The sequence below is a fragment of the Chanodichthys erythropterus genome, chromosome 1 (assembly GCF_024489055.1).
Source record: "Chanodichthys erythropterus isolate Z2021 chromosome 1, ASM2448905v1, whole genome shotgun sequence".
Taxonomy (NCBI): Eukaryota; Metazoa; Chordata; class Actinopteri; order Cypriniformes; family Xenocyprididae; genus Chanodichthys; species Chanodichthys erythropterus.
Window position 1 is genome coordinate 13,343,097 of NC_090221.1, and position 72,089 is coordinate 13,415,185.

The following is a 72,089-nucleotide window of genomic DNA, read 5'->3' on the forward strand; positions in this document are numbered from 1 at the left end:
ATTTTGGTAACTAGTATGTTCGCCAATGAAAATGAATGCGTACATGTTCAGGGTGAATTCAGAGCATATTGCAAGCATTTTTTTTTAAACATGTAAAAGTTTTTTCATCAATCTAGTTTTAGAGTAGAGCTTGAAAGCTCTAAAATCATTAGTGTTGCTTCATAGCTTTTTCCCAAGCAGGCTTTTTCCACGTTGTTTACAAATCCTGCATCATTATTAGTGTCTGTAGAAAACTCATTGTTTTAAACTAGATCTATGATGTGGTGCAAAAGCAACTCAATGGAAATGTATATCTCACTAGCTTATTGCAAGTATAAAACTCAGTTCATAACTTTATTAAAAGTCAAGCTCAGCTGAAACTCACCACAACCCACAGATCGCACATTTTAATTCATAATGCAATCTTTAACCTTGGGGGAGGCTGGGTGTGACATCTCAGAAGACCCATTAGATTAGATCATGTTTCAATGCTAAATTTATTCTGTGTTGCTGAAAACCTTGAGAAATGTGTTTAATGCTGTGATGGTCTCATTTTTAATCTGATCCTCCTCTTTGCCCGTAGCCACCGTTCCCCCCAGATTCACAATTTGTTTAAACTGTGGTTTAGCTGTAGCTTTCCCTAGCTATCAGCTTAACGCTCTGGTGTGGCATAATTAAGACACTGAAGCTATTTTTGTAAGTTTATACTGATTTGCAGGGAAACGTGATACTTTAAGCAGCTTTTTCCCAATCTAATCATTTCTGCCTGTCTGCTGTAGCCTTTATTTTTCTCTTTTTGATCAAAGAATGAATTAATTGAATAATAAGTGTGAAGTTGAAAGCACATTTCATCTTCTAGCAACTACGTTGTCAAAAAATTAGACATAATTGGTGTACAGTATGTAGAGAAAAAAGTTATCAGTGTTGCTTGGTTACATAAATCCCTAAAGTATCAATTAATAGAATGGGCTTTGTTGTGCAAGTAATTTTTGTGAAAACCACAGATTTTTTATTCACCAAGGCTGTTATTTACATTAATTGCAATCAAACAATATCATAGCTAATTGGTACTTCATCTCACAAAAATGTACAACAAATGAGCCCACCTGCCTTTTCAGCTTAATTTGTAGACAGTCAAACAAAGAAATATATGAATATTAGGATACAGCACCATTATAAAAGAAAAAGAAAGTTTTTCAATATCTGTTGTCCTCTCAGATTTCATCTTATTCCCTTACGGAGACAGACTTTGGTTCAGTGGGGATTGTCTGTTGTCAGTCTGTAAGACAGCACTCCAACTTCTCTGATTACTTGTCTGATGGTGCCGGCGCTCTGACATAGATCTCTGATGGGTCTTTTTGTGATGTGATCGACTCTGTCAGAGCAATAAGCAGTGAAGCCTATCAGATTCACCCTCCCAAGAGGGTCCTACAGGCTCATCTCTCTCAGCAGAGACCATGGATGGCATTTCAGTATTGTAAGTCTGCCATTCAGTGTTTTAGACCTTTTCTTTTTTTGGAGTGTTCATTACACTTTTTTTGTGGTAACTGATGTTTGTTTAAAAAAAAAAAAAAACCTGCTGAAATGACCCGCATGTTAGCTCTGTTCCAAAACCTAATTAGCTGCCTTGCTGCCTACTGCAATTTATTGATACTTTTCAATATTGAGTGATTTACTGTAGGTATGCTCAAGTTTTTCCCATCCTTACACGAGAAAATCAATTTTCTCAGTGAAAATACATACTGTATTTGAAAATGATTTGGAAATAAGTCTCTTATGCTCACCAAGGCTGCATTTATTCCATCAAAAATATAGTAAAAACAGTAATAGTGTGAAATAATGTCATGTCCTGTAATTTTGTGAAATTGATGATCCTTCAGAAATCACATGCCAATTTGGTGCTCAACAAACACTTTTTTTTATGAATATAAAAGTTCAAAAGAACAGAATTTTTTATGAAATGGAAATCTTTAGTAACAACGTTAAAGTCTTTATTGTCAATATTGATCAATTTCATTGGCATCCTTCCTGAATAAAAGTATTAATTCTTTAAAAAATCCTGATACAGAATCCAGAATCTGTTATAAATTGCAATGATTTTGTCTGAAATTCATCTCTCTCTTTTTTTTTTTTTTTTTTTTTGAGACCTAAATGTAAACTCTCTGCTCCACTGTCTCCAAGGCAAAAACGTCACCACAGAGAAGAAAGATTAGGCTCCTGGCAGATGAGTGCTGCTGTGATTTTTCTCTGTATGCCCATTTAGGTTAATGAAATGAGAGCTCAGAGAAATTGGGCTGGAATTCAGGTGTGACAGAGAAATGAAGGCCAGGAAACGGAAGAGCTTTATGAGTGAAGTTGAGCAGCTGTTTCTGCTTCCCTTCTGTGGGACAGACCACACCATTTCCTGCTCTTACCCCAAAACACATCTCACACGTTTACATATGTACAGTAAATGTCTAATTAGGACCTGCAGCATGCTACCAGAGGATGATAAATGTGGTTCATTAAGTGAATGTTCTGTATGAATATGGATTGATGCGTCAGTTCTCATCAGGTTCTGGATTATTTCCAGTGATTTAAACGAGTCTCTGTACACCATCCATCCTCTCAAAGATCTGCTTCTTGTTGTCTCACACATTTATCTGCTACACTCTCTAGCTTGCTCAGGTAATGAGGCCCTCCTGTCTGGTTGCCTCAGGGGCTGTGATGTGCTTGCAGTTGTGCTGGTTACTTCACAGCTCATCTCTCTGTTTTCACTATCTCTCCCTCAGGTGGTCCTGACTCATTCTATCTTCACATGGCTTCCACAACACTCCACCTGTCTGTGAAGCCAGAACTGTGGGTCTGGTGCCAGTGTGGGCAGAAAGTGTGTGGAGAGGTCACTTGCTGCGTTTTAGAGCCTCCAGCTGTTCCTGCTCTCACCATCACTGTGTGCTTTTGCTTCACGTTAAATAAATTGAAGACCACAATGGCTTGAGTGTGCGGTTTTCAAAGCCTTCCTGGGATTCTGGGAGAGGAACTCTTTGAGAATTTGTGGTACGCTGTGGCCTCTGTAAGTCATGCTGCATATATTTCGAATAGATTTTTTTTCTTTTTGAACATATGCAGTATTGTATCTACATTACAACGCACAACCGTATCAGTAACTACTCAACAAATCTTTGTACTGTTACAGCTCAGGCACTTCTCGACTCAGGCTCAGCAGGAACGTTTATTTCAAAGAATCTCCTCCAGCATCAAGAAATGCCCATGTACAAAAGGCTTAAATATTTACACCATCCTGGGAAAATTGCTGGGCAGAGGGCTGATAACTCACTGTACACCTGTCATCTCGCTTACAATCCACAACCTGCATAGGGAGAAGATCTCATTACTGGCGCTAGAGGGTTCAACTGCTGATATCATCCTGGGACTCCCCTGGCTACAGACACATTCCTGATCCAATGGAGATATTCTCAAATGGAGTGAGTATTACTTTCAGAATTGCCTTCAACTTCCTTCGAAAAGACACAGAAAATTATCTCTGTCCATTCATCCCAAGGACTCCATCTCTGTGAATTCCACCACCATCGAAAGGCTGAATGTATCCACCGCGTTATGTTCTACAGAGGAGTATGGGGAGTTCCAGGATGTTTTCAGTAAGAAGCTGGCCACTAAAGTTCCTCTTCATCGGCCATGGGACTGCACAATTGAGATGGTACCTGGAGCTACCATGCCCTAAGGAAAAATCTATCCTCTGTCGATCCCGTAGCAGAAGACCATGGATGAGTACATCAAAGAAGCCCTTAAACAAGGATTCATCCAACCATCTACCTCCCCCGCCTCTTCAAGCTTCTTCTTCATGGCCAAAAAGGTTCAAGGCTTGCGGCCACGCATTGACTACAGGGCTCTCAGCGACCAAACCATCAAGTACTGTCAAGTCCTCATCAAGTCCTCTTTCTCTGGTTCCATCAGCCCTGGAGCAACTGAGAGGAGCCCGCATCTTTTCCAAACTGGACCTGCACAGCACCTATAATCTCATCCGAATTAGGAAAGGTGATGAATGCCGTACTGACTGGTTAACTAACCGTCTGTATCCCAGGCTTTCATGGACAAGGTGTTCCGAGACATGCTCCAGCAATTTGTTATCATCTACATTGATGACATTCTCATTTATTCTTGGAATCTGGATGAACACTGCAGACACATCTTTCAATGACTCAGGGAGTACCAGCTTTAACTGAAATTGGAAAAGTGTGAATTCCATCAGTCCTCCATCCAATTTCTTGATTACATCATTGATGATCTTAAGTTCATCGCCAATTTCAGACAAATCGCTGCACCATTAACCACAGTCTATATCCTGAAATCCAGCAGCCACCAGCGCTTTCCAACAGCTGAAGAATACCTTCTGTACCGCTCCCATCCTTAAACATCGCTATCCTGGCTTCCCTTCTTCGTAGAAATGGATGCATCTACCATTGGAGTGAAAGCGGCTCTCTCAGCGGCAGAGTGAGTCAGCAGTACTTCATCCATGTGCCTTCTTTTCCAAGAAACTGACCCCGGCAGAGCAAAATTACGACATCAGGAATTGCGTCCTCCTCGCCATCAGACTTGCACTACGTCAAGTCAAATGGGCCTTATTCTTCACCCGGTTCCAGTTCAAGGTTACCTATCATCTTGAACACAAGAACACCAAAGCTGACAATTTCTCCTATCTTCATTCTCCACATCAACCTCCACAATTGCCTGATCCTACTCTCCCTCGAGCCCTCTTTTCTTGTGCTATTCAGTGGGAGATGGATGAAGATTGCTATAGCCTCCAGAGAGTAGCCAGGTGCACTAGGAGGTCCTGTGGGCGCACGTTTGTACTACCAACTTTGTGCGTCTCCGGGATCAGGGCATCCACGTTACCAACAAACCTTCTCGCTCCTCCATGAACATACTGGGCCACCAATAATGCTGCACATGCACCATTTCCAGAACCCTCAGACACCTTCCAGAAGGCATGCTGCAACCATTGCCTGTTCCTAACAGACCATTGTCTCATCTTGGCATTGACAAACGGAGAGCAAAATTCAGGAAATCGGACGTTGCCAGCGGTCATACTGCCACAACCACCAGAACAGCTGGAACTGTTTTCTACCATGGGACAAATATGCACAGAACTCCCTTCGTTAGACCACCACTGGGCTTACTCTCTTCCAGTGCATACTCGATAACCAAATGCCCCGGTTTCCCTGGTCAGGTGAGCCATCAGACTTTCCAGCTGTGAACTACTGGTTCCAAGAGAGCGAGAGGGTGTGGGACTCAGCTCACATCCACCTTCAGAGGACAGTACGGAGACATAAGAGCCAGGCTGATGCAAGATGATCAGCAACACCCCCTTATCATCCATAGCTGAGTCCCCAAGTCATTGGACCATTCAGCGACAAATCAATGATGTCACGTATCGTTTAAACCTACCTCCTCAATATAAAATTGCTCCTACCTTCCATGTATCACCACTTAAACCTCATCATGCATCTCTTCTGCCTTCCTCTATAAGACCTGGCGCTGATGAAATACCTCGATCAAATACAGGCTATTTTCGCTGTGTATAAAACATACAATAACCCTTCAAATGACTAATTATATATGCAAATATGCACTACTTTAATGAAAAGGCAATGTAGCTGTTGTGGAAAAAAAATAATACAAATTTCTTGTCACAGCAGCAATCGTTCTCTCCTCCTCCATGTTTAAAGTTAATGGCCCACCCTACTCGGGAAATTGGGTATCAAAATTATAACGAGCTTCCCAGAGGCAAATACAACTTGAGAGGGCATTCATGTACAATTTTTAACTATTATTTACTAGAAACTCATATTTACAATAATTCCTATAGCACGTGAAGGCAGCATAAATGTAAATATCTGAGTATGTGTGCCTCTCAACATTGTTCAGCTGCAGCTGTAAGTTTAACTTCTTCAAGAACAGTGACAAATGTTACTGACAAAGGTAGCAGTTGCAAACCTGACTCTGCATCCATTCATCCGTCAACACACCAATGCGATTGGCTTCCAAAAAAAAACATCACGACGAGACTGCCAGCAAATCAAAAAACCTGGCAGATCCCCCTTCCAGCAAGGACCACAAAGGGAATCAAAGACACCAACACAAATGCAAGTAACACCTCTTAGCTGAACTGGTGCATTGATATAAAATTTAATAACCCTGCCTAAGAAACGAGAAGAAGGGTTAAATAAATGATTGATGTTTCGTTCTGGTCAGGTTTTGTAAAATGCATCTATTGCTAGAAACTTGGGATTTTATCATTTCACGCTCTTAAAACTTAAAAAGCAATGCTCCAAATGCTTGCATGTTCATCATTTTTTGAAGGCTGCAGTGGAAGTTTAAAACTTTGATGAATGCAGTGTCGTCTGGATATCCCATGCGTAAAAACAATTTGCATACTATATATATATGCATATATATGGTTGCTGTGTGGTTGCTATGTGTTGCTGTGCTGAGTTTTTTCAAATGTGATACATCTGAATGGGATTTTGAACACAGTATCCAACATGTAGTGTCAGGCACTCATCCTAGCGTAGTGAGCTCAGGATGTTCCTCTCACCTTTATGGAGTGAGGCCCATGGGTCTGCTCAAGCACACTTGAAATAACCACTTTAATTGGAGCACTCTCCAATGCCCCTTGCAGTGCTAGGCATCAGACTACGACTGAACACTAGTGGGGTGACAAATTGTTTTTTTTTAGGCACTGTTGACCCACTGCAAACAAGGACATTTTGGAGCTGGTTCATATAGGAAGAACTGTGATTAATTTGTATAAACAGAAAGATGTATAGTTGCTCTCTCCCTCTAAGCTCACTCACAGTGTGGGTGGTATGTCATTCACAAGCATCTTAAAAACTCATTGAATGAAGTCCATACAGTATTTTGCTTAGGGGAGTAAAGGATTGCAAAGTCTAGACTAAGTTTGGCCTCACTCCCAGAAGCACATTTATAAGTCTATGTGACTATGCAGGACAACACTGCTTCCTACTAAAAAACAGAAAACTGTAGAGTGGAAGTTTTCTTTTCCTTTTTTGTTCATTTACCTTGATGAGTTTTCTTCAAATTTCTGTGATCTTTCCATTCCTTATAATGTGTTGTTTCCTGTGAAATCTAATAAACAGCGAGTGGGTAAAATCAGACAGTAGCTAATCTCCTCTTGCTATAAGTTTTCACACTTGGTTTGATTGCTTGGTTCAAATTAGTTCACTTTTGGTTCTAAACCATGGCGTATGCAGGACTTCTCCAATCAATTAGTCTAATTAAACCCCGTCCCTGCAAGCTCACGTTCATCTGCCTGCACTTTTGAGTGCAATGTTCACATCTCAAAATCCAGTCAACAGCTGATGAATGGAACCAATTCTATATGTTCCAAACGTTTTACATAGGCACTCACACCAGAGCTTTTGGTGTAAAATCCTTACAAGGTTGGTTGTGAAACAGTCTTTCAGATGAAGCCACCATGCTGCATGATTTGAATTGTTCTGCACTGATTTACCTAATAGCTCTGTGTACTTACATGCTGTGCTCTAGCAGAGAATGTAGTCTCTGATCTAGAAGGTACACTGACAACACAACAGTGACACAGGCAGAAATGTTTCATTGTCAGATGCAAATATTCTCTCTGACCTCCAGGAATTCTGCATTGGAGCCATTAGTCAGAGCAGCAAACAGTGTCTGATGTAGACTGGCTTAGGTCAGTAAGATTGGTGGCCAGAAACCTTCTTCTTGGACATCAAGGTGAGGGTGAAAATAAAGAAGAAATGGAAAATGGGGAAGTGATGTGGGAAAACCCGATGAGCTGATAGTTTTTGAGTAATAGATGGGGCATGGTTTTGCAGCTGGTTGTGCAGACAGAGATAAAAAGCAAGTCGACATATTCATGTATGTTTAATTCAGGGAGTGTATGCAGGTTATATACAACATATAACATATTTCTTAAAGGAATAGTTCACCTAAAAATGAAAATTGTCATGATTTACTCACCCACCAAACCTTCTGCTGAACACAAAAGAAAATATTTTGATGAATGTCGGTAACCAAATGGTTGATGTGCCCCATTGGCTTCCATAGTACTTTTTCTTCTTATCTTCTTTTACGTAAATAATTTTTTTTCCCCTAAATGTCTGCTTGGGACAAATGTATTTATTTTCTGTTTATTTATTATTCTCTCCCAGCTGTTTTAAATGCTATAAATGTATACAGTTTATTAATTACAATATCTGTTGGTCAAAATAATGATTTGACTTTTTTTTTTTTTTTTTTTTTTTGTGCTAAAATTCTGCTAAAAAGCATAACCGAATTTTTATTGAAAAGTTACATTGTGACAACTTACCCCACTATAAGGGGTCAGCATGTGTTAAGTAAACTGTATTTGTTTTTCCTGGGCAATTACGGGGGAAATGTCATTGCTTTTTTATAGTAGAAGACAACTCTAAAAATAATCACTGGAGTCAGAAGTGTGACAACTAGCCCCGGTCATAATGCATAATGGCATGATTTGGCAAGCTTATGATGCATTCCACTCCCTAATTAAACTATTAAATCTAGAGAAACTGACTTATACTTGCACCAGGAGCTGATGCCGTACAGTCACAAGCACTGACATAATGTTCTCTATAATGGCTACATCTCTATTTGTCTTGTATATAGCAATAGTATTTACGGTAAATACACTCAACTCAGACTCAGAGGCTCCATCCCTCATGACCTGTTGTACTCCAGTCCATCAGTCATGCTAATGTTTATAAAGGTATTTCAGATGCCTGTGGCATGACCTTAGGCTGTTCGCATCCTCCTTGGCCACTTCTGCTTTTCTCTTGAGAGACTGTAGCTGCTTCCCTTTCTCCATTAGGAAAAAATCAGCTGTCATGCAGGGTTAATAGATAAGGCCATAAGCTAAATAGATCAATAAACCACAATTGTCATAGCAACTGACCGGCGGAGCCAATCTCCAGTCGCTAGCATCGGCGCTCTCGTAACTACCATGACACCAGAAATATCAATAAACCAAACACTGGGTTGGCGCTGCCCAGTTTCTGAGCCCGTCTGGAGGTCAGAGCGTTAGTCAGGCATTTACTGAAAAGCTGTGATTAGCACTATTGAATTTAATTTGTTCCTACAATAGTGGGCCGGAGTCAAGGGGTGCCCTCACAGAGGGTAATAATTTATTCAGCGTTCAGAGGAATTACATGGCTCCAGTGTGCTTGTGTTCTCATTTCATGCTGAAAAAAGTGCCGCCTCGCTCCCTGACATTGTGTTATCTGACGAGCACAGTTGTAATCCCCACTTCAGCTTCCATCTCCCCTCACCCACCTCCCAAAACTGCTTCACCAGCCATGCGTGACATAGGCTAGTGAACAGGAAAGTGGAGCAAAAGATAAAGATAGAGGGACAGAGAGACTGATGTGTCCTGGTGGGTGTTGTTACTTGTGTTTACTATCCACCCTTAAAGTAAATGACCTTGTGTCATGTAGCACATGGGGAAGTGCTGTTTGCATGCTTCACTTTCCACATCTGCAGGTATTGCACTCATTTGTTCTCAATGGCATTGCAATTTTATTTTTTATTTTTTATTAGAAACAGCACCTCCTGCCAAGACCTCTGTTTGCTTCCTATTATCTTTTTGAAAGATCTTACCCCAGGATTAGATGAGTCAAAGCTGCCCAGCTGTTATGAGATCTTCAGACAAACAACTTTGTTGTACCATCATTGGATGTGACAAATTGACCAGCATGCACAGCAGCAAAACAAATGCTCTGTTCCAAAATAGTGAGCTCACTACAGAGGCAATATTTTAAGGCAACATCCTAATTTTAAAATGTACAACATTTTCTTACAGGGGACCATGTCCCTGGATCCACCTAGAATAGGGGTGTCCAATCCAATCCTGCTCCCTGAGGGTCACTGTGCTGCAAAGTTTAGCTCCATCCCTATTGAAACACACATGAACCAGCTAATCAAGGTTTTACTAGGCATACTAGAAACATCCAGGCAGTTGTTTTGAGGCAAGTTGGAGCTAAACTCTTTTTTTGTGCTATTTATTCTTATATGCTTATGAGAGTATTGTTAGTTTGCAAGATGCAAACATCAAACTAATCCCATACACAATGCTATTTGGGCAGTGCAAAGACTTGCTGCTTATGTAAGAGTGTTCCATGTTGGTTACGTATATGGTTCCATGGTGATATTGATGCTGCCTTCCTGAAATGAAATGAGTTGCCTTTCATTACATTCTGGAACAGAGCAATAATGTATCTGTATATAGATTTCTATGGAGTATAGATTTCTTGATCAATCTATCTATCATTCTATCTAGTTGGACTCTAACCTGTTTTGCTGTCTCTGAATTTGTGACTACATAATAATGTAGTTAATAATAACTACATGTAACTGCATAATTAAAATCACTCCTTTATGTGATTTTAATTGTGCTGAAAGTAATAGCTCACTGTAGCAACCTCCAGAAGGGCTTTTCCAACAGGGCTTCAATCTGTCAAACCATGAGCAGGAGGAGAATCCCACAGGCCCTTCATTTAAATAAGGCACTGTGGCCCAACCACATTAGTTACACTTCATGTTGTGCTTCTCATGCAGCGGTGTTGTATGGTAGCTGGCAGTGGAAAGAAATTCATTTCACTACAGCCCACTGGCTATGCACTCAAGCTAAAAATCATTTTTGCCAGGTTAAAAGTCAAGTACCAAAAACGCAAGGGAATTGTTTATTTTTGGGAATAAATGCACCGGCTTCTCACTCACAGCTGATCTCTCAACAAGTTCTCTTGTCCTTTTAGACCCCTCTTAGTTTTCAGGTGCCCCACATGCGGTACTCCTTTCATTTGGTAAAAAGCGAAGGGCACGCACTTTTCTCACACCTCGATGATGAGGGAAATTGGCCAGGAACAATCATTCACACTACTGCACAGCAGTCTGTCACCTCTCGACTGTATTCTCATGTTCACATCACTGAACCACTCGTGCTGCTGTCCCACAGTTTTGTTGCAAACCCTGGGTTATATCTGCCCCACCATCTACCGCTCTGCATACTGTTGTATGCTCTCTTTGTTTTCACAGTGGAGCTGCTGAGGTTGACAGACAAATATTTGTGGGAGAGGTGCAAGCACTGGTTTGCTGTGAGCGGGTGAATAACATTGTATTAGAGTTGCTTGTTGAATTCTGATTAGCAGACTTTAAAAAATCCAATAGAAAGTTGTTCAAATTAACTTAACATTAGTCATTAAAAAAGTTTGTTATAGAATATGATTATTTATTAAAGATAAAAGTGCTGTCTTTAATATATTGAGCTTCAAGCAAAATACTTTTTTGTATGCAGCAGCATCCAAATAGAGATACATGGTGCATAAATAAATGAAATATTGGCTACATTCGCACTGCAGGTAAATGTGGCCAAAATCTTTTTTTTTTTTTTTTTTTTGCCCACATGTGACTCATATCTGTTTTCGCCATGTCAGTGTGAACAGTACAAACCACATGGAATTTAATATTTTAAATTCCGATTTGTGCCACTTAATTCGGCTACATTCACACTGCAAGCCTTCATGCTCAATTCTGATTTTTGCTCAGATCAGATTTTTTTTTTTTTTTTTTTTTTTAGTATAGCTGTTCACATTGTTGTTTTAAATGTGGCCAATATCAGATTTCCATTGTGAACAGATCATGGTTCTGAACTGACCTGCAAGTGCACAAGAATGTTACAAATGGAGTTGTACCAGGTTTTTTTTTTTTTTTTTTTTTTTTTTAAACCAGAAAATCCACTCAATTGCTTCTCAAAACTAGTCCAAAACTAGTCTAATTATGTTCCGTGGGATATCCCGGTAAAAATTGCATTCCAGGTGTTAATTATGAAAAGGTACAAACAATGAAAAAGTAACCCAATTCTGTGGGAAAATCACGGACTTGGCAACGCACACAGCACGCTGTCATACAGAAGTAAACACAGAGAGCATTAAAGCCTCGCTGAAGTGTCTTGGAACCATAGACTGTAAAAATTTTTTTTAAAAATTGGAACGCGCAGCATTATTCAATGTGTTCAGGGCGATATAACGAACAGCCCCGCCCCTTTTTTAAAAATAGCCAATAGTGTTTCCTTTATATCACAGCTCTGCCAGAGCCGTTAAACTCAGTAAAACCTCGGTTTCCTTTTAATATCTAACAGTTATCCTCCTAATCTCCTCTATATCACTTTAATATACAGCATTCTGTGCAGAATTTAAATGGGCCCGATACCTTTCGTGGTCTGAACCGACTCGTGGATCTTCTCTGTGCTCTTGTATCCCTGGGCCAGAGCAGACTGTGCTCGCGCTGCGGCGGTTCACGTTATACTAACATGAAAACAGACTTCATTCGCGTCAATGGAAAACATATTTACACTGTCTGAGTCGTTCCCTATTCTCTATATAGTGCACTATGTGCCATTCACCATGTAGAAACTAGTAAATGTTTGAGCAAATGACCGATTTCAGCCACAGATTCAGTGTCTGTTGACAGTGTAGGAGGGGGCGGGACTTTAGATTCTAGAGAGCATTTGATTGGACCCAAGGTTTGACGAGAAACTGAAGTGCGTGGTGATGTCATGAAAATCCTTGATCCAGCAGAAGTGAAAGACTGAAAGATTTAGCGGAAGCGAAAGATTTAAATATGTTTTTAGTACCTTTATGGATCTTGAGAGAGGAAATGTCATTGCTCCCTATGGAGCCATCGGATTTCAACTAAAATATCTTAATTTGTGTTCCGAAGATTAATTAAGGTCTTACAGGTGAGGAACGGCAATGGTTCAATGGTTCAGTGGTTTTTTTCTAGGCTTGATTGTGTTTTTGGTGTGCAGTTTAACATGTCTTAATGCTTAGTTTTTTTTGAAAACGCTGTATTTTTCATATATTTTAAAGAAATTAATACTTTTTTCAGCAAGTACACAATTGTGTTTGTGTGTATGTGCGTGTGTGGAATATTGATTAGAGTTTAAAATAAAATATTTCGACTATGGAGCTCTTGAAATACAATGTTGCCCTGGATGATTGTTATTATTCACAAATATTTCAGATTCAGACAGCCAATCAGAATTAAGTATTCCAGAGATTCGTGCAATGAATCTAACTAGTGTTTTGCTCAGTGGCCCCTGACCTCTGCTTTTCTATTACTGCAGGGAGTTGTGCTGGTGTGACTTTGGGGTCAGATTTGGCACACTCCCCTTGCTGATTGGTGGGAATGGTGTACTCTTGCTTGAAATCTGTGTATAGCCATGAGCAGAAAACTGGAATCTGTCTACTGCTTATTTATTAATAAGAGACAAAGTGTGAGCTGCACAAACCCCTTTGTTTTCCATATCAGCATCTTAGATTCTCTTGCAAATCCCACTGTTTCTGTCTTGACAGATGTCTTTGTTTCACATAGTGCCAGCTGCTCTTTCAAACTACGTTAGTCTCTTTTTCTCAAGGTAATGTTCTTTATATGTTTTCCCTGAGGTTATGCTCAGTTCAAAACTTTTATTATAAAACTGAAAGATGTCTGTGAAAACTGATAGTGACTTTCTCATATTTATCTTCACTCAATCACCACACAGCTGACCTGTAAGACTACACAGACATGCCGAGGCTGTCCTGAGTCACTCTTCTTCACAGTGCATTTTGTAAGTTCTTGCCATTGTCTGCGGTCCTGTCGCTCCATGTGACCTGTCTACCTGCTAATCAGCCACCCGCTGGATTTCTACCCAGGTCTCTGCATGGCTCCTTTCACAGCCATTGTCGCCCCCTCACCTCAGAGTCGGACAGCTCAGCCCAAACACCGCTCATCTCTGCCTCCATGTTCTGTCCGCTCTGAATCGCCCACACAGTGTCTGCAGGTTGACACACTGAGCCAGTGAGTACGATCGCTAAGGGATGTCATCTCCCACCAGAAAGTCACACCACGGGTCCTTCAGAGACACTGAAGCGTCTCTATGCTCATGTGTGCAATGTAACATGTGACATACCACAACATCTACAACATGTTCCTCTGCCAGTCACCCTGTCCCTGGCTGTCTCATACCTTCACCTTTCATTACATCATCATGACTCCCAGCACTTTTCCTGTAATCTCATCTTGAATGACTTGACTCAATCTTCTCTTCATCCCTCACTCTGATTCTCGATGGAGTTTCTGCCAGTGTCTCTCTCGCTCTCTCAGAGCGGATGCTCGTCGCCAGACCCAGGCTTTGGGATTATGCAAATTTAGCTCCAGCCTGTTCACACCTGGATGCAATGGGGCATGAAACAGGGAGTGCACTCGCTGCAAAACTTTTCACTTTTTTCATTCAGAGAGGGGGGAGAAAATCTTATTTTGCTTTTTTAAAAGAACTCAATGTTCCTTCTTTATATTGCTAAATGTTTTACTTTATTTATTAGAGCCACAATAAGATTGAAATAGCACTGAGGTTCTCTATTCTTTCGTAGAGTCTTGCTTTGTTTGAGTTAATAAAGTATGGAGACACAACCTTTACTGTGTGCTAATGATTTTTATGCTGCTGGATATTGTTCAGGCAATCCATATCAATAATATGATTAAAAAAAAAATAATAATCTGCTATACAAAACGAATCGAACTTTTTCCCTTTAATTTTATAAGGAAAAGACAAAAGAAATTTGATATTTTATTTTAGAAGGAGCTTATTTCAGCAGCTTACAGCTCTTTCAAAAATTGTTTCTTGGAATTTCAAAATTTGCATAAATTGGCAGGAGCACTGCATTTTTCTTACTCTGTCAGTTTGAGTTTAAATTAATCACATTATATATAATCAGACTGACTGTCTATCTGTGTTGAGAAAGTTTACATAATTCTGTAATTATAAAAATAAACTTAAAAAAACCTTATCTAGTTAAAGCTTCAACTGAAGTGTCCAGATACAACAGTCAATTTACAGATATATAATATATACATATATATATATATATATATATATATATATATATATATATATATATATATATATATATATATATATATATATATATATATATATATATAGCAGGTTTGACACAAAATCTTACCTATTTCTCTCAAGAAAAAATAAAATAAAAATGAAATACTCTCACAAAAGATTTGAGTGTGACATTTCTTAGAATAAATGACCAAATAACACTACACCACACAAGCAACACATGCATGCTATTAAAAACCACTTCTTCTCTTACCTGATAAAGCCCCCTTGGAAAAAGAAAAAAGACAAGACATATAAAATCCTTATGACCTGAGGGAGCATTCTCTTGCTCAGTCTCTCTCTTTCTCAGTCCGTTTGAAGAACTTACACTCTACAGAATTACCAAATCCAAAGAGGAGCAGGTAAAACTCGACAGGAATGCATTGTCTTGCAGAGTGATCCGAGTCTGTCTGTGAAGAAACTTCTTCTGCTTTCCTCCCTGCTCACTTCTGCTGGCTGGAAAATCCTCCACAGTGTCCCACCCCCCCCTCAGATGTCAGTGAGTGTAGGTGAGAGCGCAAGCATGTCTGTGTGTCTGGGTTTGTGTTTTGAAGAGACTATGTGCTTTTCCCTTTCTTTCTCGTTCTTTTTTATGGCCAGCTGCTCGCTCCAGGAATTATAATGGAGAGGATTTAAAGGGCCAGCAGCACATTTGAAGGCAGGGAGATGGCGTGCTGTGAGCCCACTGAGAAGAGGAGCAGAAAGAGGGGGATCTAGAAGATCACAGAGGGGGATGGAGGTTTTTCTGGCTTTGTTTATGTTATTTTTTTCTCTCTCTCTTTCTCTTGCTAAGGAGGATGAACCACTTCAAGGCTTTGCTTCATTGCACAGATGTGTGTACTTGAAGGATTGAAGGAGACCCAAAAACATAAGAGCAAGAGATGTGCTTACAACATATGCTAGTTTTCATATTAATATTTGAAATCTGGTTTATAATTTTAAATACCATGCAACTTGACATGATAATGGATATATGCACGCATATACATGAATGTATGAATATGACACCTGCTTCAAGGGTTCACTGAAGAATTTCTATATTTAAACAAGTTTATAGTGTGCCACTAGTATTACAAAAGATACATTTTATTAAATTGTAGAGAATAATTCTGGTAAGTTTTCATCAAAAACCTTAATTTCTTTTCGACTGAAGAAAGAAAGACATGAACATCTTGGATGACATGGGGGTGAGTAAATTATCAGGAAATTTTCATTCAGAAGTGAACTAATCCTTAAATATGACTAATTCAGACCAGTATTACTCAGCAAGGCCCAGCATTACAATTCCATTCAGCAGGGTGTTGAAGAAAAAAAAATTGTTTGAAAGGGCTGTTTTTGGCTTTGTAAACTTGAGATGAAAAGGCACCACATGAGAAATTTCATTCTGAATGAAAAATTACTTGTGGCCCCTGACCATCAAATTACCTCAGCGGGAGTCATTCATCTTCTCAGCGGATGACACCGTTGATACCAACGTCTCCTAAGGAGATAAAGGTCTCGCTCTTTTTAATCTTTTCTGAGGAAAAAACGTGAGATTAAACGCTCACCTCTACAATTATCTTTGCGCTCCTGGTGTACACCGCCTGACTTATGAAAAATGCATTAGAGCCTGTTAAATGAATGAATCAGAAGTAAGAAGCTTGAAAACACAAGCAACCACTCTTCATTTTTGTCTTTATGACAATGAAATGAAAAGTATCATGATATCCAGCCATAAATGTTGCTCTATATAATGAGATATGTTGTGTTTTAAGGTATCCATCCATCCAGCCATCCAACAAAAATGTATATATTTTTTAGAATAAATAGCATCGGCTAGTGAGGTGAAAATGTATTTGTAACCCTCATCTTGGGGGTGTCAAGACTGCAGGTGCCAATACTGGCTTAGCACCTTTATGCTGAGCTGACTCTCAGGTTTCCCTTGTGTGTGGTGCTCACATGGCTGTAGGCTGACACAAAGAGCCCTATAGGAATGCTGACAAATGGGGCCTGGAGATCCATTCGTCACTCTGCTGGGACCAAACACCATGAAGGGGCATACAAGTGGAAACCAAATATAGTTGAATATCAATTGCTGTGACATCTCTGCCCTATTGGCTGCTATTTCTTGGCCACAAATCAAGTCGTTAGGTCATTCGTTTACAACCGTTGTGTATCTGCTGTCCTTCACAGCTCCAGGAGTTCTGTTACCTTCTTGATTCAGTCTACTGTAGTACTGCAGATCTCAGTGAGGTTCCAATGAGCATTTATTCACAAATCTATTCTGATCCAAAAGGTTTAGACTTGTCTTGTGCATATTACAAAGTGATATGCTGATTAATGTATTGTTGTTATGTAGCTTTTCTGGGAATATTTATATAGCTCACTAGCTATGTTTTGATCCAAAGTTGTGAATTTAAAGGGGCCTTAGAACGTTTTTTTACAAGATGTAATATAAGTCTAAGGTGTCCCCTGAATGTGTCTGTGAAGTTTCAGCTCAAAATACCCCATAGTTTATTTTTTAACTGCCTATTTTGGGGCATCATTAGAAATACGCCGATTCAGGCTGCGGCCCCTTTAAATGTCTCGCTCCCCAGCCCCGAGCTCGTGACTCCATCATTGCATAAACAAAGTTCACACAGCTTATATAACCCTCAAAACGGATCTTTACAAAGTATTCGTCATGCATGCTGCATGCTGATCATGTGAGTATAGTATTTATTTGGATGTTTACATTTGATTCTGAATGAGTTTGATAGTGCTCTGTGTCTAAAGCTAACATTACACACTGTTGAAGAGATTTATAAAGAATGAAGTTGTGTTTATGCATTATACAGACTGCAAGTGTTTAAAAATGAAAATAGCGATGGCTCTTTTCTCCGTGAATACAGTAATAAACGATGGTAACTTTAACCACATTTAACAATACATTAGCAACATGCTAACAAAACATTTAGAAAGACAATTTACAAATATCACTAAAAATATCATGTAATCATGGATCATGTCAGTTATTATTGCTCCATCTGCCATTTTTCGCTGTTGTCCTTGCTTGCTTACCTAGTCTGATGATTCAGCTGTGCACAGATCCAGACGTTAATACTGCCCACCCTTGTCTAATGCCTTGACCATGGGCTGGCATGTGCAAATATTGGGGGCGTACATATTAATGATCCTGACTGTTACGTAACAGTCGGTGTTATGATGAGATTCAACTGTTCTTTGGAGGTCTTTTAAACAAATTAGATTTATTTAAGAAGAACGAAACAATGGAGTTTGAGACTCACTGTACAGTATGTCATTTCCATGTACAAAAGTCTTGTTATTCAACTATGCCAAGGTAAATTCAATTTTCAATTCTAGGACACCTTTAACTTATGTGCAAAATTGGAATATTGCATAAAACATTTGTGAATATTGGTGATAAATACGACTAAGAAAAATGGAAGTTAATACAGAAGCCACTGTATACAATAATTTTTGTATAGTAATATCACTCTTCAGAGCATGCAGACGAAACTAAACAAATGCGGTCATGTAACTTTCTTTCTGATGCGGATGCCTGCTGTTTGGGAACGCAGTCGTGTAAGACAGTTCTGGGAGCTAATTATACCGAACCACTTTGATGGCAGACTTTGCTCATGCATTTCAGAACAACCAAAACATCATTTCAGATGCTGTACAACGAGATCTGTCCACTGGTTGGTCCAGTTATGCCCGTACCATCACAGTGCCATGTCTTTTTTGATGTGCATTGAGAAATTTATTCAGTAAATGTGCTTCCATCATAGTTTATGCACATGTTTTCTTGTCGGATAAAAAAATGTATCTGACTCATTTGAGATGTTTTTTTTTATGCTCATTTTTATAATTTATGTGCAACTTGCTGTTTCCATTCAGCATGCAATATCCCAAAATGTGCATAAAAAGTTGGATGGAAACATAGCAATGATTCTTGAGATAAAGAACAAAACATGTTTTAGATGTTAGTTTTTTTTTTAATACGACATTACTGTAAATGGATATTTTTGTAAACAAAGGTCTCAGGTAATGGACCGTAAAAGGGAACAGGTTTTTGTCATTTTAGCACTAAAAAGCATGATTTTTTAATTTGATCCATCCAATAATAGTGTAAAATCTACAATTATGTAATAATGATGTTCAGTAAAAGAGCTAAGTGATAAAATACATTCTCTACTTTTTTTTGTCTGTTTTCACACTATTATTAACAATTAAATTCCTAAATTCCTTAATTCTCTACCCTGCTTTTTAATATTAAGCACATATAACCAATGTTCTTAGATAAATAAGAATATCATGTAGTTCAGTTGACATTTTAACACAATAAATTGATAAGAATAAATTTCTTTCAAAATGAACAAAAACTTTAATCTGACGGAACTGACAAATACTGAGGGTGTTGACAAAGATCCAACTGAAGTTATAACAGATTCAAATACTAGCAAATACTTTTTTTAAAACAACTGATTGACAAGACAATAAATTAAGATATAAATTTTTTAACTAATATTTAATTTAATTTTCTCCTTTTAGCAGTACAGTATGTTATAGATATAAGGCATGCAAATCATGAAAATAAATAAAATCATGAAACAACATTAGAATAATTCTCCATTTGTAAAGAATATGTTATCATTATAAAGAGTTTTTGAGAGCAATTGTCAACTCCAAAAATTTTATATTTTTCCATCTTAAAGGTGCCCTAGAATCAAAAATTGAATTTACCTTGGCATAGTTGAATAACAAGAGTTCAGTACATGGAAATGACATACAGTGAGTCTCAAACTCCATTGTTTCCTCCTCCTTATATAAATCTCATTTGTTTAAAAGACCTCCGTAAAACAGGCGAATCTCAACATAACACCGACTGTTACGTAACAGTCGGGATCATTAATATGTACGCCCCCAAATTTGCATATGCCAGCTCATGTTCAAGGCATTACACAAGGGCAGCCAGTATTAACGTCTGGATCTGTGCACAGCTGAATCATCAGACTAGGTAAGCAAGCAAGAACAATAGCGAAAAATGGCAGATTGAGCGATAATAACTGACATGATCCATAATTACATGATATTTTTAGTGATATTTGTAAATTGTCTTTCTAAATGTTTCGTTAGCATGTTGCTAATGTACTGTTAAATGTGGTTAAAGTTACCATCGTTTATTACTGTATTCGCGGAGACAAGAGCCGTCGCTATTTTCATTTTCAAACACTTGCAGTCTGTATAATGCATAAACACAACTTCATTCTGTATAAATCTCTCCAACAGTGTGTAATGTTAGCTTTAGCCACGGAGCACTATCAAACTCATTCAGAATCAAATGTAAACATCCAAATAAATACTATACTCACATGATCCGATCCATGCATGCAGCATGCATGACGAACATCTTGTAAAGATCCATTTGAGGGTTATATTAGCTCTGTTAACTTTGTTTATGCACTGTATAAAGAGTCGAGAGCTCGGGAGGCAGGGAGCATGAGATTTAAAGGGGCCGCAGCCTGAATCGGTGCATAGTTAATGATGCCCCAAAATAGGCAGTTAAAAAAATTAATAAAAAAAAAATCTATGGGGTATTTTGAGCTGAAACTTTACAGACACATTCAGGGGACACCTTAGACTTATATTACATCTTGTGAAAGAACGTTCTAGGGCACCTTGTGTTGTATAGTAGAGCAATTTAGTTTTTTTCTCAGTTGTAGCAACCAAGATTTATCCCACAACTATTGACAGAATTATCACACTGGGAAGACCCAGTTGACATGTTAAAGCTGTGACCACAGGGACTTCAAATAAAATGTAGTTTAAAAATTCTAACTGCTCTAAATTCTTAAAACTACAACATAAAAGCTGTGACTAAATGTGCATTTAGATATTTAGACAGCTAATCAAATTCTTACATAGCTGAGCGATGTTTTACATCTTCACTTATTTGGCTCTCTATGCAGATATCACTTTTTGTCACTTTAAGAGAACCAGAAATTTTTATATGGTGCACATAACAATTAAGCTTGATGGTAATTTTCCATCTAGAGATGGATGAATTACAGTCTCAAGTATCTTTGATGACCCTCTTCCTGATCCACAATGCCACACTAAATAGGCAACAGCTTGCTTCAAAAAAAGTTTGAGGTTTACTTTTTCAATGGTATTTAGACAGTTTACAAAGCTTTATTATATATCTTCTTTTAAACGACTTCAGAATATCAGTTGTTTTTCATTGCATTTCAATTTTTTGATTGCTAATTTCTTGCTGCTACATATCAAACCTTCAGATTAATAATCAACAAAACCACAGATGACAAGAATGTCACAGTTAGTGATTTTGTCAAGATTAAGTGCTCTTATAGATCCATATAATTAGTCTTAGATTCGGGGATCTAAATCGTAAATGGTATTTAAGAGAAGTGTTCATATGAATCTGAATGCGATTTTGGGTGTCAGAAGTTTTTGTGAGGCTGTTGAAGGAGCATGAATCTCTCCACACTGTGAAGAGTATGTGCCTGCTCATATCTCAAGCCCTCATGCATAAAGATGCCACTCTCCTCTTTAAATCCAATCTCTGTGGCTTTTATCTGCTCTCACATGCATTTTCATACTTCTGTGGAACTTCTTTTTTTTGTGATTAGACATACACTTGCTATATTTGAATGAGTTATTTCTACACTTGATTGAGGAACACTTTCATGAACATCAATGTTGACAGAAAACATGTAATTCCTTCAGTACTTTATACAGTCAGTTATGGGCAAGCATCCAAACCAACTTAAAATGGATGTAAGGTTGGGCTTTGAAATCAGCGTGGGAGTGAAATACTAAATACCACTTAAAATCTGAAGGTTTAAATTATGATGTAAACATAGTTATTTTAAGGGATTAGTTCACTTTCAAATAAAATTTTCCTGATAATTTACTCACCCCCATGTCATCCAACATGTCCATGTCCTTCTTTCTTCAGTCGAAAAGAAATTAAGGTTTTTGATGAAAACATTCCAGGATTATTCTCCTTATAGTGGACTTCAATGGCTTTCACTGTTGAAGGTCAAAATTACAGTTTCAGTGCAGCTTCAAAGGGCTTTAAACGATACCAGACGAGGAATCAGGGTCTTATCTAGCGAAACAATCGCCATTTTGGAAAAAAAATGTAAATGTATATGCCCTTTGAAGCTGCATTGAAACTGTAATTTTGACTTTCAACCGTTTGGAGTCCACTGAAGTCCACTATATGGAGAAAAATCCTGGAATGGTTTCAACAAAAAACTTAATTTATTTTCTACTGAAGAAAGAAAAAAAAAAAACATGAACATCTTGGATGACATGGGGGTGAGTAAATTATCAGGAATTTTTTTTTTTGAAAATGAACTAATCCTTTAAATCAGATTGGATGAGCCATGTTTAAGATTAAAATATCCAATATATGCAAGAATTTAGTTTTAATAAGTCTATCTATAATCATATGCAGTGTCAATAACTATATTACTTGGTGGATGATTTTTTTAGGTTTACTATTATACTATATTAAATATTACATTTAAGATTTCAATGAAATATTAAAAATATTTATTATTTATGTTCAATGTAAATATTTGATTTTTGATGGCATAAATTAATTTGTGAAAATGTCAGAGTGGCCAGAGATAGTGATTATTTAAAGTGTTGATAAATTCAATCACTGGATGGTGGGAATAAAAAAGAATGGGCAGGTAAAGGCTTGTCTGTTAATATGTAGCATAATTGAAAAATAATAATCCTCCAGTCTATGCTCTGTATCAGCTCAGTGGTAATTGATTGATATTATTTGCTTTTGTTGCATTATATAGAAATGTATGATCCACTTGTACTGTTACTGAAGCCAGCATGTAGACAGGCCTCAAATGTAATTGTGTGGTGTTTCCTCTTTGTCAGTCCCATATTCATACAGCAAACCCCTCCTGCTCCCCTCAATTCAACGAAACAGTGGGGTTTCACATGATATCTGGTCCATCTTAATAAACACTTGTGCAGGATAAGACATCTCAGCACATTTCATTTGTCACTTCAGAATAATAACAGGTGTTTGTCATGTTTTTACATCTCAGTATTTTAAATAATGCTTCAAGGCTGCACACATTTTATGCTCTGAGGCTGATATTTCTTCCCTTTGGCTGACACATAGTTACATTGGAATCTATGAGATTCAAGCAGAATGATAACCTTTCTAGAAAGTCACCACCAATCCTACAGTGAAGATAAAACTGGGGTTGCTGGGAATTCCTCCTTGACACAAACTGCCAAATCCACCCTATTTTTCAAAGGTGGATGCAAGCTTTTTCCTGTGAATGTGGGAGACTTCTAATTCATTAGATGCTATACACTAAAAAAAGTGAAACGACTGTGTTATTTATTTAAAGTGCATTTTCATATTGAAAAATCATGGGTTTCTAAATCAGTTTTATTCAGTTTCTCTAAATAACACTAATCAAAAACTAAAAGAAATAATTTTGTTTAAGTAGTAAATAGCTTAACACATACTGGCTAGCTTTACTGACTGCAAATATAATTGTGTATTTTATTACATTTTCTGAGGTTTTTATAACAAAAATGTGATGCAGATTTTAAGATGACATCACAATAAACATTTTTCAAAGTTGGCTTTATTAAGGGTTGGTTCACCCAAAAATGAAAATTCTGTCATTAAGTACTCACCCTCATGCCATTCCACACCTGTGAGATATTTTTTTATGAAATGCGTTAGCATTCTGATATCTGATAGACTGCAACATTATTACTACTTTCAAGGCCCAGAAAGGTAGTAAAGACATCGCTAAAATAGTCCATGTGACTACAGTGGTTCAAGCTTAATGTTATGAAGCGACAAGAATACTTTGTGTGCAAAAAACAAAACAAAAAACAAACAAACCAAAAAAAAAAATAAATAATGACTTTATTCAACAATTTCTTCTCTTCCCTGTCATTCTCCTATGCTGTTGATGTAGTAAACACAGTGTGTTTATAATATATACAATATATTCATAAAATATTATCTTTTTAATAAATTCTGTTTTTGTCTTTAAGAAGATAAGTATTTTTGATTAATATTAAAACAAAATGTAAGGTTTGAACCAAACCAATACTAATACATTCGGTTGGAACCAATTAGAGTATTTTTTTAAGTTGGTCTAAAGTATATATATATTTTCCAGTGTAGTAAACAATTGAAGAATTACAAAGTGTAGTAAACGGTAAAACTATTTGCAGTAAAAGAATAATATGATAAGAAATACCAGTTTGCAACATCAAGCAGCATAACAAACGATTTTTCTACAGCTGGAAGCGGTTGACACCGGAAGCTTTGCAAGGTAAATATGTTTGCTTACATTAAAAATAAGGTAGGCATATATGGGCCTGCAGTCACATAATTTGCTGGCTTTCTCTCCAACCCCCCCTTTATGTTGACCTTTCTGCTGCTGACCTCTTTCTCTTTTCCCTACATGTCAGGTTCTGATGGAGCCTAGCAGCTGTGGTGTTTATGAATGCTGGGAGCTTTGCATTTTCATTAATAGCTGGACAAGCTCAACATGACATGGAAAGGTCACATTGTAATGATGAAATGACTTGCTCTGGGTTGCTCAGTGGCAGAAGTCAGAGAACAGGCTGCCAGCTTATAAGTTAAGGCAGAATTCCCAACACTCAAAAAAAAAAAAAAAAAAAAGAAAAGAAAAAAAAGTGTTGTTTCATATCTACATAGAGAAAATTCCAGAAATTCCATCTTGAGGTTTCATTGGAATTTTGTATCTTTTCCCCCCAGAGTTGCACATTCATCCCACATGAAAATACACAATCTTCCTGCTTGCAGGAGCTGCAGTGGCATAAAGAAAGCCAATGACTTTTTCCATGGCCAACAGATAAGAAGTTTATAGACATTAAATGTCTTTTCCTCACTGATGTTCCACTTTTCAATCTTTCTGTGACTCATTTTAAGAAACTTGATTGTGTTTCTACACCTGATAATGCCTTTCAGGTACAACTAGGCCAAGTTAGCATGCCAATTTTGTGATCTCTGGCCCTTTCACTATGTTTTGTCCCTATTTACATTCTCTCCCACTTTTCCCTTGCTCAGCAGTGTCCATTGTCAAGTTTGATTGAAAATGTTTAAATAAGCAATTGTGTGGCTTACGTATGAAGATAACCCAGAGTTCTTGTGACCTGTAGATATTCCTCTAGCGCGTCAGCTTGCTGGCAAGACTTCAAGCACTAGGTGTGAGCAACTTAGAGCATTTGCGTCAAAGAGATGTAAGTCTAATTGCTTTGTTCTCAGCATGTGTACATTTTTACAGCACTGAAGGACAAGTATAAATCAACCAGCACTGTTCTTTTTAAAGGCCCATTTGTCTTTATGGTTTAATTTATCTCTTTGTTTCCTCCTGTTCAACTCAACAATAATAGTAATCCTCAACTAACACAACTATAATAATAATGATAATACAACTCAAATTTATTCTGGTCAGCTAGCTTCCAGAAAACCCAAGATATTATATTTTACTACTTACTTTTTATTCAAATCTTACTTACGTTATCTTTTTACTTAAAAATGATATACATATTGCTGTCACGAGTATGAGATTTTGGTTGGCGATAAACAATTTAGTTGTCTGCTTTGTTCACTTCAATAATTTATTTCAGTCATTTATTTACATTGATCTTAGAGATTCTGTTTGTACACAAATATTATTTTATTATATTATATTATATTATATTATATTATATTATATTATATTATATTATATTATATTATATTATATTATATTATATTATATTATATTATATTATATTATATTATATTAATAGTAGAATGATGTGAGAATAACATTCTAAATATCATACCCAATATTTTATATAATATTTAATATTATACATACAATTTAATATGACATTATATATATATATATATATATATATATATATATATATATATATATATATATATATATATATATACTAAATACTGTGTATATACTAAATAAAGTTTTTATATTTATTATATAAATATCTTGTCCTTTTAACAGTTAAGGGGTTTTCCCGTGACTGACAGTGCTAGTCAAAGCATTTTCGTCTTGTTCCATGTTCACAATTCAGTCTTTTCAATATAAAAGTCTTCACTACTGACTGACACACTCATAAAGACAGTCTTTGCTGCCATCTAATGGTGTAAAAATGTAACTTCTTTTGCTATTCATGGTCAGGGACTATTTTTTCCGGCGGAAAGAAGGCTTTTAGTGATTTTACTTCATGAAATTTGCATTGATAAACATATTTTGGCTTCAATATTTGTATTGTGTGGTAACCGTTTAATAAAAGCAATCAAGGCTAGGGCTGTATCATGAATAAGTAGTGGCTGAAGGGGTGACTTATTCACAATACAGCACAGCCTCTCGTACCTTATTGTTTACTTATTATTATTATTATTTTATCGAAAAGAAGACCGATCATCCAGTATTTTATTTATATTATTATATTTGGATAAAATATAATGGTGGTAAAATAAAATGGCATCTTAACTTTTAAGTATATGTGAGCATAAATCGGCATGAAGCTTTTTTTCCATCTGCCGTAAAAATACTCAATAGCTTGAGCCACATTGACTCGCTTGAATGCATCACACTGCCAAAGTGCCAAAGTATTTAAGTAATTACTAGCATGAACTTTTGCTGCTGGCTGTGAGGACGTCATAGTGTAACTGTTACGTGGGGGTTAATAGTATGTTCTGGTTAATAGTATACACCAATTGCCTCAATACTTTTTTCTTTCTGCACTCCCAGAAGCTTTTGTTTTGTTTGTCCCAGATGTGTGGTTACTTGTAAAATTATACAAAATCGATCTTCACAAACATACATTTTTCATTAAGCATATGTATCTCCAGGGTAGAACATATACTTGTGTATAGCAAACAAGTATTTTCAAGGTTACAGAGAATAGCTTTAAAGGCCATCCTGCATCCTGTCTTGTCCGAGATGTTGACTTTCCCTCATTGTTTATGCTGCTGTTGTTCTTTATCGGCTGCGTCATCTAGGTTGTATGAGTAAGAGTCCGCTGTGGAAAATAGCTGTCATGTTGTCATGTTTGTCAAGGAATGATGGTGTTCTTTTGCCATGTAAAGCATTTTAGATAAGGTCCCCTAACAGCTGATATATGAAAAAAGGACGTGAAATTGGTTTACCACACTGCACTGAAGGAGTAAGTGACTCCAAATGAAATGCAATGATGTGAGTGACCAAGTGGGTGAACTTGGAGTCCTGCTGTGATTCTGTATGGACAAAAATCTGAGAATCCCAATGGATCCAGTCTGCTCCTTCATTATAATTTCATATTGATAACTTATATTTATGTTTCTCATGTCTTTAAAATGACATGCACTTTTTAATAAAGCCAAATGCACAGAAACAAACTAAGCAGATCAAGTGTGAAATTAACACAGAATGTGGCCTGGTTAACATTGTGTTTATGGATTCTTGTGTGGTCAGGAGCATTAAGGGATTTAGAGTTCATTTGTTTTTCTCTGATTGTTATTGACGGGGGGAAGAACACTGGTGCATGAAAGGTGAAGAGGGGCTCCTGACAAGAAACTTAATAGGCAGATATGAGAATAATATTTGAATTCATAAATTAATTTGTATCATAATTTCCCCTGGCTAGTAAATCTATCATATGGAGAAGGCCAGGTTTGAGATGAAGCCAGATAATGAACTTCCGATAAAGGTGTCTGTGGACTTTTTTTCTCTCAGAAGAATGATTCTCACATAGTTTAGTATCATCATGGGGGGAACCATGTCATAGATGGTTTGAGACTGCATGCATTGGCTGGCTACAAGCTGGAAGTCCTGCATTTGAATAAGTACTGAACATTCCTCCAAGTGATGACCAGAACAGTCAAGTTTTAGACTCCACAAGTCTCTCTTTATAAATCTGCTATATGGTTTTGAAGTTTTTTTTTTTTTTGTAGTAGTAGTAGTAGTTAGATGTTGATGAATGAATAACATTTTAATTATTAAATAATAAATTCCTATTTTCCTTAATTAACCTATGTTTTCAAATGCTGAGATCTGTTTAATCAAAATTAGTGCATTAAATGAAGTGCTCAATTATTGTGTTTTCTCAGATACAAAGACAAAAAGCTGTCTGCTTTATTCCAAACATATTTGCTCTTGCTGTCAAGTGTTTGCCTTTGTTAGTTTGGGACTTCAAATGACCTTTCCTTGTCAAGACAAAATAACATAACTTCCAGAACTGCATCATATTAAGTTATTTGTATTCTGTCATTGTTTTTTTCACCCTCATGACATTCCAAACCCATATGATTCTCTTGCTTCTGTGAAAACACAAACTTTCATATGATTTCCGACAATGTTATACATCGATATGCTGTGTTATACATACAAATGAGTCTGATTCTGACTCTAATGCACTTCTAGTTATTAAATGATCTGGGATGGTTCATCAGTGCTCTGATTCTCATTTCTAAAGTTCAGTTGCCATTAGCCATTGTTCTTACAAAGGCCTGTCTAAGAGAGACAGATCTGTCAAGGTACAAAAGGTTAGGCTTCATCTCTACACCCTTGCTCTCTTTAGGGCACACTCAGGTTACATGAGTTGGGGATTTTTTTTTTCTCAAGCAAGTGGTTTATAATCCATTCAAGGTCATTTTTTTCCTCCTACCTGAAAACCCGGTTGCTTTGGAAAATACAGTTTCTGAATATTAAGCTTTCTCTTTGATAAGTTACTCTTTGCCTATATTTTACCCATAATAGGGGGTTTTATGCTACAGTTCAAAAGGTGTGGTCAGTAAGATTTTTTTTTGTTTTCGTGCTCACTAAGGCTGAGCAAAAATACAGTAAAAAAGAATAATAATTTAAAATATTATTAGAATTTAAAATATCTATTTTAATATATTTTAATATGTACAGTAATTTGTCCTGTAATGGCAAAGCTGTACCTCGTATTTACCGGAATCTTGAGAACACATGTGACATTATATTCGGAGCTGTTCACGTCCTCAGACTGGGAATTATGTGTTACTCCAGTCTTTAGTGTCACATGATCCTTCATAAATAATTCTAATATGATGATTCATTGCTCAAGAAATCATTATCATCATCTTTATCATTATCGAAGTTGAAAACAGTTGTAATATTTTTTGTGTGGAAATCATGCCTTTTTTCAGGATTCTTTAATGAATAGAAATCTTTTGTAGCATTATATTTACTGTCACTTTTGATCAATTTAATGTATCTTTGCTGAAAAAAATGTAACCGACTCCCAACTTTAAACAGTATTTAATAGTGTCTAAAGCTACTGTTCCTATAAAATGAATAAATTAAATTATCGATTTTTTGACATGGCATACAGTTTTCTGTCTGCTATTTTCACACCATCTGTTTGCTCTTTCAGAAGAAAACAACTCTCTTGGCATCATGCTGATGCCTATGACTCACTTCTAAAGGACCTATGTAGGTATACAATATCTGACTTCATTACTTACAAAATAACATGGTGGAAATATCATCCTATAGATTGGATTGAAGATAAAAATGCCAAAAATGATAGTTTAAACAGTTTTCTTTCACTAGCCACAGTATAAAGCTGTACTTTTAAACAATTTGCTGTTCAGAAGCCCACGCTGTGTCACATTCTGGTTTAAGTTGACTGCAGAAGCAAACAGTCTTGCGTACTCTTTGACAGCTAGGAACACATCACAAACTAATGTAGGTTAATTGCCTCCAACCTTAGCTGGATAATTCATTAAACCCTTTTCCATTCGCCTCCAACAAAAGACGTGTGGTGCTCCCAGGAGCGCACAACTCTTAGCATTAAGGAGTTTTTGGGTTTAGCTGAGATTTCACTCCCACCCACCTCCAAATATGTGGACCGCAGTGGTGAAAAGGGGGTGCAGGGATAGTAATGCATTTGTCTGCTGGATCACTGGAGAGAGAAGTATCAAAGAGAGCTGTTAATTGCAGTGCTCCCTTCATACATCATTGAGTCAAGTGGAAATAATTCAACGTTGCATTCGGATTTGTTTTGTTAAAAGATCCCCTGACACCCCGGAGGAGGAGGAAGAGAATACAGAAAGGGAGGGATGTGAGGGGAGGGATGTGTGCGGAGGAATTATATACAGAGCTGAATGTTATGCTGATTTGGGTTTCGCGCCAGGCCCCACTGAAGGTGCCATGTTTTTGTCTGCAGATTCATAAGGGAGGAGAGATGAATTAAAGGAAAGTAAACCTGTTTACTTTCAAGGTGGCTTTGATATTTGTCACAGTATACATTCAAAAAACAGAAACAGAGGGATTGCAAAAAGCATTTGGACACTTAAAGGTTGGGTAAGGTTGGACATTGTTGATATTTGAAATCAACCCAAACAAACCCACCTCTCTCTTTATTGCTCCGCCTCCAAAACTCACCCTCCAATCCTAACCACCATACTCCGCGTCGGTCTCAAGCCCCGATCGCTGCTGGCAGGTGAGGCGAGTGCACTAACAATGACGCTAAACATCGCATTCTCTAGCGGTCGTCATTGTGCAGTAGTTTACCTGCTCAACTCTCACTGCCAGTGTTACACACAAGAGTGGAGAGATTGGATGTCTGTTTATCACAGCTGACGTGCAACAAAATAATGCTTCATGAAAAATAAAGTGCAGATAATGAACGAACAAAAAGGAAGCACAAAAATGAATGTACAGTACAGTACACAACAGTAAATACAAACAAGAGTTTGTTGTTAGTAGCCAGCAGCACAGCAGCTTGAGACGATCAATGACACTCAAACCCAGTGTTAATCACATGTGAAGCGGAATCAAAGCAGCCTCTGTGTCTGTTTTCAGGCTGACCACGTAGCTCTGTCCAGCGCTGGAAAGCTTTTATAATATTAACGCGGTTCCTAAAGCTCATAAACCTTCATTCACGTGATATTCTTTTGAGCTCTTTTGTATTGTGTTTCATCTCTCTTTCTGCAGTATTTATTCATATCTCCCTCTTGCTCATTCTGTCTCCTCGACCTTCACATGCCCCCTAATGCTGATTGGCTAAACGTTTGTTGTTGTTCGACTAACTTCCAAACATTGTTTTTGAAAAATGGCTTACCCCACCTTTAAACCACACTTCAAATATCTGAACATCTTTGCATTGAATAACAAAATATCAAACCATGTGCCATCTGCAATCAGATGATGCTCTATCTACCTACCCACCCACCCACAATGGGGGAAATAAGTATTCAACATCATTTTTTTTATTAAACACACTCCCAATTCAGCAATTCACATTTTGACCAGACATTTGTATTAACCATAGACTGTAAAAAAATATGGACGTAGTGTCCGTGACATCACCCATAGATTTCTGAACAGCAGTTTTGACGCGTAAATGAGGCCGCGGCCATCTTAGCTGCACGTCACCGCACGTCACTCCCGGATAACTGAAAATGGGCAAAGAGGCGGGGAGGTGGTTTGAGCTGATGTGATTGGTTGCTGAAACCACACCCGCCTAGCTCAACATGACAATGTTAGCAAGCAAATGAGCTATCTATCTAGATACTATCTAAATTATTAATGAAGATACGTTTTATCATCAGAAAGTTCTAAAGGTTTACTGTCAATCTACGGTATTTTTTTTTAAGATATAGATGCTCCAACACCAGTAATTTGTGTTGGGTGTGCAAATAACAACATGGAAAATCAAAATGGGACTTCATACCTTTATAATAGAGATCGCGAGATGAATCCAATCTTTGGCACTTGGGTAAAATATAAATGTCCATTGCAAAACAAAAAACAGTACTTTTTGTCCATGAAATATTGATATATTATCCATTGTTTGCATAACATTTCTTCTGAATGATCTGCTCTCTGTCATCGTTCTTCAAGAAATAATGCAATCTGAGCAGCGTTTATGTTGTAAAACTGTATACGATCGTATCTAACAAACAATGAGCCCGTGTCCAAAGTATAATTTTTTCAAAATAGTGCAGCAGGTTTAGTTATAATATCCAAGCAGTGCTGTCAGAGTTGTATATCCTCCCGCCATTGTCATTGTAGTAAATCTCACAAACAAAACTTTCAGCCAATGCCACGATCCAACAACGTGTGTTCTGTTTCTTCCGCATGCATGCACATCTACACAGACACACATCAGTCTCGAATATTATGCAGCAAGCCATATTTTATAATTTTATAAAATAATCGAGCACAAATACGGCTGAGATGCCAAATTCAGCGGCTGGAATTAGCTGAGGTAAAGTGACGGCTCACAGACAGCAGTGGCATCTACCTGTCACTCAAGTGACCGCACCCTTAATTACGCAGAACTTTAAGGCTTAATATAATTTAAACGAATGAGTTAGAAAAAAATTCACCCCCCTCACAGTTGTCATGAAGGGCCAAATTTGCAGTATAGACCAAAACCACAATTTGAACCAACTTGTAAACATGTTTTTTTCTGCTATAAACTTGGCCAATTTAACATGGGAGTCAATGAGATTCTGCTCTCTTTTGCAGCCTGTCCCTAGCGGCCAGTCGATGAATCGTAGTTTAAGTCACTTCCGTGTTGGCTTCATGAGAGACTGGGGGAGGTTGCCGCTTGGTATTATCTCAAGAAAATTATTCAGTTAAATCATAATATTAAAATCCATAAAAAAAGTTTTAAAAAATGAAATGATGCAGCAAATTTTTTTTTGAACACGCTAGCTGAAAATTATTTTTAATAGTTGGTAGAAAAGTCTCTGACAGTTTCAAGATTTTTTCTGTATGAATAAACAAATTGCTCATAGTACTCTGGTGCAATTTAGGTCCATTCTTCCAAACAAACTGTCTTTAAATCTTGAATATTCTGGGGGGCCCTGGGATTAAGACTGGACCATTCCAACAACTTAAATTTTTCTACTTTGCAGTATGCTTTGGATCGTTTTCCTCCTGGACGGTCAACCCATATCTCATCCTCTTCATCCTGGTGGATGGCAACAGATTCATCTCAGTACATTTATCCATACATGGCTCCATTAATTTTCGCTTGAATAATATGGATTCTGCCAGTACCATGAGAAGAAAAAAAACAGCCCTATAGCATGATGCTTCCACCTCCAAACTTCACTGTTGGTATGGTATTTTAAAGTCATACGCAGAGCCATTTCTCCTCTAAACATGGTGTGTGGAATTATTGCCAAAAAGTTTGTTTTTTGTGTCATCTGACCAGACTACAGATTACATTAATTCACAGGCTTTTCCTAATGTTATGTAGCAAACTTAAAATGAGCTTCATCGTGCTTTTTCTTTAATAATGGAGCCTTCCGAGGTGAGCGTGCATGGAGGCCATGGCAGTGGAGTGCATTGCCTATTGTGTGTGTGCTTTTTTTTTTTTTTTTTTTGCTGCCTCCAAGTCTTTCTGGAGCTCTTTCTGAGTGGTCCTTGGCTCTTGGGCTACTCTTCTGACTAACCTTCAGACTACCCGATCAGAACTTTTGCAAGGAGATCTTGTTGATGCTGATTGATGGTGGAGTGATGCTCCTTCCATTAGTGGATATTAGCCCCAATGGGGATATAGGTGTTGCGAAATCCGATGGTGACCAGTGCCGTTGTTATATATAGTGCAACAATCTTGTTGCGAAGGTCAATCAATCAATCAATCAATCAATCTATCTATCTATCTATCTATCTATCTATCTATCTATCTATCTATCTATCTATCTATCTATCTATCTATCTATCTATCTATCTATCTATCTATCTATCTATCTATCTATCTATCTATCATCTAATAAAATATATTAATATGTAAATGTATACAAATAAATGTATAATATAAAAGATAAATATAAAAGGTCTTTACCTTTCTAAAGCTGTGCATTCATAATATACATTATGGATATGTGTGCACAGCTTACGTTTTATGTGTTAGGTGCTGTCAATATGTGTACATTTTATATTTAAACATACAAAAATGTATGCGTAAATGTCACTTGAGAATATCTACCAATACTTAAATAAGATCAGGTTGTGTGTGTGTTTGAAACTGTGGTGTACAGTAAAAAACTGATGAAGAAAAGCCATCGAGAGCTCTCTGCTTGCTGAAGTGCATTTGATTTGTTTAACATAACAGTGTGTCTTATTACTTCAGTAGTCCTTTGTCTCAGGAGACTGTTTCTGGGGTCTAATTAATATTCATAGAACAAAACCTGGAATATTCTTTCCTTCATTCTAGCAGTTGTTGTACTCACAAAGACATGTATCCACATAGAATGCCTGGATATTTTCTCTTCTTGTCCAAGCTTTTCAAACTTTCCACTTTCATCTCACTTCCAGGCCGTTGAGCCACTGGGACATCCTAGAAAGGAAGAAAACACCTCAGAAGACTCTCTTTCACACTTCCACTCACTTTACTCCCACAGCTGTCACAGCATTGCCAGATCCCTCAACACACCATGAGCACTCCCCTTGAGACACATTCCTCACTTCACCTGAGCAAACCATGTTCACCTCAGAGAGAATTTTTGATACTGCCATTACACACTCTTGCTACCTAATGCCCTGTGGATAAAAAATGTTGAACAGTACTTTATTTATTTACAGTATATATCTTTTGGCTAAAGAAAAGTTATTTTATATATCCATGCACAAAAACACTTGTGTGTCCTTGTTTGTACCAATTTACCCTCTCAACCTATTAAATAATAAATAAACTGCAGAGTAAATTTGAATAAAACAGAAAAAAAAAGCAAAGTAAATTTCAATAAGCAGAATTAAATAAGTTTTGTTCCAGATGGATCTAATCTTTTTTATTAGACAGAATGTCCACGTACCACCCTGCTCTGGCTGGAGGAATGTGGCATCCAGTGTCCAGATAAACATGCAAATGATGGATCTGTAACTGATTTGCAGGCAAGGAGAAGGTACTGCTTACCATCCCAATTTGAAGTCACATAATCCTTTCACACAAGCATGAAATAACCTGATAAACTGATGTAGACTTCATTAGGTAGGATTTGGGACAAGCTGTGTGTATATGTTTTAAAAGGCAGGGAAAGAGAGATAAAATCCCATTCACAAAGGTTTGTCTTAATCCCAGCAATTAATCCATTATCACAGTAATCATAACAGTATCATCAGCTATTTTCTAACGAATGTGAATATTAACATACAGTATTAGATTATTGTTGTGAATTTTCCCAAGACGAGGTTCCAAAAATTCCCCAAACCATTCATTATGAGCGAATGTGCCTAAATTATAAAGCAATTGTGGTTGGCGGTAATAACTTTTGTGTGAGCTCTACACATTTCTACAAACACATTTAGACTAATGGCCTGATTGCAAAGCAGCTGGGGGCCACACTATCATTCCTTGTGTCTCCAGAGTGAGATATTGCCTCAATAAATATGGCTAATGGGTGAACATGCCAACCCAGGGTAAAACACTTCAATAAGAGGAAGACTGAGTATGACAGCTGAGGGATCCATCAGAAGAGTGGAAACTGTTTAAAGATGATTAAATAGCTTGTTATTTGTGCACTGGCTGATGATTGTTTGCATCTATAAAGAGCGGGTGGGTAGATGGCCACCAAAAAGAACTCAAGGTCTCTCATTTTGCATCTTTTTGTTCTATTCTAAGTTAAGTAGCGTGACTAAAATGCAATGAGATGTAATATACCAAGAGTACCCAGATTATGTTTGTTCACTCGAAAAAATGAAATGTGTCATTTTGGTACTTAACTTTGTTACTTTATGTAATTAACGTCCACTGTTTTTGCTACGTTGCAGAAGTGGCAACTACCGAAACTTATATGGAGAAGACAGCGCTTTACAAATGTAAGTTGATGTACTTTATCATCGCCACCCCATGTTGTGTTTCAATTTTTTTGTAATAGGTACTATATGTAAAATGCCATTTTAGGGCACTTATTTTTATTTATATACTTGGCCAACTTGCTAAAGCTAGCAGCAACCTTATTTCCCTCAACTGAATGCAAAAACATTATTAAAAAAATGTGTTCCATTAGAGATGATACTACCCTTTGTACATACATACATTAAATGGCTGAGTACATAGTGTTTACTGAAAGCATGCAATGTATATAATTTGAGGCACAGCTTCAAATTTCTTTCTTTGCAACTGTTTTAGCTATTCCCTGCCCTCTGTATCACTATGGCAACTGTAACCATAGCACGCTCAGATGTTCAAAAAGCGAGGAGTGGAATTTCACCCACAGCTGTGTGGCTGTTGAGGTGATGGACGTGTGTGGAGAACATGAGGTTGAATGATACTGACTGATTGATTTACAGTTGTGTGTGACACTGAAGGATGTGGGCCCCAGATGTGATCCTAGAAGAAGCTGCACATAAGGACTAGGGTGCTCTCTATGGTTTATGAGGCTGTTAATTCTTACTATGTGTTCCCCAAAATAGAGCTCGACTTTACCCCACAGGTAATAGCATAATAGCAAATAATTTTTCCATTACTGCTTTTGTATTGGTCTTTTACTGCAGTGTGATGTTATGGTGACAGACGTTTTAGTATTTTTTTTTTTTTTTTTTTTTTTGACTAAATTACTTGTGCTGAAGAATATATAACTGCCTGTAGATTATGTATTGGTAAGCGTAAATTACACACTGTAAAAAATCAACAACAACAACAACAACAAAAAAACACATACATAAAAAATACCGGCAGATTTTCAATATACTCATATCAGCACTATTTAAATAATTGTGTCTCTTGATGTTATGTGACTTCTGGAAATGTCCTTTTATCACAAAGCATTTTTCACAAGATTTTTCTACAAAAGTATATGATTTTTCATGTTAAATATAATGCAGATTTACTGTATGGTTATCATGGTTTAGTTCCAATGAAGACAAAAAAGCAACAGTCTTTAATAAAGCAAAGGAAAAATATATTTATATATAAACAGGAAAAGCTGGACAGAGATTAACTAATAAGACACCATAGTAACTAATGAAAACTAATGCAGACATGACAGAAACATGTCTCGGAAAGGCAAATTAATGTCCAGCTGAGTAGTGAGGGAGGGAGGAAGTAGGCTTTGGTGAAGGGCGTGGAGCTGGTGATGGCCAGGGATGACCCAGAGGAGTCGGCAAGAAACACCATGGTGGTAAAGCTGAAGGGCTGGGCGGCACCCGGGAGCTTATCGACGCTGGCGGAACCTGGGTGAGTGGAGGATCCGGCAGAGCAGAAAGGAGGGGAGAAGCCCAATGACACCGTAGGGGTGGAGGGTGTAGGTACCGCCGCAATCCCGGAAGTCCCTGGCGGAAGCTGGACGTCGATCACCGGACACTGACCTGGAGTGAAAAGGGAGCCCAGCGTCTGACCGGCCAAGGTGGAGACATGGGCCTGGAGGCCCGAGGTGCAGCCAGGGCCTCAGCCTCATACCGAGATAGTGGAGGGGAAGCCAGGTAGAGGAGTTGCACAGAGCTAGTGGTGGGAACAGAGCCAAGGAGCTGGATAAACACCAGTGGTGCCAACAGATCCAGGGGACTGGTCGTAACCAGCGGAGGAGGTGGGACCAGGAAATCAGGCAGCAGCATTGGCAGAAGAACTGGATCCGCGAACCACAGATCTATCAGGTCTAGGTCCATTCCTGGCTCTGCGATGGACTCCGCATTCATCGACTCCAGTGCTTTGATGTAATCTGGCTCTGATTCCGAAATGACCTCGGTGGGTGCCTCGGGGTCACTGGCCGTGAGGGAGAGGCTGACATCCTGGAGCATCCAGGCCAAATACCCCAGAAACTTTCCGGTCTCAGGTAGGAGGAAGAGACGCATCGCTGATACATGGTTATACATTTACTCATTTTTGAGGGTTGGTTATTCTGTCATGGTTTAGTTCCAATGAAGTTGAAGAAGGATTAAGTAGCAACAGTCTTTAATAAATCAAAGCAAACACAAGTAAAGCCAAAGGAAAACTAAACAGCCCATAAACTCAAACAATAACAAATGAGGACTGAACAAAGGATGGAGTATAAATACACATAGGCCCTGTCCCAAATGGCACACTTCATGTGCACTTTCGGTCTTGTGGACTTAAAATGGCCGCTGCATATGCGTGTCTATTAAGTCCACGAGACAGAAGGGTGTCCCATTCGTAAATTTAGCTTTCAGAAGGGTGCCCACTATGTGCCCTTGAAGCACACTTCTGCTGAGCTCGCAAGTCTGCGAGCTACGCAGACAACTTCTACCTGGCAGTCAAAGCGGCATTACGTCACGAAAGTGCGGACTCAGAAGATAAATGTGGACACTAAACAGGAACAGCTGGACAGAGATTATTAGACACCATAACAACTAATGAAAACTAATACAGACATGACAGAAACAACTAAACAGGAAATAACTGTGACAATGGTATACTTCTTGGATCAATTTTTTTTAAAGGTGCTCTAGAATCAAAAATTGAATTTACCTTGGCATAGTTGTATAACAAGAGTTCAGTACATGGAAAAGACATACATTGAGTTTCAAACTCCATTGCTTCCTCCTTCTTATGTAAATCTCATTTGTTTCAAAGACCTCCGAAAAACAGTCGAGATCATTAATATGCATGACCCCAATATTTGCATATGCCAGCCCATGTTTAAGGCATTACACAAGGGCAGCCAGTATTAACGTCTGGATGTGCAGAGCTGAATCATCAGACTAGGTAAGCAAGCAACAATAGCAATAGCGATAATAACTGACATGATCCATGATTCATGATATTTTTAGTGATATTTGTAAATTGTCTTTCTAAATGTTTCGTTAGCATGTTACTAATGTACTGTTAAATGTGGTTAAAGTTACCATCGTTTCACAGAGACAAGAGAGCCGTCGCTATTTTCATTTTTAAACACTTGCAGTCTGTATAATGCATAAACACAACTTCATTCTTTATAAATCTCTCCAACAGTGTAGCCACGGAGCACTATCAAACTCATTCAGAATCAAATGTAAACATCCAAATAAATACTATACTCACATGATCCAACACATGTATACAGCATGCATGATGAACATCTTGTAAAGATCCATTTGAGGGTTATATTAGCTGTGTGAACTTTGTAAATGCTCTGTATTATAGTCAAGGGATTTAAAGGAACTGCAGCCTGAATTGGTGCAAAGTTGCCTCAAAATAGGCAGTTAAAAAAATTTATTTAAATATTTAAATATTATTATTTTTATTATTATTATTATTATTATATTATTATTATTTATTTAAACTATATTAGATTATAATTATAGTATATATATGTTATATTATTAAAAATATATATTCGTATCTATTAACTAAACGTGTTTGACTGTAGCATTTTTAAATTCTATTTCTGTTTGAATTCCAAGCATTATTTATAGTGCAGTGTGAGAATGCTTGTTTGCTCTGCCATTCATTGCGATGTGCATCTGTGGTATGAGGGTAGCTGGAGAGGCATTCTCCAAACAACAGGCATGTCACACAGTGTTGACTTACAGTACCGCATTTGGCAAAAAGGGAAATGAGTTGACAGTTTGACTGCTTGTTTGATCTTAGGCTGGCTGCTGTCAACAGCTGCACACAAACACACACACACACACACACACACATGTTTGTTTTTGTGAATTGTGGGGACTTTCCATAGACTTCAATGCATTTTACACTGAACAAACTGTACATTCTATCCCCCTACCCTGCCCCTACCCCTAAACCTAACCCTCACAGGAAACTGTGCAAACTTTTACTTTTTCACAAAAACTCATTCTATATGATTTATAAACCCATTTACATTGTGGGGACCGCTGGCTGGTCCCCACGATGTAGGTGAACTCAGGTTTATATTACATCATGGGGACATTTGGTCCCCACAATGTAATATAAACAAAAGCACACACACACACACACACACACACACATTTTTTTTTCTTCATCTGAGCTCATGACTACAAGGTCAAAACATTTTAGACACATGCAATGATCTTTGATCAGACAGAACAAATAGGCCCTCTTGACTTTTCATCTTTTAAACAACTTTCACTATATCAGTATGCGGGAAACTGGAGACTTAAATTATGAAGAATTCCAAAAAAATATATTTTTTAATTCCAGTTTGTAGTTTGAATGTAAGTATAAAAATTTAGTTCAAATATTTAGTTGTATTTAATACATTTGGGTTTTTTTGCACCATGATGGAAGAAATTTTCCAGAATGCTCTTTAAAATTCCAAACTCTTCAAAATGTAGCCAAACAACATTAAGCGAGTTGGACGATTCCATCAGTAAATCCCCTTCCCGTCACTCCAATTCAAATCCCACTTCAGCATCCTTATGATGTGGCCTTTTCAAACCCCAGCTCATGAACGAGACAGTTCTTGAATTCAAATTTTTGCCAACTGTGTGAAGAGTAAATAAATACTCTTGAATTCTCTTTTGAACAGAGCTCCCACAAATGCTTGGAGAACCCAAAGAGATTTGCCACATGTGTTTATGTGAATTGGAGATCTACCTGTCAGGCTTTGCCTAGATTTATTACGAGCAGAAGATAGGCAAACAGTGTAGATCTGCCTTTCTCAATCTCTTCAGAACAGGAGAATCCTTGCCAGCAGCTGATAGAAAAGATGCAATCATAAGCCATATTTCAGTGCTGCTCGCTCTTCTTTTGCTCTTTAGGAAGCAGGATGGAACTATCTCTGAGATGGATGTTTAATAAAAACATGCTATAAACCTTTACATAAAAAGGGGAACTGTGCCTATAATAAATGTATGAAATAAGGTCAAACGGCATCTTAATCTTAAGTTATGCATGTACATTCATGTTCTTGTGATTGAAATTTGACCGCAAATCCGGTTAAATGTCATGAACGAAATTGCTCTAACCCAATAAATCGAACTTCTAACTGTTCTTAATAAGGTTGTGCAAATTTATACTTTAGCGTAATAAGATCTAAGTTGCAGAATTAAAAAGTGATTCATCGTTGGTCGACATACCAACATTCTTGACAATTTAATGGAAGTTGGGAGCCGGTTTATTATGTATGCACTCTTAGATGTATTGTGCTTATGCACCCTAACTATGACAACTGCATTTCTTTGAATATTTTTTATGAAGATGACTCAATTTCAGGCAGGAGTGATATATTCAGTATGCAAAGTAGAACTTCAAAGTTCCACCTTGTGATTGGACTTATTTGTTTAGTGCTTTTCTATGTCACCTCGGGCCTAGCTCAACCAATTTGCGCACCTTAAAATTGTCGGATAGCTGCTACTATCTCCTGAAAGCTTTCGCAAGGTTCCTGCTGTCACAATTTACAGGTTCACCTAAAGAGCCCATTCCATTGGTTTTGTTAATATGCAGTGAGAAAGACTTCAACAGTGCATCACCTCACATATGTCATGGACGTCTTCACATAAAAAGTCCATAACTGTTAGAAATAGGTTTGTGTGAGGTCTTTAAAACGCACCCTGCATTCTCTTTTACAGTGCTAATGGTGTCAAGGTCTCAGTGTCTGACAGGGCTCTGAGTGACACGGTAACACGCCTGGAACGGGCCCGAGGTCTGATAGAGGTGCGATTCCATTTCTATTGCCACCTTTGTGCCCGCAGCACTTCTTCCATGGTGCGTATCCTCCACAGTCACCTCTCTCCCCCTCCCGTTTTCTCTCTATTCTTCTCTCCTTGACATGTTCCTTTTCCCCATATCTAATTTAAAATTGGCTGGTCAGCACAGACCTGACCTCTCCATTACGCAACTCATAATTGACTTCCTAGAGAATTTAAGTCATTTAAGTGTCTCTTTCCAAAATCAGCAGGTTAGCAGGCAGGTCTCAGGGAATCTGAGGCTATGAACAAGTGTAGGTGTCTCTCTGTGTACGTGAAAAGCCTTTAATGCAATTTTCTTTGCTTGCAAATTGACATATCTTCGCAGTGACGACTATATCCTGAAGTTATGCTTGTTGTAATCTTCATAAGTATGCATTTGCTGGAGAGGTGAATATCAGACTTCAAAGAAATGTAGATGACTATGTTTGCTTCCAAAATGGGCGACTTTTCCAGCTGAAAAAACCTGCCTTAGACCCGCACTGATTGGCTTTGTGGGTTGGCCAGGTATGATGGGCTTAGACAGGCTTATTTAGGATAATCTGTGACATTGCATGAGGAAATCGTCCTCACATGTCGGCAATCCAGACAGCCTGCACTCCTGCTAGCATACCAATCAGTGGATTGAAAAGCTTTTGGTTTATTCTCCTTATGAGAAGCATAGAAAGTGTACATCAACAACCAGTGTGTGAATGGCAATGTCTTTCAGGTGAGGCACATTTTTGTAAACTAGTTTAAAGATCTCATGGTATGTTTGTAATTTTTTAGATGTAGAAGAAAATGATAAATAATGGCAATGTTTATGTTTTTTTTCAGTGCTTCATCTATAATGGTGATGTTAAAGTGATCAACCACTCTGTTGTTGCTATGGTTACTTCCTCAGGGTAGGTAATAAATAAGATTTTCATTGAAATACAATAGATAATCATGAAATAAAATAATTAGTATACTTAAATTTGTAAATAATATTAATGAACTATATCTAAAGTTAACTATATAATAAATAAAAAAATCATGCAATGAAAAATAAGAAAAAGATTTTATTATTATGTTTTAAATTTATTTATTTTTGTTTGTGGCAATTGGTCCCATAAAGGCAACTATGATTTCTGTTCACAATATTCAGCTTCTGGTGTTTGAATCTTTTTAAACCATTTAAATCTGCAATCCCATGGTACGGGACAATTTTAAAATTTGCTGAGTACGGATGCGGGAGGAAAGATTCTGAAATGTGCACATGAAGTGGGAGAAAGAAATGACTCGTGGGTTGCCATAAAATATAATAATCTAGTAACAAGCACGCAGAAGTCTGTAACTGAAGATCTGAAGCGTTGTTTGTGTGGAAATTGGAAAAAATAGCCTATAGACCTTATTCTCCAGAGAAACAAGTGCGCCGCCATCTTTATAATATTGTCTTTGAACTTCCGTTTTCACGGTAGCTCAGTATATGGCATTGCTGTCAAAGAATAACTAGCTGGTGTAGTGGATTTACTTATTGTAGAGTTAACAACAGTTATCATGCATTGTATGTTTAAAGCAGACGTCTTAATAAATGTCAGTAGACTGGGAAGATTTTAAAATTAGCATTTCATTCATAAATACGTAAGATCGCTGTGGAAATACAAACCGGAAGTCAACAGACAACGAGCGCAGCGCTGAAAAGGGGCGGAGCTACATAAGGTAATTGAGCTACTTTTACACTGTTGCCTCGGGTTGTTTTTCATGTCCACGGGTTGAAGCGAGCCCAAATAACATGCTATTTAGCCCTTGGAATGCACATTTTACTAAGGGAACCCTGCCAAAAAATAAAAAATTGTTTTACCCCCTAGAACGTGATTTTTATCAGGGGACATTTTGGGATGAAATTTATCATGGTAGGCCTATGTGACGGGGTGGTAAATTTCATCACAAAATTTCCACAAATCTTCCATGTGGTCAAGTTTCTCACCTAGCGTACATGCATTCAGTCTGAAATATAATTTTCTAATATAATTAATCTATTTTGCGTGATGGGGTGGTATAGGTTTAAGCTTGACGGGCCCTGCCTAACATTAAAAAGCAACAAATAAACAATGTAAAAAAATGTACATAGTTGCCTGCTTTTGTTCTTGGTGGCAATAAGGCTCAAATGATGTCACTTAGGCTTTGTGATGTCATTTAAAGGAACAGTGCATTATTTAAGTTAGTGTGACGGGGTGGTAAGTCAAACTGAGGGACTCGCACAAATCATGTAAAATTGGCTATGTAATAATCTTCAAAAAAAGCATTTTATAATATATCATGTTAGAAAGAAAACTTGAATTAATAACTTTAAGCTTTGGAAACAGACTTTGGGACATTGTTTTGCCTTATGCATCTGATCAAACATTGCGGACCCAAATGGCACCCGTTTCGTATAATGACTCATGTATTTGAGGAGTGGAGAAGAGTGTCTGGTATTTGCTGTCTAGTCGTAGCCAACATGACACAATACAATCCACTTGTGCCCATATGCAATACAGATGTTGTCCTATTCACAACATGACAATATATAGCTACCAAGCTAGACTACTGCATCTTCTGAGGCAGCGGCAGAAAGGTAGGAGGCTGGGATGTGTGGCTTTAGTCCATGCTGTCGTCTCCACCGGTTTGAAAACATGTCTCCATTATATGAAAGTTAAAAAAAATGTGAAAGTGACATATGAAGGCCAATTATGGTAACCCACACTTGGAATTTGTCCTCTGCATTTAACCCATCCAAGTTAGTACACACCCACACACACATTAGGAGAAGTGAATAGTGAACACACACACACTGCAAACCGTGGACCCACACCCAGAGCAGTAGGCAGCCATTTGCTGTGGCGCCTGGTGTCATTTTCTGCTGGTACTGAGAATCGAACCCGCAACCTTTGGGTTACCGGTCTGACTCTGTAATTATTAGGCCACATATTAGGCCATTATATTGTAATTTTCTGCTCATCTGGAACTTTGCAACAACACAGCCTTGTTTCTGCAGCAACTTTCAGCATGTTTCCTATAACAACGTCTGATTTAAATTTTTATTTTACGTGCCATGAAAATCACATAAACCACACAAAATCCGATCAGAGTCAAACTGAAACAGATTTCCAGAAATGTGCATTGAATATAGGATTTCAAACCACATATGAATATAGCTTGAAACAGGTTTAAAAAATAGCATTTGATTTTTTTTTTTTTTTGCCGTTCACCCTTGCTAAAACAATGAGTTTTTTATTTCCTGATTAGCAATTCTACACTAACCTGCAATTTTTGCTGGTTTCAGAACACACACCATGCTGGATATTACCTGCTATTCATTGTCACTTAAATGTAATGCTTTAATGGTTGGTTAACTCCGGAGATCCAAAAGCTAATGCCAGTCCTTTGCCTTTGTGACTTACCTATGATGACTTGACAACCGATCTTGGGCATTTCACTCACACATTTCAGAGTCCTGATTTACACCACAATTTAAACATTAAAAAAAGAAAAAAAAAATACTTTTAAGACTCTCAAACTTTTGTTTGACTTTATTTGGAGGGGTTCAAGCCTCAATTAATTGATTCAAACACCACAAAACTCACATTATTCACACCCTGACATCAACAGAACAGGAATAGTTTATTTTTACCTGGTTTTATACTTGAGCAAGGTAATAGAAGACACACAGGATCTCACAACCAACTTTTTTTCCATTTTTTTTATTTATTTAATTCACAGAATACACCAAGAAGTTAATTAACACCCACTGCAGAGTGTCTCGGTAAATAAATCTCTCTTAATTGGGATATTTTACCCAGCTTTGGAAATGTATATGCCATTCTCAACACCCCCGATGCCTTATGGTGTTGATGAGAATATGATAAGCCTGTGAGTGAACTGGGATTTCAATTAGGAAACAGATAATAATCTCCAGAGCCTGTCTCTTCATTCATACATTACTAAGATTGGGAGTCTAAAGTCATTATTCCACCTATAATGGGATGAAAACATATAATTTACACTTTAACTGTGAAAAGGTCTAATATGTTATCGAAATCAGATTCTAAAAATAATTGTCTTGATTGTCTGAATAATACCTTTTCTTTTTAATTGATTTCTGCTCTTTATATTCAGGGAAATATCATGGGAGTGTATCTGTTGGTGCAATTATTATTGCGTAACGATACCAAAGCAAATGGAGAGACCTTTTTTCCTGACAGGATTATGGGGTGTCAACCAGCTCAGATGCATGTAAATGAAAGCGGCATCTAGCTGGAGAGCGGTGCGATGGAGAAGTAGAGTGGGGTCTGACATTGACAGATGGGGTGTGTCTCCGGCTATCGGCTTGGGCCCCGCCTCTACACCACGTTGCCCTTTGAAGGGTGCCAGAAAGATGTACCCTATAACTCAGCAGTAGATTGGGGCATAAGCGGACGAAGTGAGAGAGCTGGCCCACGCTGATAAAGCTTTGCCCTTGAGAGGTGAGGAAGGGACAGGAAAGGTGAGGAGGGGACAGACATTCACTTGGACATTTACCAACAGCTCTAAGGATTAATTCAACATGGACCTGTTAATTCCCATAATTCCCAGAGCTCATCATGATTAGAGAGTTCTCAATTCACATGTGCCAGCATTTCCTTTATAAAATTTCTGTAGTTTGGGGAATTAACATTGGATTGTTTAGACGAGGAAAGCCACAACTGTGAGAGTCATGAACAGACAAAAAGTAGCAGAGCAGTGGAGATGAATAGAAATGGTAATGAAAATCAAGAATTAAACTATATATGCTAGATTTATTTAGCCTGCTGAAAAAAAAAATAGCGGTAACCAGCCTAAGCTGATTAGGTGGTCTATTTAGTTAGTTTTAAATGAGTTTTGGGCACTTATCAGGGAAACCAGTTTGCTGACTGGCTAAACCAACTAAAAACCAGCAAACTGCCATAGATTGCATAAAATGCTTTTTCCCCCCTGCAGTGTATACTGAACATTTTTTATGATGCATATTTTAAGTATATATATATTTATATACATATTTTAAGTACATACAGTACAATATATGACACAGCCATTTGATTAGCAAAATACACAAAGTTCCTAATAAAACATATTAGCATGCAATGTGTACCATGATACAAGCTATTGAATAAGTGTTTGTAACTGTCTGAAATGTGCAGACATGCAGGTAATTGTCCATAACATTTTCAAAAACTTCAGGCAGCTCACTTTTTAGGTATATTTTTACCTTCACCCTTCAGGCCCTTTTAATTTCCATTTTTATGTCTTACCATTGTTTGATGGATGATGTTGCACTGTTGTCATGTTTTGTCCTTTTGTTCTATAGGGGAAAATCAGTACTATTGGGCCAAAAAAAAAAAAAAAGAGAGAGAGAGAGAGAGCATCAATAGTCAGTATGCCAGGGAAACTATAATAAAATGATTCACTAATTTTGGCACAACTTTTGCCTTCATATCAAGAAGGCTATTTTGAATCTGTAAGCTTACAAAGCTGCTGTCTGGGGTGATCTGTTTGTTTCTCAGTGGTCTCCCCACTCACATAACATCTGTGCAGTATAGGAACCATCTGTAGTTGCCTAATTGCTCATTGGTCAATTTAAATGTCTCATATTGCTCACATGACAGGTTGCAAGCTCTGCCATTTATTTAGCTTGTATAATGATATGACTTTTAGCCCAACAGTTTGAACCCAAAGAAGGACTATTGTAATGCAAACACCTGCCCTAAAGCTGAAGACTGAGTTTAGGAAGGTTTCACCAGGACTGGATTTCTAACAGTTCATCAACTTCTTTCATTGACTCTCAGAATGGATTCTATCAGGGACATCCTAATAGATGAGTACAGTCTCTTTTTTCTCTCTGTTCTTGTCCACTCTGATTATAAAGGTTGAGAAAAGCCACTGAGCCACAGATAGATAGATAGATAGATAGATAGATAGATAGATAGATAGATAGATAGATAGATAGATAGATAGATAGATAGATAGATAGATAGATAGATAGATAGATAGATAGATAGATAGATAGATAGATAATTTTGTTCATTAAAAAATGTCAACTGTGTTTCTATGCACATAAACTGTGGAAAGTCTGTTTTATTACTTGTTAGATTTTCATCATATTGTGAAGGGCAAACATTGATTTTTCTGCCTAACAGAGAAATATATGCCTTGCCTTTGCCAGACATGCAGTGAAAACAATGAGTTATGTATCAGTTTATGTAACAAATTTATTACAAGCCCTGTTTTTGGAGAAAATCATTTTCCTACTTTGGTTTATTATCTCTGGAGCTGAGATGGTTGACAGGAAATAAGATGAAATGTATCCATCACTGTATGCAGGTTGCAGTGAAGCAGATACAGACAATGATTGTTGCAATAGAAATGCTTAAATAAATTTACAGATAAAGAGAAATAATCATTAAACAGCAGATAACTTTGCTTTTTCCAAAGTTTATTCAAGAGAACATAAATAAACTTTGTTTTAGATGAAGTCAAATTGTAGGTGGAGCTGAGCATGAATACAGACCGATAGTGATAAAATAATACAATACAAACTAATCTCCAATAATGATACAGATGCATCCCTCATCATAGCTTTTGCTTTGTTAGTTCTTAGGTCCCCTTCACTGCAGGACAAACACTCATATACCCCCACTGCTTGCTCAGTTTAAGTTAGGGCTCTTGATTTCCCATGAGGCTCACCTTAAATGGTTTGAAAACATGTCCCTTTAATTAGCACAGTGCTAATATCCATGAAAGATCTATAGCATAACGTAGAAAGCTTCTGTTTCATTCTTTGTTTCTTGTGAGGTTTTGAGAAAAAAACATAACCTGTTGTAATCAATTGGTGTAAAAAATAGTTTCATCTCAGATTCAGTTAAAAAAAAAAAAAGAAAAAGAAGAAAAAAAAAAAAAAAACGATTTTTATCAAGGTCTCACCATACGCAGAGGGAGCCCTGGCTGTCAGACCCATTTGTCGTTTTGACTTTCAATAAGACACCTTCACATATACTGAGGAGGTGTCAAATATACCAGGATGCAGCAAATGATTAATATAGTGTGAATTAGTGTAGACATCACTGTCTTCACTCTGGAGTGCTGGGATTGTGGTCTGCTGCAAGTGAAATAATATTCCATGTGTTTAATATTCTGTGGAGTGAATCACATTTTTGAGTAAACCAAATCTAGGGGGGTCAATTTTAAATGTGATGATAAATATTCTATGTTTTCTTGCTTAGGATGCTCTGCACCATATCTAGATGAATGGAAAGGCAAGTTGCAACTATGCTGTGCAGGGTTTTTTATTTTCTCAAAACATTGATTTCTTAAGTCCAGGGGGTGATTTCATGCGCAAGTTCATGATTTCATGCCATCAAAACAATGTAACTCAATTCCTTTTTTAGGAACAGGAGCCCAGAGATTTCCAGCACAGACTTGCAATGAAGGACAAAAAAAGGTAGACATAATCAAAGGTGATTAAAAGCATCTTGCTTTTTGGCATTAAAAAAAAAAAAAAAAAACTTAATTCACAGAAAAATTCACATAATTTATTCCACTTTATGTTGTTCATAACCTGTATGGCTTTATGTTTTGGAAGACAAAAGGGAAGGTTTTGAAGAACTGCTTGCTCTTTTCTGTGCAATTTCTTTGAAACTTTAAACTTTTCAAATGGACAAAAGCACCATAAGTAACCATAAGTCTTCTGAAACCATATAATCAGTTGGTAAACAGGGCAAAATTCAAGTTGGTCTGTCCAATTTATGAATCAATCATTACGACAGCTTGAATCAGCCAATTCCAATTACAGTTCTTCAAAATTTCTCTAGTTGTTTTTCACAGAAGAAAGAAACTTCGGGCACTTTACATGACACTGTTTTCAACTAAAAACTGAAAACGTATGTGTTTTGGCCATTCATTTACACGACAACGGCGATTTGGTGGCCTGAAAATGCAAACTTTTGAAAACGGTCTCTGTTTAAACAACAAAAACGTGAATGCACATGCACATTACATGTTAAGTCTATAGTGTTTCATCGCCATCTAATAGCCTGCCAGCAGAATACAGCGTTTTTAGTCATTTTCGCAGATTCGTATGAATGGAATGAATCGTTTTGAGAATGGTGTCGTCTGTACGCGAAAAACTCAAAGGAAAAACTTCTCCGTTTTAAGCATATCGTTGTCATGTAAATGTACCCTGAGTTTGGAATTACGTGGGGGTGAGTAAATGATGACAGAATTTTCATTTTTGGGTAAACTATCCTTTAAGAAGCAAAATTGCGTGTGATAATGAGGCCTGCTTTCAAAGAATCTTTTCAGAGTGAGTTTGTTTTTCTTTTGAGGCACTTAGACCATTAAGCAAGTTGTATGTTTGTTTATTTTCAGCATAAATTTAGCTAAATTTTGTGAAGTTTATGCTGTTTATAACAGATTTGCAACAGGGTAAGAAAAATTTACATAATTCAAGATTAAAACAAATCTTGTGCAATTTTGTTATTCACTCTTGTTTTAAGAAGGACAAAAATACCTATTAAGAAAATTGCATTTGTTGCAATACAAAGTCATTGGTTTGATGCTTGGCAATTTTTAGTTGCTTGAATGAGGACTTGTAACTTCATCTATGAGGAAAAGGCAGTACATTTTCACAGCTTATACTGTGCCAGATTTGTCTGTGGGCAATGCAGTTAACAAAATTAGAGTACTTCCACGTTTGGCCTATTTCTGTCTTTACAAGCTTCTCTAACTGAGTTCTTCCTTGTGTGCCCCTGGTAATAAAGTCACTAACAAAACCAAAGAGTGGAGAGGCTGACGTTAATTAAGTTTAATTATATCTTCGTCCTCTGCCACCTATCTGCTTTAGAAGAGCAAACTAATGTCAGCTGTAGGACTGAGAGCATATTAGGTCAGGGGACAGAAGGTGTTTGATTAGTTTGTCTGAGGCCAGAAGACGTTGAGCAAGATTCTTATGTGCTGTACTTGAGACAACTCGCTGTTTCCATAATCAAAATGAATTAATCAGACATTCAAAGCTTGACTGTTCCTGCATGTTTGAAGTTGTTTGACATCTCACTTTGGTATATTTTTCATGAAGGGCCTTTAGCAGTGGGAAAATATGATTAAAAAAGGACATTGCTGTGAATGTTTTAATCATCAGCCCTGTGTTTGTGTTTGCAGCTCTTGAAAATCCCTATGGCAGCTTTGTTTTTTTTGTATATCAAACGTTTCTCTTTTGCTTGAGTGTTGGAAATGTAATGTCTTTCACTTCCTAATTAGGCATTTTTTTCAGTTGCCCAGAGCTGCAGTTTTATGTCTTGTTTAAGGCTTTGTTATAGAACTGTACAGTATGTTTCTTAGTAACTATGATATATAATATAAATACCTTTTTTTCTTTATACGTCATACTATAGATCCTTTTGGTAAGCTCTCCTGCTTTATTAAATGCTCTTCTTCTGTACATATTTAGCAATTGATAAATCCTTTCACCATCCTTAAAGAATTAGTTTAGACAAAAATGAAATTCTGTCGTCATATACTCACCCTTTTGTCGTTCCAAACCTGTATCACTTTCTTTCTGTTAAACACAAGAAAGAGAGTGATTTTTTATTTTTTTTTGTAGTTGTTGTTGTTGTTGTTTTTTTAATAAATGGTGTACAGTGTTGTTTTGGACCAGTGGTTAAAATCATTTAAATCATTTATATTAAACTAACTTAATAAACTGCAAAAATAAATAAATAAATAAAAAATCAATATGGAATTGAAATAATCAATTACTTTAGAATTACAATATTTGTAATATTTCAATTATTAAAATACATTAAAAAAGTTTGTGACCTTAGTGAGGTCTGATCGCGCTCTGACAGCGGAAGTGATGTCTAGCACTCATTGAAGTATAAGCGCAAGACATTACTGCCGCTGTCAGAGCGCGATCAGACCTCACTAAGCGAATGCTGAACGCAGTTGGACATAGTGGTGTATTAGAGGTAAAAAATGATATAAATACTGTGCGGTTCTTCGCACAAACCGATCATTTTGTGTCTTAGGACATCAATGTGTCGTCACGAGCTGCAGGGTTTAATTTGGATTTGTCTATGCAAGTTTTTTTCGAATCTTATTGTTCGAGTTCCCATTCACTCCCATTTTTTGACTGACAGACGGCAGCGGTTGGAGTTAAAAATCATCATTTGTGTACTACTGAAGAAACAAAGACACCTACATCTTGAATGAGCTGGGGGTAAGCAGATAAACATCAAATTTTCATTTTTGGGTGAACTATCCCTTTAAGCATAATGTGTAATATTGCACTGCATGTTGCGTATCCTTAATCTGATCTTTTTCTCTTGGATTCCCTCAAATCTGCCCACCTTTTTATTCCATGTCTAGAAAAGCATTTATATCCTCGCTCCAGAGCAAAGCGAACATATGATACAGGATTACTGGAGACTGTGTCCCTCGGCCCTCGTTCTCAATCTCATTACGGAGGAATAGAGGAGATTCTCTCCCCAGGGAGTTGAGGTGATGAGGTTCAGAAGAGAGAGGATGAACTCTGACCCATGATCTATACCTGTGACAGTATGATGAATAAGTCTGCTCTGCCTTTAGCTCAATGCTAATGGATCTCTAAACAACAGTTTTCTGCTGTTTACACAGACATTTTCTATGCAACAATCTCTCAATTATGTCAACCAAAACATTAATCACAGTTTTCCTCTAATGAGTACAGGACTTATGAGTACAAGACTGAGGGGCAAATTCTATAAAGTTCTGTCATGACAACTCTCACAGTGTTCGGCATGGTATTGGATATGACAAAGCTGATATTTGGAATAAATCTGCTATGCTGCTATTGCTGCTGTGGTTGGTTATTGCTGCTGCTGCTGAGCATATGTGGGACTTGCTACAGCCAATACATACATGACATGCTGCTGTGAGCAAATAAGACAATATAGCATACATGAATTACCTGTAGCAGATCTATACAAATAGACCTGGAGAAGGTGGAGGGTTTCTGAAAGCACGCTGCACTGCTATAGCAAATGCTGACCAAATATGTGACGGTTGAGCAGCAAGCTCATTGGCTACTGATACAGCAGGAACCAATCAGCTGTGCCCAATAGAGAATGAAGTGAATGCAATCAGATTGAGTTAAAGGGTTAGTTTACCCCAAAATGAAAAGTTTTTCATTAATTAAAAACCTTGTGTCGTTTCAAACCTGTAAGACTTTTGTTCATCTTCGGAACACAAATGAAGATCTTTTTGATGAGAATGCTGTCAGATTTCCTTCCATATAGACTACCTCTGCATCGCTTCAAAAAGTTCATAAAGAGATCGTAAAACGAATCCATATGATTCGAGTCCAAATTTTCTGAAGAGACTCGATCGCTTCTTATGATGAACAGATTTAATTTAGGCTTTTACATATAAACCTTGATCAGCGAACATAAACAGAAACTCAGCCTAACCTGAATGACGCACAACAACAAACCTCTTCCGGAAGCTCAAAAATTCAAATCAATTGAGGTTCATTCTCATGAGTTACGCAGCACATTTGAGCTTCTAGAAGATGTTTGTTCACTGATCAGTGTTTATATATGAGTAAAAGCCTAAATTACATATGTTCATCATAAAAAGCAATTGATTCTCCAGAAAATTTGGACTAAACCACTCAATTCATATGGATTTAAGGACCGATAAGTCTGCACCATCTAGTTTCATGACAGAACCGTATTTGTGCTACTTTTGTGCAAAGTATTTCAGCGCAAAGCCTATGTGTTATTTTTATTTTTTTAAGTAATTCACATTTTGTCAGTGCCTCCTTTATTTATAAATTAGGCTCATTAAAGATTTAATCTTATTCACAAATAAATATAAAGCAAGTAGAATTCTGATTAAAAGAAACATTTTTTATAGAGATCATGGCTTTACTGTAATAATTTATCAAATATTGATTCTATCACAAAATTAAAAAAAATAAACAAGGTCACTCTCACTATTCTGACTTTTTTTCTCAAAATTGTGAGTACATATTTTCAATCCCCTCAGAATTCTAAATTTACAATCTTGCAATTAAGATTGTTTTCCTCTGAATTCTGAGTTTACATCTCACACTTTTTTTTCTGCAACAGAATAAAAAAAAGGTAATAATGACTTTTAACTCTCTCTTTTTTCTCAGAACTTCAGAAAAAAGGTCTGAATTGGTAATGAGCTTTATTTTGTGGCAGATATAAGCATCCACACATATCTAGACAGATAGTTGACACTTTCTTCAACATTTTGGCATCTTTAATGAGCCAATTCAGATCTCCGAATCACAACAGTGGAGTGATGCTGTATAGTATGACAGACTGTGGTTGTCTGCTTCATGTCTCATATGTAAAGGTATAGCATCGTTTATCAATGTGCTCTGCTTGACCGATTGCACCATGATGGAGCGAGCACAGAGATAAATGCTACCTTAGAACAACAACAGACTTGTGATTGTAAAAGAGTACAATAATTACATCCTTGCTGTCTTGCTTGGAATCAACTTCGGAGGTGTTGCCGGCTGCGAGGAGCGAGAGGAAATCGATAACCTGGCCCTCCGCTCTTCTTTTGGCTTATTTTAGAAACTCTGAGTGCAGGTGTTAATTAGTGAGTCGATTGTGTCATTAATCAACGCCGGAGCCCCAGGAGGCTCAGACAGGTAGCAGCTCTCTTGTGTGAGATAAGCGGCAGTTTATGTGTGAATATATGTATATGTAGGTGAGGATGAAACATTATAGGGAATGTGAATGTCAAGGTCTTATGCGTTCTCTTTTTCACAAACATTAAGAGAGTTAAATACATCTGCTGCTGTGTGGGTGGGGGGAATAAGGTGTGATGTGGTGGATCTGGTGGCTTACTGGTGGGATCCATCATGAACCCCAGTGCCACATATCTCCTTTGGGTTAAAAAGAGACACTGTCAGGTGGTGCCTATGGTTGCGGTTCCACTGCTGTGTGGACACTGTAATGTTATTATTATTTTAACATTAAAGGATTAGTTCACTTACTGTAAGAATTAAAATTTCTTGATAATTTACTCACTCCAATGTCATCCAAGATGTATTTGCCTTTATTTCCTCAGTCAAAAAATTAAGGTTTTTGAGGAAAACATTCCAGGATTTTTCTCCATATAGTGGACTTCAACAGTTACCAATGGATTGAAGGTCCAAATTACAGTTTCATTGCAGCTTCAAAGGGCTCTATGCGATCCCAGCTAAAAAAAAAAAAAAGATAAAAATTACATACTTTTTAACCAAATGCTCGTCTTGCGTTAGCTCTGTGATGTGCCATGCATTATATAATCACATCAGAAAGGTCACACGTGATGTAGACGGAAGTACCAAGCAACCGTGCAGAGTCAAACGGCCTTTACAAAAAAAGGTAAAACAATGATGTTGGACAATTTTGAAGTTGGAGGAGAAAATGAAATAGAGTTTTTCGCCCTACCACAGTACCGCCTACGTCACATGTGACCTATCCAACGTGATTACTTAATGCATGGTGCACTGCAGAGCTACACTGTAAAAAAAATCCCGTTGTTTCTACGGAAAAATACCGGCAGCTGTGGTTACCAGAACAATACTGTAAAAATGACATCAAACCGTAAACATACTTACGGAGTTACATGTGAATTTTACATTTTAAATCTGTTAAATTTACGGTAAAATAACGTATTTCATTAACTGATATAATGTTAATTTACTAACCTAATGAAGTACTAATATCTGTTTTGTACCTTTATAATACACTGACAGTCACCAAACACAGTGGTGATGAGAGTCACATGATGAATCAAAGTTCATCCCAAGCAGCTTTTCCACAAGCTGAGGAGGACAATACTAATATATAGAAGGAGCACACAGTGTCATTCACACACACACTAAACACCATCATGGTAACATGCATGAAATTTTAAAAATGCAATAAACATTAATTTAACAACATTAGATGTAACATAAAACCCTAATGTACAAAATTGATTAGAAAAAAATGAGAAAAACTAAGAAGAAACAGAGTTATTTCAACGAAAATATATCAAATGTGAAGTGTCACGCAGGGAATTGTGGGAATGTCAATATACGGTTTTTCACTGTAAATTTTACAATGAATTGTTATTTTTCACTTCCAAAAACTGTGAATTTAACGGTATTTTACCGTAAAATTACATTAAATGTACCGTTAGATCTATTACAGTTATTCACCGTATATAGTACGGAAACTTTCTGTAAACCAATCAACAGTTTTTCACCGCAGCATTTTTACAGTCTTTTACTGTTAAAATCACGGTCATTTTTTACAGTGTAGCGCAAGATGAGCATTTGTGGTTAAAAATTTAAATTTTTTATTTTTTTTTTTATAAAATGAACAATAATTTCATTAGATAAGACCCTTATTCCTTGTATTCGACTATTTAAAGTCATATTGTGATATTTAAAGACACATTCTGAGATTTAAAATCCCACTGTGCAATATAAACTTATCACTGCAATATAATTGACTTTATATTGCATAATGTGATTTTAAATCTCAGAATGTGTCTTTAAATATCACAATATGACTTCAAATCTCACAATGTGGCTTTATTATATCTCACATTTTGACTTGAAATTAAATTTTGACTTTAAATCTTACTATTTTGATTTTAAATCTCAATGTGACTTTGCATCTTACAGTTCTGACTGCTTTATAATCTCATATGAGGAATGTATTGAGCATATTGTGTTTGATGAAGTGCTCTGATAAATGAATTACTGCCTACTAACAGTTTAACAAAAACTTTTACCCCGCGGAAACACCATTTCTTTTCTGTAATCATTTAATTATCTCCAATTTGATATATTTGTTTAATCACTAGCACATGCCTTTGTTCTAAAATGTATATTATCAACGTTAAATGAACCCTTTTAGTAATTACATGCTAAATTGTTCTTCGAGGTAATTGAGCGGTAATGACGACTCATTTCTCAGGGTTTCAAAAGCCCTGCTCGACTGAATGCTCTCTGAGGATTAATAAGGCCTTCAAGACTGCTGTCACCCCTCAGCAATCAATAGTCATATTTCATAGTCTCCCATTTCAGTGATATACGACCTTTACGTCCATCTTTATGTGGAATGTACCACAGTGAGCATATTAGGGGTGATGTGAGTGACATTCTCGCTTGGAAATAGACTAGGTCAACACTAGTTTAACCTGTGCATATTAATAACAGGAGAAGTTATAAATGTAGACTGGAAAAAAGTTACCTACACCAACTTTGATTCTACTGGTAAACACAGCTCAAATAAAAGCAATTTTTGTATATGCTTCTACATTTATACATTAAAATGAGTCTCCTCTCCACTCATATGTTTTTTTATGTTCATATGAATGGCGTTGACCATTGAATGCATATTGCACACAAAAATAGCAAGCAATGGCTGAAATCACATATTTCCAAATTCACTTTTCAGCCAAGAAACTGCCATTGATATGAATGGGAATGCTACACTCTAAAAATGCTGTGTTAAAAACAACCCAAGTTGGGTTGAAAATGGACAAACCCAGCGATTGGGTTGTTTTAACCCAGCGGTTGGGTTAAATGTTCGCCCAACCTGCTGGGTAGTTTTATTTAAACCAACTATTGTTTAAAAATTGCTATATGGCTGGCTTAAAATGAACCCAAAATAGTTGGGAAATTAAAAACCAGATGCAATTAGAGACAACAATAATAAACAAAAGGTGAATGTTTATTAATAAGCTTTAATATTTTATTAATATAAATTTAATAGTTTATTAATATAAATTTAATAGTTTAATAGTTTATTAATATAAATTTATTAATAAGCAATTTAATAAATGTTTATTGTTTAATAATTATTCATTGAACATTAATAAATATTAATTTCAAACATACTGAGGGTTAATTTTAATTAAGCAATACAGTAATTTTTAAACAATAGTTAAGTTAAATAAAACTACCCAGCAGGTTGGGCAAACATTTAACCCTACCGCTGGGTTAAAACAACCCAATTGCTGGGTTTTTCCATTTTCAACTCAACTTGGGTTGTTTTTAACCCATTTTTTAGAGTGTACCATATAGCTTTCTCCAGGTATTACAGACTTCTTTGGTGTAATCTATTTCAGATAAACCCGACCCAAAACGTTACATAAAAACACAACAAATTGACATTAGATGCTTTACATGTCAGTCAGCGCGCTCTATGTAAAAGACAAAATACGCCACTGTGATGCCCAAATTTTATGCACAAATAAAATGTCTGGCTAAGAGACTAGGGTTAAAAGTTTAGTAGGATAGCTGTGACTAAAGTTAAAAATAATCATTTGCATATTTTCCTTACATATTTTTGCACTTCAAAGCTTGATCGTTCCTTGCAGCTTAAGCATATTGCTGTGGGATGGAAAGGTGTTATTGATAATACTGTATAATAAGTTGAATGTACATTATAAAAATGCTTTAAGTTTGTGTTGGTCTTGTTTCTTACCACAGGATTTGCCATTGGCTGTGATTATCTTATATTTCCCAGCACTTCTTCTTTCTTTGTTCAGTGCTCATATTCTCTACCTCACAGAAGAAAATGAGTGTTGCAGTGCAACTCTGCTGCCATGTCTGAGTAACATAGATCTCTCTCTCTGATCAAAGTGAATGAGCAGGGCTGATTGCGTACATCGTGGCCTGAAGAGGTATATTATAAAGGGCATGTGAACACCAGCATTTCCTGCCCTTTCCGTTTGATCTTCAGACATGTAGAAATTTCCTGCGGAGACTTGAAAGCTTTCAGAAAAGGAAGCCAAAAAAACAATAAAATGCCTCGCATCCAAAACCTAGCTGTTTTCTTGCAAACTAGTCATTTGCTTGAGCTAAATCATCATTTTAGGTTTGCATTAAAGAAAAGTGAGGCATAACTTGACAGGAAGGAGATTATAAAAGTCTGCATAAGCAAATTTAGACATGAAAACATTGCAGGTGTTGTGTAGATTGAGAACCCCCTTTGCGTATGTGTTTGTATTCAAATAGCTTGAAGTGTCACATCATCAGTTACACCTCAGCCAAACCCCCAGTTAATTTCTGCATTTTTCATTTTGAATCGCTGATAAAAGATGGACCTGGTTTATTATTGTTCGAGTTGATGGCTCCTGTGTACTTCAGAAATGCAGTTGTCTCAAAACTCATCTGACAGGCTGCTGAGAGAGTTCATTAAGCTTCCCCCTCTAGATTTAACAAATGACTTTCCATATCAATGTATCTTCAGCAGACTGGGGAGCAATGGACAGCATTTTTTCCCACAAAAGTGAAAAATGTAGTTAGCTAGTCTTAAATGGTTCCTGAGATGTAGATCCCTTTGTCCATAGTCTTTGTCAAAGTCCCACGGGAGCACAAAGGAAGAAAAATGAGTGATAAAAATCATTGTAATTTGTATGGGATGAGGTAATGCAAGCCTCTAAAAGCACCTCATCCTCACCCAGCCTTTCTGTCTCCTAATGGCATGATATTCATTTTTATTTGGCCGCAAACAAGGGTCATTTATTGACATTCAATAAGAGTTCTAATTTGATTCAAAGTGACATTGAGTGGAGGAACGCCACAGCAATAGACTTGTGGTGCATGTCAATAAAGAATAGACAGGCTGTGTCAGCCTTGTGGAAACCTTCAGTAAAGGTTTTCAATTCAATTTAATTTCAATTCAATTTATATGTATGGTACTTTTCACTGTAAATAATGTTTGCAGAGAAATGCCTAATATGTTTAAAGGGTTAGCTCACCCCAAAATGAAAATAATGTAATTTATTACGTCATCCGTCACCTTCGTTCATCTTCAGAAAACAAATTAAGATATTTTTGTTGAAATCCGATGACTCAGTGAGGTCAGCATAGCCAGCAATGACATTCTCTCTCGAGATCCATTACTAAAAACATATTTAAATCAGTTCATGTGAGTACAATGGTTCAATATTCATATTATAAAGCGACGAGAATATTTTTGGTGTACCAAAAAAACTAAATAATGACTTATATAGTGATGGCCAATTTCAAAACACTGCTTCAGGAAGATCTTTGGGTTCTTCTTTACCTCTCTCCCCAAGGCTCTTCCCCCCCCATAGCTCAGTTTGGCCGGACGGCCAGCTCTAGGAAGGGTTCTGGTCGTCCCAAACATCTTCCATTTAAGGATTATGGAGGCCACGGTGCTCTTCGGAACCTTAAGTGCAGCAACTTTTTTTTTTTTTTTGTAACCTTGGCCAGATCTGTGCCTTGCCACAATTCTGTCTCTGAGCTCTTCAGGCAGTTCCTTTGACCTCATGATTCTCATTTGCTCTGACATGCACTGTGAGCTGTAAGGTCTTATAAAGACAGGTGTGTGGCTTTCCTAATCAATTCCGAATCAGTATAATCAAACACAGCTGGACTCAAATGAAGGTGTAGAACCATCTCAAGGATGATCAGAAGAAATGGACAGCACCAGAGTTAAATATATGAGAGTCACAGCAAAGGGTCTGAATACTTAGGACCATGTGATATTTCAGTTTTTCTTTTTTAATAAATCTGCAACAGTGTCAACAATTCTGTGTTTTTCTGTCAATATGGGGTGCTGTGTGTACATTAATGAGGAAAAAAAAAAGAACTTAAATGATTTTAGCAAATGGCTGCAATATGGCTACAATGATGCTTCTGTGTTGAGAGGTTATAATGGCATAAAATGTATCTGATAAATACATTAAACATTAATAATGTAATGTGGGTTAAAGTAACAATTAAGTCTGTAGGTTCAGGGTTCATTAATCATTTCAGGGTGACTTTAAAATAATTAAAAACTCTGGATGCTTAATCCCCCAGTATTTTTTAAAATGTGCAATGTTGGCTTAACAGTAAAAACAGCTTTGTTTATTTATTTAAATATTAATTTTACACTTTGTGTTGTTGGCGTGAAACAGTTGGTCCTGAACTCCAGGCATTGTGATGTAAATGTGATGCAGATTTCCTCTGCCTTGCTCTGCTGAAGTGAAAAGGTAAATATTTGCATAATGTTTTCTCAGGCTGCTACGCCCTGTGTTGTATTATTCTATTAACCCAAGTCATCACGCTTACCAACACTGTTTTACTAATCAGCTTATAGGCAAGCAACTAAAATGAGAGCAATGGGACAAAGCAGTTATCCATCAGACAATACCTTACCTAATTAATCAAGACTTAAACATCTGTGCTGATGAAATGCATTTTCATCAGCTTTTTTCCTTAGCTTTGTATATGTAATGAGGCTGTCCATAAGTGTTGAGACATCTACAGTTAATAATACACAACAACCAAAAGTTTGTACCTGTTTGCAAACTTTGAAAAACACATATTTGATATAGAGCAAAACTGGAAGAGAGCAGCTTACTGCAAATGTGCACAATAATGATGTGACTATAGTTGAATGAACAGTTCAGCAATGACATCATTCTTATCACCTTAGCAAAGCCTTGATTTGGGCATAAAAGCATGCTGCAAAATTAGCCCTGAAAAATTGACAATCAGCAGACACACCACTGTGTCTGTACCTCAATAAAACGCACTTCAGCCCAAGTCTGTGGACATTGATTTGGTCTTTTTATGGTGCTGTGAACCAATTGACTGAGAAAGCCATCACACTGGGCTTAGTGTTCATCCAAGTGGAAGTGTTCTACATCCACATTAAGACACAACATCTCACAGCACTATGAACTTATTGACTGAGTTTAAAATTGGAAAAAAAGGCCCGGTTTTTACATCGCAGTGGAAATTGACTCCTGCCTAATGACTGTTTCATTATATGCATCTTATATGAAGAGATGCTGGCAATCAATATTCGACAATGCATGATGAACGATAAATGATAAACACTGTATTGATGCAACCATTTGGAAATTATATGAGCTGGAAAGATGAGGTATGTACTTTTGCCTACAGTATGAAATCAGCACTATGTTTTTGCCATATTCTCTTTATGATGTATAAGAATGAATCATGAGCTAAATAAATCAGCTGATCCCTGTACTTTTGGCATATTGACATTTCATGTGTGGCAAATGAATATATATATATAAAAAGAAAAGTTTAGTCCAAACCTTGACTTGTGGAGGGCAGTAATACACTTAGCAGCATCTACACTGTTGGAATTCAAATAGAGAAGAAGAAGAGAGCTAGTTCAAGATGAGCATTTATGGTTAAACGTATAATTTTTTTTTTTTTTTTTTTTTTAAGAAAATGAGCGATGGTTTCTGTAGATAAGACCCTTATTTCTAGTCTGGCATCGCTGTAAACTGTAATTTTGACCTGTTTGGGCTCAATTGAAGTCCACTATATGGAGAAAAGTCCTGGAATGTTTTCATCAAAAACCTTGATTACTTTTCGACTGAAGAAAGAAAGACATGAACACCTGGATGACATGAAGGGGAGTAAATTATCAGGAAATTTTAATTTGAAAGTGAACTAATCCTTTAACTAAATTAATAACTAATGCTTTTTACAATGGAAATGAATCAATACTGAACTTACTTAAGCTGTACAATGACACAATATATTTGCTTCTAGAGCCACTTTGCAGCCAAAACAAACGTACATAATTTTCCTGCTATAACTGTAAAGCTGCTTTGAAACAATCTGTATTGTAAAAAGCGCTATATGAATAAAGGAGACTTGACTTGACTGACTTTTTATATATATATATATATATATATATATATATATATATATATATATATATATATATATATATATATATATATATATATATATATATATAAGTATTATTATTTTTTTTTTTTGTTCCACATAAGGTTTTGGATCAACTAAAAGGTGAATAAATTATGACAATTTATTTTTAGGGATTAACTATTACTTTAAAGCCAAACTGAATATAAAATATGTACAAAAATGACTTTAAACAACAAAGATACCTATACAATATTACAATCAGTTCGTCTCCTTTGAGGAAAAATTACCTTAACATTACCTAAACTTACCTAAACTTAGACATTTTCGAAATGATTGCACATACTGTTCTTTGTGAAACCTTTGTTTTGTTATGAACACCTTCACTGTGTGAAAAAAAAGGATAAGATATACATGTTCATTTTGAATTGTTTTTCTGAATACATAAATGATGCCCTTGCATGCTCTGAGTTACCTGTATAGTGTGTAATTGATGAAGCCGTTTAGGCCTTTCTAAATTGAAATGTGTTTCTGTGCATGCTGCAGGCGGGCTGGTAAAGAAATTACATTTTACAGCATTGAGGGCCCCTTTCATTCTATGCAGCAAATAGCTCAAGGGAAGAGTGAATTGAACACAGTGAGAACGCAACCAATGAACTGGCTTATTTGCCTCCGTATTTATATATGTGAAGGAGAAAGAAGTTTTCTCCTACTTCTTGCATCAGTACTTTGGATAGTGGTTTTGCAGTGCAATTTTATCAGTATGGGGTCACAATATGGCACCCACTGCAGTTCCATTGTTTGTGATTCCAAGTGGTTTGATTCTGCGACACGTTATGGAGTCTCTAATGCATATTTCCATTGTCTAATCTCAATTCTTCCCAACTCGAATGTATTTGAGTTGATAAGACATTTGTACTTATTCTGCCAATCCATCCTGCACAGCTTTACACTCTGTAGAAGATGAGTCATATTATTTTTCTCTTTGCAGACTGTTCAGATAATGTGAATACAAATTATGCTTTTTTATTTTAAGTTTGTGTGCAAGGGCCCTGGAGAACTAGAAGTTCTAGGAGTGAGTTTTGACTTAAAAGTAAAAGCAGTAGAAAGACTACAGCTAATAATACATATTTCATGATCAAGATTTTTTTCTTTTTTAAAGAAATCGGCACTTTTTTTCAGCAAGGATACATTAATAGCTTTTGTTTTTGTTCATGTTTTCATTTTTAATCATGAACTTAAAGCATGAGCATATAAGCTAGATTATGCTTTTATTTATTTATGAAGAGAACAGATGATCAGAGAGACTGCGTCACATTTCATATTCAACACCACACAAAGCAGATAAATGTTTGTGTGTTTGTTTTTCCACAGTGACAGCGGAGGCCACTAAGGGGCTGTTAACACAACACCATTTTCAACTAAAGACGGAAAACCATTTTTAGTACATCTATGTCATGTAAACGTACCATAAACATGACCTTTTGTGCCTGAATTGAACACAATATATCACGAAATACAATTCAGATTATAATACGAACAAAACATAAACAAAAACAACAACCCTGAACTAAACTCAGTTGACGCTCTGAATCTGCCTTAAAGGTGCAGTGCGTAAATTTTAGGAGGATCTACTGACAGAAATGCAATATAATATACATAACTATGTTTTCAGTGGTGTATAAAGACCTTACATAATGAACCATTATGTATTTATTACCTTAGAATGAGCCACCGTAGGTCCCCTTACATGTTAAGTTTCTATTTTGCGCCAACATGTTTCTACAGTAGCCCTAAACGGACAAACTGCTCTACAGAGCGTGTTTCGTCACTGTTTCTGTTTCGTCACCTCTTCGCTGGTGTTTTTAGAGGCATCTTGCATCGTCACTATGTTGAATACGCACGAAGAAGAAGTACTAGTAGTAGTCGTCTGGTTTATTTGAAGCGAGACCATTCTTTGTTAGAAGTAAGAAGAAACCTCATTGCTTGACTGGCTACTCTCTGCTGTCTCAGAAGACAACATCTTTGTCCTGGGTTGGCCACTGGAACTTCTCTGTGTGCTTCGAAAGGGAGGGGTGACCGGTGGACTGAGCAATTCGCAACTTCACCACTAGAATCCTTTAAAATTCACACACTACACCTTTAACTCAAATCTTCCTCTGGTCCGTATCGACTTAAACTGGATGCTTGACTAAGTGCAATCAAATGCATCAAGGGAGACTGATGCAGAGGCAATTGTCATTAGATTTTGCATCTTCACCTCAGACAGATTACTTCTTGTGGAAGATTTAATTTTGTTCTGGAGGCTGAACCCGCACTTTGCTGCCACAATAGAGTGCACTCGCCACCAACTGGACAGAGGTGGTAATTACAGTTATACGTTACGATAGAGAGCCTGGTCTCGTTGGAAAAACATACCTGTGGGAACGGTTTTGTGAGTTGCAAAATACGTACCAATACGTACCGCAGTTCTGATTTGAAATTTGTCCGGTCAGTGGCGCTAAAAGTGTAATGCTCCATTACATTTTAAAATAACGTACCACCAACACTACGCCTAAACCTACCCGATAGTGTTAACAAAAGCAAATGTGACATAAAAAGCATCCGTAATCATGCCGTTTTAGCTTGTTTTGATCTCTCATCTTTGAGCTCTTTTACTGTGACTCGCTTTTCCCCAGATTCATACCCAAGGCTTTCTCGTCCTAAATAGCCTACAACTCCGTATCAGGTGAGCTATCGTGCAAATTTGTTATGTCAGAAAAGCGAAACATATGGAGCTGGTTAAGCGATGCAAAGTCCAAAATATATTCGTTTACAAATCGTGCACTTTGGTAAAAAGCATTTTGAAGTCATAACATAATATTGTGCAAAAAGACGTGAAAACAAGTCTTTATTAAAGGGATAGTTCACCCAAAAATGAAAATTTGATGTTTATCTGCTTACCCCCAGGGCATCCAAGATGTAGATGACTTTTTTCTTCAGTCGAACGCAAATTATGATTTTTAACTGCAACCGCTGCCGTCTGTCAGTCAAATAATAGCAGTGATTGGGAACTTGAACAATAAGAGTCGAAAAAACTTCCATAAACAAATCCAAATTAAACCCTGCGGCTCGTGACGGCACATTGATGTCCTAAGACACGAAACGATCGGTTTGTGCGAGAAACTGAACAGTATTTATATAATTTTTTACCTCTAAAACACCACTATGTCCAACTGCGTTCAGCTTCTGGCTAGTGAGGTCTGATCGCGCTCTGACAACGGAAGTGATGTCTCGCGCTCATTGAAGTATATGGGCGAGACATCACTTCCGTCATCACAACGCGCTTTTTGACCTCACTAACAGGAAGCTGAATGGAGTTGGACATAGTGGTGTATTAGAGGTAAAAATTATATAAATAATGTTCGGTTTCTCGCACAAACCGATCGTTTCGTGTCTTAAGACATCAATGTGCCGTCACGAGCCGCAGGGTTTAATTTTGATTTGTCTATGGAAGTTTTTTCGACTCTTATTGTTCAAGTTCCCATCTACTGCTATTATTTGACTGACAGACGGCAGCGGTTGCAGTTAAAAATCATAATTTGCGTTCGACTGAAGAAAAAAAGTCATCTACATCTTGGATGCGCTGGGGGTAAGCAGATAAACATCAAATTTTCATTTTTGGGTGAACTATCCCTTTAATCCATAATCTGACCCTGCCTCTAGTGTTCATTTCTGTTGGAAACAACCCGTTCCCACAGGTATGTGTTTCCATGAGACCAGGCTGACAATAGATCATCTCAGTGTTAAAATGATGGACGGCCTTCAGATTTTTCCATCACTGCTAAATAAATTCAGAAAATATTCAGTTAACGTGACCTCTGGTCAGAATAAATGGGAAGACACGATGTAGTATCTACCAGCAGGATCTATCTGGACCACACCAACCAACCAAATCTTGATCTCTCGCTTCAATATTTCCATTCAGAATCCATAAAACTCTGAGGTACAGTACACATCATTAGAGCTGTGCATCATGTAGACATCAAGCCTGAATAATCAACATGTTTCTGAATATTCCTGTACTTGAAGCCACATTTTACTGCATATTTAATATCTCCATAGTTATGGAGCACGGCTCATGCATGGAGGAACAGCTTGTATAAGCCCACAATAAGGACTCTCTACCCCTGTACTCAAAGAAAATGCACACAGCCAGCAGATTCGACTCTGCCTTGTTAATCTGCTGCTCTGAAAAGATGGATTGAGGAGGAAGCAGTAACAAAATGAAGACATTTTTTAAACAGAAGGGAGGGGAGGGTGCCATACGGAAGAAAATGAGCCAGGAAATAATCTTAATAGCTGTCTGAACTTTCTGGTGGCTTTTGCTTCGACCTTGTGCTTCGCCAGCCACCATTAAACATTGAAACGGAGGTGGCAGCATGTGACCCGGTGTACTCCTCAAAGGGATGCCCTTTTTGAGCTAATTGAAACAATGCCAGAGGCACAGGGTACAATCCAAAGACAATGAGATAAAAGAGGTGAATGCTTAAGCACCAAGAGAGAATGGCTCTGCTTTTAATGCTGCCTGAGCATCCCTTCAGAAGAACAGTCTCTGGAGATAAAGTGTGATGTTACACTGTCCTACTACAGGCTAATGTTCACATGCTTGCATTTGAACATTGTTCCTTTTGCCCCTTTGTCCCACCAGCAGCTTATTACAGATCAGATTCCAGACAGACTGATCCCAACAGGGACGAATGGGAATTGCAAGTCTATATTTCAAGGTGTATGCGTGCCCTTGCATAATATATGTCCTTCTACAATATACAGCATACTAAAAGTGCATCCGTTGCTGCACGGAGCTACATTAATTCATGCATTGGATTTACATTCAACTTTTGACTCTTTTTCTTCATAGATTTCTATATTTAAAGTTCACCTCCCACTGTTTGTGGCTGGTATCTTAATTTTTCATTACTTTTTTTTATATGTTCTACTCTCTGTAATGATTTCTGAGATTTCTGTCTGATAACCCTCTTTTAGAGGTTTGCTATTTAATGTTTTCCTTATCAGATATTGGTCCGCATGGTTAAATATCTGTTAGCAAATGCCCGAAAAATGTAATGTTTATATTTAAAAACTGACCTTTAAAGTCTTGTTTGTAAAAGTAGTCTTTCCAGAGACCTCTCAGTGTTTTGCCCTAGGCCATGACTGTATAGCAAGCCCAGCATCTTCAGTGAATAGCTGATAAATATAAAATATCACCTCAGTCCCTGGATGCGAATGGACTGTTTTGCATGGCTGGTCACTGTATCAGTCCTCTCAAGTGAAAGGACAAAACACAAGGGCAGCATAACCTGTCCACAAAGAGGAAGTCTAGCAGAGGGGAACCGCCAGGGCCCTAGGCAATCAGAGAGGCCCTAAACCATTGTAAAAAAAAAATATATATATATTTACAAACTTTTAAATAATAGTTTAAAAAGTTGTCAGTTCTAATGTTTTTTTAGGAAATCATAAATTGACAATAAACTTCTAAATCTAAAATAAACCCTATTTACTTTGTGTTGTGTTGTGTAGACATATTTCAATTATTACAAGTTCAGTTCTCTGATTGGTGGTCCAGCTTTGAAATTACAGAGGGTCAAGAAATAGCAAGCCAATGAGAGACTAATTTAAAATGACAGGAAAATTGACCAATCATATGGTCTCTTTAACTGGGTGGGCTTGTTATCACCAACTTTATGAAAAGTTCTGCCAACTGTGGGGAACACGAAAATGGAAAATGTAAGTGAGGAGGACATCGCTGCTAATTTATTATCCACACCATTTTCAAGAAAAAATAAAATTAATTGGCAAAGACCTACACCAGGGGCCTCATTTATAAAATGTTGCACAGAAACGGTCCTAAATTTGATCTTATGATTATTTCTCAGATGTGCATATGTGTGATTCATAGAATGAACGTACACAAAAAAACAAGCGTACGCCTCTCTTTCAGATCTGAAACGTAAATGATCTTGAACTTGCGCGCAGCTGAATAGTTTAATTTCTCCACGTTGTAAACGACACCTGATTAATGTCATTTAGATATAAAAGATCACCAGTCATCATCCAAATCCTTAATTTAGAATGCTGAGCTGCAAGAATAGTATACATTTCCAAAAACCTGCAGTAATCTGGCAAGGAAAGGTGCGTACGTCTGCTCAGACCCTGACGTGGCACTAAGCACTTTTCCACTTCAAAGACCTTTTTTATAAATATGAGCATTGGTGTGGATTCAAGCATACAGGCCAGAACACACCAAGCCGTCGCCAATGAACTAGTGGCGACGGAAGCAGACTGTAGGGTTGGCTCACGTCGGCAGCATCTGTGTCCAAAGGTGCCCTGACACACCAAACTGACGCTAAACAGCCGATGGCCAAGTGGCACATCAGTTCTGCACCTGCGTGAGATGAAATGCCTTTCCGAACCAGCAGGTGGCAGTATCTCAACAGCCAATCAGAATTGATCAGATGGCCCGACGGACCGACGAGCTCCAACGCCGATTCGACATTTCGAATCGGTCGAAAAAAAGCCGACGAGGACCAACTTCAGCCGACAGTGCGGAACACGCTGAGAAAACTTAGTCGGCCGACGAAGAAAAACTGCCCGAAGGCCAACCATCGGCTTGGTGGGTTCCTGCCTTACTGTGCATATGCACGCTTTTTAAATGAGGCCCCTGAGCTTAATTTGATGCAGAAAGCCAAAGCATTTGAAAGCATTTCAACCCCAGCAATTATAAGCAATACATCTGGATGACAGCATCAACCAAGAAGGAAATTGGGTAAGTTATTGAATCTAACAGGTCACATGCCATCTGATTTTATAGAATGCATTAATGCCCCAAGTATTTTTTCCCATAAGGATTTAAAAAAATTCTTTGTTGCTTCTTGTCAGGGTGCAGAACTATAGAAGAGGAGGTGATAAGCTACAGTCCAACAGCACTGGGATGTTTCACTGTTAGTATCACTTTGCTGGTCTGTGTTAATGTTTTCCTGTTCTTTTAGTAGGTTAGATAATTTTGGCAGTAGGTGGCGACAAGCACCTTTCCTTGTCAGGTTTTGGAAATCTAAGCTACTGCAGGTTTTGGAAATCTAAGCTATTCTTGCAGCTCGCCATTCTTAATTAAAGGATTTAGATGATGACTGGTGATCTTTTATATGTAAATGGAATTAATAAGGTGTCGGTTACAACGCGGAGAACTGAAACCAGCTGCACGCAAGTTCAAGATCATTCGTGATTAATGGATTTCAGATCTGAAAGAGAGGCATACGCTAGTTTTCTGTGTGTATTTTCATTCTATGAATCACACATATGCACATCTGAGAAATGATCGTAAGATCAAATTTAGGATGGTTTCTGTGCAACATTTTATAAATGAGGCTCCAGATCTCTCCAGGAGGATTAAACAACTCCACAAACAGCATTCCAGCTTCACATATTATTAACCAGACTGACTTTATTTCTGTCATTCATCTACAGAAGTTCTTATTGAGAATTAACAGAAATTAACACTCATATTTGTTTCATTTGTAGTCACCATAATGGTGATTGGTGTTTCCATTAGTTGGGCTCTTAACCCTTATAATAATCATTGCAAAATAGCATGAATTACTGATGTCATTTGAAACATAATTATTGTGATTTGACCTTAATACATTTAAATTACAAACCCTGTTTTACTGAAACATGAGATCACACTGTATTGTAAAAATCAGAAGATGAGCAAAAAATAATAATCTACAATGACAAACACAGAAATGAGCAGTGTATGAATCTCAACAATGTTGACAACAAAATATTCAGACAAAATAAACTCTGGACATCACAAAAAACTACTAAAAGACAACAAAAACCACAGCAAAAAAATAAAAGCAAATATTTAGAATTAAAGAAAATAAAAGGGCAATTCAGCTGCATAATTTATTCATGCTGTGATGCATGCTGGGAACATAGTACAAAACTCCCAGCATGCATCACAGCATGAATAAATTATCTAGTGGTCTGAAGATGTCACCATTGTTGAAATTTATATTTCTACGTAAGAGGGTCTATGGTTGGAAAAATGCTTGAGAAGCTCTGTAGCAGTCAACTTTCACATTCATACCCGCTGAAACTAAGCAGGGTTGAGCCCAGTCTTTGTCTGGATGGAAGACTGAGTAACTGCGGGAAGATGTGTTAGAGAGACCAGCAGGTCTGATCAACCTGTCGCCTGAGCGGGTCCTAATGTCCCAGTACAGTCGCAGTAAGCTGTAAGGTGTAACCCTGGTGTAAAACACTCCATACATCACATACTGCCCAACGCCCCAATACAGTTGCCATAAACTGTACTGAATAAAGGGTTAAAATAAACCCCAGAAAATAAGGGGTGTAACCCTTGGCCAAAAATAATGCCTACATTACATCACATACCGTGCAGGTAGTTAGTTTGCTAGTTTCACATCAAAAATGATATAGTAGAAGCACTCTATTTTTTCATTACTATTTTTAGTTGTTTTGCATTTATTTGATCAAAAATACATACAAACTCATTGTTATTGAAATCACATAACCGAATAAAACGACCGTTACTGAAATACTGTAACAGAATAAAACCAAACATCATTGAACTCTGTTAATGGAAAAAAACCAATTGTCATTAAAATCTCATAAAAGAACAAAACATACTGTATTGAGATAAAACGCGTCATTGAAATCTCGTAGCAAAATAAAACCGACTGAGATTTCGCAACTGAACAAAACTGAACATCATTGAAATGATATAATGGAACAAAATCGATCAGAAAATTAAAAAACACAAAAATTATTTTAAGATGACACACAAAGACATCAAGAATCAACACATGGATCTCAACAAAGGTGACAATCAAAACTGTCATGCCGCAATGCATGCTGGGAACCGTAGTACAAAAACTCCCAGCATGCATCACAGCATGAATAAATTATGCAGCTGAATTGTCCTATTATTTTCTTTAATTCTAACTATTTGCTTTTTTTCTTTTTCTGTTTGATCTGATTGTCTGAATATTTTGTTGTCACCATTGTTGAGATTCATACGCTGATTGCTCATATCTGTGTTTATCATTGTAGTTTAGTATGGAAGCCCTAAAAGGCCATGGATTATTATAATTTTTTTCTATCTTGTTTTCTTGTGATTGCAAGTTATTTTCTTAAGGCCATGGATTGGCCATCATCATCATCAAGGCCATTATCATCTGGACATAACAAAAGTTGTTTTTTCTATTTGTGTAATTAACATGTTTAAATTATCAACAGAGCATTCAACACCACTCAACACTTCAAGTGCAGGTGGAGTGCCTTCAGAAGGATGCCAGATTATTCTATAACTTTTCTAAAAACTTTTAGAGCTGCTTGGATTCAACTCACTTTATTTTCCTCATAAGAAACAACATTTATGGGACAGTTCATTGTTGATTTTGTTGCTGATTTGAAATATGTTTGCCAAACAGTTTGAGAGTTCAGGATTCCCCCATTCAGATAGATAGGACTTTATCTTGGATGCCTGAAATAGCTGCCCGGAGGCATTGCAAATATGGCCACCGAGTGAACAGACTTTCCTTGAAAGGGACTTTGGCTTAAATCAGAGCTCTGGTGAGACTGTGCACAGTGTGTTACAATACTGAGTTCTGATTGGTCAATCATTGTTATAGTTTGTTTATTATCACAGAAAGAATTTTAACATTTCGTTTACATGATAAGATTTACATAATACATAACCCTGTTAATCTAAAGGGGATGGTAAGGGGGGGATGTTGGCTTTACAGATGGGATTGATTTGCTTGGCAAGGCCAGACTGATATAT

At 37.2% G+C, this 72,089-nt stretch overlaps 1 long non-coding RNA gene across 1 annotated transcript; it reads left to right on the forward strand.

Annotated features, from left to right (window-relative positions):
- Positions 1-15,646: 15,646 nt before the first annotated feature.
- LOC137019169 (uncharacterized) lies at positions 15,647-51,764 on the forward strand. The gene is made up of 3 exons (XR_010894974.1): positions 15,647-15,722; positions 48,966-49,018; positions 51,711-51,764. It is a non-coding gene; the product is annotated as an uncharacterized lncRNA (long non-coding RNA).
- The last annotated feature ends 20,325 nt before the right edge of the window (positions 51,765-72,089 follow it).